At 39.0% G+C, this 72,089-nt stretch overlaps 2 protein-coding genes across 4 annotated transcripts; one reads left to right on the top strand and one right to left on the bottom strand.

Moving 5' to 3' along the window:
- Window positions 1-41,882: 41,882 nt before the first annotated feature.
- On the bottom strand, window positions 41,883-49,329 carry LOC127654903 (chemerin-like receptor 2). Of its 3 annotated transcripts, none has more exons than XM_052142449.1 (3): window positions 49,181-49,329; window positions 48,274-48,391; window positions 41,883-45,942 (listed from the first exon to the last, which is right to left on the bottom strand). In XM_052142449.1, the coding sequence occupies exon 3, from the start codon at window positions 45,939-45,941 to the stop codon at window positions 44,871-44,873; it is 1,071 nt and encodes a 356-aa protein (XP_051998409.1). In that variant the 5' UTR covers window position 45,942; window positions 48,274-48,391; window positions 49,181-49,329; the 3' UTR covers window positions 41,883-44,870. The 3 variants fall into 3 exon arrangements, with proteins under 3 accessions (XP_051998409.1, XP_051998410.1, XP_051998411.1); XM_052142450.1 differs by having other exon boundaries at window positions 48,279-48,391; XM_052142451.1 differs by lacking the exon at window positions 48,274-48,391.
- Window positions 49,330-56,867: 7,538 nt separating this feature from the next.
- LOC127655312 (E3 SUMO-protein ligase ZBED1-like) lies at window positions 56,868-58,414 on the top strand. Its single transcript, XM_052143053.1, has 2 exons — window positions 56,868-56,980; window positions 57,115-58,414. The coding sequence occupies exons 1-2, from the start codon at window positions 56,868-56,870 to the stop codon at window positions 58,412-58,414; spliced, it is 1,413 nt and encodes a 470-aa protein (XP_051999013.1).
- Window positions 58,415-72,089: the final 13,675 nt, after the last annotated feature.

Here is a 72,089-nt window from a genome sequence, read left to right as displayed (position 1 = left end):
CACACACACACACACACACACACACACACACACACACACACACACACACACACACACACACACACACACACACACACACCAATGACGGCAGAGCTGCCATGCAAGGTGCTAGTCTGCCATTGGGAGCAACTTGGAGTTCAGTGTCTTGCCCAAGGACACTTCAGCATGTGGAGTCGTGTGGGCTAGGAATCAAACCACCAACCCTGTGATTGCCAGCCGACTGCTCTACCTCCTGAGCCACAGTCACCCTGTGTGCCTTTCCAAATCATGTCCACTTACATGAAACATCTCAAGGATGATCAGTGGAAACAGGATGCACTTGAGCTCAATTTTGAGTGTCATGGCAAAGGCTGTGAATACTTATGTACATGTGATTTTTTTTTTAATAAATTTGCAAAGATTTCAAAAAACTTCTTTCACGTTGTCATTATGTGGTATTGTTTGTAGAATTTTGAGGAAAATAATGAATTTAATCTATTTTGGAATAAGGCTGTAGCATAACAAAATGTGGAAAAAGTGAAGCACTTGAATACTTTATGGATGCACTGTATTACAACACCAGGATGAGTAAGACGAGGATTCTGTGTGCTGTGCTGATGGATACAGTGCAAATCTGGATGATTTTGAGTTTTGTTTTTTGCTTTCTACGTTTCATGTGATATTTGAGTATTCAGTTGTTCTTTTTGGAATACTGCAGAACAAAACACTCGATGTACAATTCTGTCTGGCAAGAATGGATGAGTTTTGTGACAATATTGAGAGGGAGAGAGGGCGATTTGGTGAATTTTATAAATCTACTTTGCACGAAACAGGTGGGCCAAGCACAGGGGGACATTCGTGCAAGGTACCAGAAACTGAACAGCGACATTTTGGACAACATCATAGCCCAGATACAGAACCGGTTTAAAGACCACGATAAAGTCATGTTTCTCTCCCTCCTCAACCCTCAGCAGTTTCAGACATACCTGAATAAATTCCCAGATACAGCCTTCTCCAGCTTAACTCTTTCCCCGCCAGCGTTTTATAAATAAAGTTGCCAGCCACCGCCAGGGTTTTTGACGATTTTCACTAAATTTTAATGGCCCGCAGAATATTTTCTTCCATGAATATATGAAGATGCTATATATCAAAATAAAGCTCTGAGCCTCTGCTTTTAGGCAAAAAAAAAACGATTTTATTTTATCTTCATTTGTTCTTTTTTTATTGCCACTTGAACAGAGGTAGGTTTTGTCAAAAACAACATTTCGGACAAAAAGCTGAGAAAAAGGCATTTTTATCAAACAAGTGCTTTAGTATTAGTATGGTGTTCCACTTCACGTTTGAGACGATCGCAGTCTGTTTCTTTGATCAAAGAGTTGCGTACTCTTTCAAAACATGCGGGTCTTCCTTACCGTATACCACCTAAAACACGGATACCCGGAAAATTACGTGTTTGGCGGGGAAGCGTTTTTTCATAAAACCCGGAAAATTCCGTGTTTGGCGGGGAAAGAGTTAATGCAGAGCCACGGAACTCTCTTCGACCTACCCCGGCTTAAAACAGAACTGACTGTAATGTATGCCATAACTGATTTTGAAGGAAAAAGCCCTGCTGACCCCCTCGCTTTCCTTCAGCAGAAAGATCTATGTGCAGAGTATCCGTCAACTTTATGCATTGGCATGTTTGGCGGTGACCATCCCAGTATCTACTGCCTCTGTCGAGCAGACATTTTCAGCCCTAAAATGCATTAAAACATATTCAAGAAATAAGACTGGATAGGCTCAACTGTCAGCACTGACCTCCATGGCAATCGAGAAGGAACTTTTATTGGAACTGAAATGCACCAATGTACTGTACAACCGTGTCCTTGAACTCTTTATAAAGAAATAAATGAGGATGGACTTTGTCTTCAAATTATGAGCAGCTTTGATAAGTTTGATGGATTTTTATGTATCTTAACTAGCCAGGCTGTGAAGTGTAGTGTTGTAGGTGTTGTCCATATTACTGAAACACAGCAGAGGAGATTGATAGACAGACAGATTTAATCTTGGTGTCGGGCATGTTATTAGCTATTTATTGTCATTATTGCTTGATTTAGATCATTGCTGCTTGTGTGAATGATGTTCAGATTCAGTGGCCTGTCTGCCATTTATGCCTAGCAGCTTGGCTAGAATCTGGGAAGCCTGTTGAATCCTGATTGTGTTATTTGTGTTTTATTTCATTTTTGCTTGCTTGGTGGTTGTATGAGACAATGTGGCTGGTTGTTGTGAGTTTGTTCTTGTTTCTTTGGTAATTATTTATTTGGGCTATGTGATGTCTTTGTGATGCAACATCCTTTCATACTGTGTAATTGTCACGATTCACTGTTGTCTGGCCTGTGTTTCTCCCCTGTCATCTGTTCCCAGACTACACTTCCCATAATTCCCTGCTCTCATCTGCCAGCTGTCCTTCATTGTCCTCACCTGTGTTTCATTTAGTCATTATCCTTTGTGTATTTAAGCCCTGTTGTTTGATCATTCGTGGTCAGTTGGTGTATGTACCTGTATGTGTTTTGACCTCCTGTTCCCTAGCCGTTCTGTTTTTGCTGTTCCTGTGTTTGTTTTCCCATCGTGCATATTTCTTTTGTTCCTGTGTCTACCAGTTATTTGTGTTTGTTTATTTTCATTAAAAATCCTTAGCTGCACCTAGATCCAGCTCTCTTGACTTCTTCCCAGCGTTACAGAACAACTGACCAAAAATGGATCAAGCAGCTCCATTCATTCAGCTGACCAATACGAACTTGCCTGTCCCAGAATATTCCCGTCAGTTTTGTGTCCTTGCCAAGTGCACAGACTTTTCTGATGCTACGCTGAAGTCCATGTACTCGATCGGGCTCATTGCACACCAGTGGAGGGAATTATGGGAAGTGTACTCTGGGAACAGATGACAGGGGAGAAACACAGGCCAGACAACAGTGAATCGTGACAGTAATAGTGGTATGGAATAATGATGGTTTCCTCCCACATTTAAAATTAAAATAGCGGCTATGGAATTGTTACGTCGAATGACAATATTGATTAGCCTATAGACCTAGTGTCATGGTGAGGATAATTGCGGGAGGATAGCACTGAAGGCCTAGGTGTAAAATGCACGGCCCGCCACTGCTTTCAATATGTCCCATTATTGCATTCTTGGAATTAATCCCATTATGGAATTAATTACAGAAATGGAATGGTAGTTGCTTGTGGTTCAACTGCTGGAATGCCTGAATTTGCAGAGATTCTACAAATGTGCATAATGGGAGATAAGTTGAGTTTTATTGTTAGTTTATTTTGTGCTTTGTATAGAGATCATTTTAGGGCCTATCAATTGACTTTGTCTCCAGGTAAAGAAGTTGTCCTGGTTCAGCTTGAAGAGCTGACTGATTGCTATCCACTTTCTGCCTACACAGTTGGTAACCCTGAAGAGACCATCATCATCAAAGGTTAATATTGGATAGCAGGGACCTAAATCTCAAATCTTGGTGGATCTCCATGAAATTTGGTGGCAGAATTCATGTTGGCTAGATCAGGGGTTTTCAAAGTCTGAGACTGTGGGCCAACACTGTATTTAATAAGAAGCGTAATACCTGTCCTCTTGGTGTGTTTGTTTCTGCACTCTAGATTAACAAAGCAGGATGTTTGGACAAGATGCCTTCGGAGTCCTTTTTGGAGGTGAAGAAGATGCAAGAAAACTAACTATTGAATCCGGAATACCGACATCTGTGGATGAATTGGCTCTTGAAATTAAGACTTTCTTTGGAGTGACAGAGCAGTTCAGGCAATTCAGGAAAATCAATTTATGAACCTCTTGTCAACTTCAGACATTCAAGATAAAAGTATTCTGAAAGTGGTGTACTTACCATGTGAGGATACCAGCTCTGGAATCTCCTCAGCACCACCCACTAAAGATACATGCTCCACAATCCCAGGGACTCCCCCTTGTGAATCTGCCAGCTCTTCATCGCAAGACCCAAATGATTCAGCATCTATTCTGTCCTATTGTAGCAATAATACCATCATATTGTCATCTCCTGAGTCCCGGTTCTGCTCTTGGCCTGAATCCTTTGTCGTGCCACACTTTTCATATTGTGCTGAGATGATGCTCCAGACCGGAAATAATGATTTCAATGTGAATGGAACTTTACTAACTCTTACCCCGAAAGTCAGATCAGATATTCTTGAAGGCCTTCAGAAGAAATGATCAAGTACACAGCATATACAATGGATTATCATTATGCAAAAGTTGCTGATGCCTCTATCCAGAACACAAATTGCATTTGGTGTTCTATATCTTGTTTAAAGTCAAGTATATCCTGGCTTTGTTCCTCTTTTAGGTCAACATGGAGTTTATGCGTCTAACAACTGTTCCTCTGACTTCAAAATTCATTGGACAACTAAACCGATACACTGATGACCTGATCAAGATTTTCCATGCAAGAGGAGGATCTGAAGGAAAGAAAATCAGCACCATAATGGCACCGATAGCTAAGTTATGCAACAAGGTGCTTGAATTCTTAAGATTTTTACGTTTTTTTCCTCCACCTCAGTCCTTCTCCTCTCCTCCATTTTTCAAATCTGGGTTTGTGAATTCATGTTACCAAACATTCACCATATTTTCATATATTAAACTTAATATTCAGCATTAATTAAACTGTAAATCAATGCATTGACTAATATATCTTAATAATTTTCTTTGTGATCTTGTTGGTATGCTTGTTTCAGAATGCAGACATAAACATCAAGCACGACTGTGTCCTGAGGAGCCTAAGTGTCTATCTCAATGATAGACTCTCGTCAAAGAATACATGGTAAGTATACGTCAGCCTACTTTCCTTTGTGCCAGATGTAATAACATTCCCTCCAGGCATTCCTGATATCGCATTCATAAGAATGGGACATGTGAGGTCACAGAGACCTTGACGTTTTGACCACCAAAATCAGTTCATTCTTGAGTCCAAGTTGATGTTTGTGCCAAATAAGAAATTCCCTCAAGGCAAACAATGGAAGTGCTGTCACTTGTAGGAAGTAAACACCCTGAAGAGCCTGGGACAGAGAGGGCAGTCTGCCAGGTTATGGCACCTAAATGCTTCAACTACACCTATGAAACAATTCTTCCACGAACAGGAAGGTGAGGAGGCCAGAGACACTTAACATAGTTCACATTAAAGCAGTTGGTATTACCAAATTAACATACCTGTTTTGGAGGACTCTGATGATGAAAACAGTGATGTGGAGCATACATCTGTAAGCTGTACAACCCTGCATAATTTGTCAAGGTCATTGTAAGAATTAACAAGGTAGTAAAATTTATGTAGAAACTTCTCTAGGTCAAAGCACACTAGACCATTGAAAAATTTGTGTATGTGTCAAATAAGGCTGTCCAAAATAAGGCAAATTCTCAACTTGAAAAGTACTGAATCTTTGTTTTTTTACTAGAATGATATGGAGGACCGTCTGCATATGAACTGAAGCGCCTGGAGAACATCAGACAGAAACATGCCTTTCTGTCTTCCATCAAGTTATTGCAGGTAGCAATACTAGTAATCAAGTTACAAGGAGCATGGGATGACTTTCACAAATCCAGGGCACTTTTGGTTTGTACAAGTCAAGGTAAATGGTTTAATCCTCAAATGTTATCAACAATGTAGTTAACAAGGACAATGTCATCCACCTTTTCGTCGTCCTTCAAAGCACCCCTTTTGTGGGTTTTCCACTGTGGATAGTACCTTGTACTTTTTTAAGTACCATCTCGGTCAAGGTTCCATGTACGGCTGATACGATTAGTCGACATTAACGGCAACGTCGACAATAAAAAATTGTCAACAAATTTTCGTTGTCGAATAGTCATCTGATTTCATTTAACACAACATGAGATCTTTTGAAATGCTAATGATGATGTGGGAGAGCAGCACTTCAGCTCACACTTGTTTGAATAGAGGAAGAAAGAACAGCTCACAGTCCAGATGCACTCCAAACTTTCCAAACAGATTAAGGTGTATTATAATACAAAAATGCTAAATAAGTAAATAGAGAAGCAGTGTCGTCGTGAAATAAAGCAGAGCCGTACCTGGTGTTGCGCTTGAGCAAAACTTGTCTGTCAGAGCATCTAAAAAGGAAACACTGTGCCGTTATATACTGTATTTAATGCATCCTTTATTACATTTCAAATAATATGAAGCGGGCTGTATAAATAAGCACAAACGCCGAAACAGAAAAACAGCGTGAGAGAGTTTCAAACTTCTCCCGGATGATACACTGTCTCGTGCGGAGACGCTCATCACTGGTGCACGATTGCTACAGCTAGATTTATTTATTTTTTTATAGAGATTGTTCTCGACATAGTGAATTATAATATTAGTGTCATGGAGTGCATCTTATTGTGAAAAAAAGACGGTGATACGCAGGTCTATAAAAAATATAGAGTTTGTTTTTTGTGAGTTAAAGATGGATCTAAATTAAGTGAACAAAAAGTTGAGAGGGTGTAGTCTTTGATGCAAAGACTACACCCTTTGCATTGTAATCTACAATTATTAGTCTGTAATTCAATAACAGGCAGGCAGTCCAAAATACTTCACAATATGGGTGTGTGAATGCACTGCTTATATACATGACAAATAGGAAGTGACATGGCAGGAAACAGGAAGTGACATTGCAGGAAACAAGTGACGTTGTTCAGAATTCAGTGAATGTTATTTAGAAGTATTTTTAAAAGATGATTTTGTCCTCTTTATAGTTAGTAAGCCCGTTTAATACAACCTTTAAGTCAGGACACAACCTATTTCGTTGTGTAGTCTCATGTGGTCCTGTGTTGGTCCTTTGTTGTTTTTATGTAGCACCATGGTCCTGGAGGAACGTTGTCTCATTTTGCTGTGTACTGTACTAACTGTATATGGTTGAAACGACAATAAAAACCACTTGATTTGACTTGAATAATCGGTTAAGTGCTAATGATTAATCGTTGCAATAATTGCCCGAATAATCGCTCTGATAATCGTTAGATTAGTCTATTATAAAAATTATCTTTAGTTGCAGCCCTAGTTCCAAGTGACCAAGCCGATACTAAATGTGATGTCAAAACCCTGCAGATCACTGATTGATCAGAGAGAATCGTCACTACACAACTTGATTTGCCACGGGACATCAACCTGCTAGTTTAAAAGTTAGTAACAGCGATAGCAGTATAATTTGTTCATGTGACTTGGAATTGTAAAAAGAAATGGCTGTGCAAAATTCACGCCGTGGTTAATAAACGAGGTTCAGACGTTCCTCTCGTTAGCGAGAAACGAAATGATGTAAACGAAAATGTTTTTCAGGAAGTGTCCCAGCTGTTGGCTGCACACGGTTACCACCGGACCTACAAACATTGTAGGGAAAAGTAAAAAAAAAAAGAAAAGTGAGTAAAGAACCATCAAGGGAAAGTGGTTCGACCAAATGGACACTATCTAAACCAGCGAGCAATGGGAGGGAGAGTGCCCTGGACTCAGCCACGGCGTTGATCCACGATGGAGGATGGTACGTTAACTCTATACTCTGCTTGAAAGCTTCACTTTATTTAGTTGACCAGCTACTGGAAAGCTTGCTTCTAAAACAACCAGGCCAATTTAACTGTTACACTTTTGTAAAATCACCATGCAACAACTGCTTTATGCAGCACAATGAGCTAGTAGCTAACAGCTAGCAGTCGTGTTATTGTTTATGGTCAGTAATGTTTGTGTCATGTTAAAGTTGATGTCACGGCAGTAGAGGTGGCACAACTATGATGATCAGCTATAATCCCACCCACGTTGAGGCAGCACGTGGGTGGAGTCAAGTCAAACCGTAATGTGCAGTGGAAAAGTGCCATTAGTGACCTTAGTGTCTTAAACATTGCTGTCCATGAATAGATAAAATGGTGAGTAATTATTGCTTTCCTCTGTCAAAAGGCAGCTGAGGATCTGAAGCAGTCAGTACTGCTGAAGCCATCTCAGCAGAGTCTTATGAGGTAAAGTGGATCAACTACTGGCTACACTCACTCAGATGACAATTTACATGATTTTATTGATTTAGAAATAATTTACATGATTGATCGATTAACACCTATTGCAAAGTATTTACAAGTTCATGTATTTACAGTCATGGGAACCTACAATGTTCTCTTCCTCATTTTAGTAAAAAAAAACAAATTATGTTTACTGAAAAGACTATCTTTATTGATATAATTTTTGTTGTGGCAGGACAACAGGCTGCTGTGACAGTGGCTGCGCATCGCAATTCCTTGCATCTCTAGGCAGACACCCTCCCACTTCCCTCTGAATGCCAAGGAGTATTGACCTATGAACATGTTAGTAACTGACTGCAATGGCTGGCTTAAATTTGATACGCACTAAACTTAAAGGTATTGGCTGCCAAAGCTCTGCTCTGAGGTAGGAGTCAGCCTTCTAATTCCAGTTGTTAATCTTCTACTTTCAGTTGTAGAAGTGGTAACATTTCATCCATTTTATTTTTCAGGCTTTTTTGGAGGTGGTCCAAGGGTACAGTTCAAGGTCACTTTGACCCTTATGTCCATCCCATTCTCGTGAATGCAATATCTCCGAAACGTCTCAAGGATGACATGATTAGATTTTTGTGGTCAAAAGTCAAGGTCTCTGTGGCAGCCCATTGTTCTGTTTGTCCTCCAGGACATCGAATCTGGAGAGGCTGAGTTGGGGCAGACAACGATGGGCATCTACGCCGTTCTGGTGGAGGGTGCCGGTCCAGGAGACAGACAAACCTTGTGTCACCCTTGGATGCGTGATGCTTTTTGGACTGATCTACACGCTTAACTTAAGCTACCCCAAGGACCTCAAGTCCACATTTGAAGTTTTCCAGAAAATCCTGATGGAACTGGACTCATCCAAGCTTTCACCAAAAGTCCAAGCACTAAAAGTTAAGTTGCTCAAGTGATTAAACTAGATACATTTTAGTGTTTGGAACTCAATGTTTTTCTTAATTACAAATATAATTTCCATATATTCTTAATTATTTACAAAGCACTCTGCAATCTGCTCTCAATTGCATTTGCCTGGGTTAGATTGCTTTGATTTACTACTGTCAAGCACCTGGTGGTTAGCAGCATGTCTATCCAGTCCAGGATATTGTTCCATTTCTCTGTTCATGATGAGTTTATTAAGGCGTTTGACCACTGGCCTTGATAGGATTTGTTGTGTTTTCAAGATTCTGTGTTTAACAGTAAATTGTTAAATGCAACAAAATGGTCTGATTTATTTTCATGTACTTATTTTTCTATGTATTGTAGTTATTGTTGTAGGTGTGGGGTGAATGGAAAAATGATGTATTGCTTATAAATGTAATATGCATTGGGTATTAAGTACATGTGATATATTTCGAGTAAATTGGTTTTATTCCCTAAACCTGGCTATTATGCATTTCAAACTAATAGGTTTTATTCATATTGAATACATAAACATGCGTTTTATGCATTTCACATAAATAGGTTTTATTCATATTGAGTACATAAACCTGGTTATAAAGCATTTGAATCTAATAGGTTTTATTACATGGAAAAATAAACATTACATCAAGTTTATTGTTTATATTAAAACTATGTAATGCAAATGAATTGAAATTTTATATGCAATTAAATTACATAAATCTTACAAATTAGGTTAAATATTTTTGTGTGTGAAGTGTGTGGAGAGAGAGAGAGAGAGATGAATGGAACGGCAGGAGGGATTCAGCTCTGTGAATGCATCCGCTCGGCTCCGAAGTAGTCTGAGTATGTGTTTGCAAGCGGCACTCCTTTTATACCTGTATGTCTGGGGAGTGGCATGCAAATTCCACACTTCAATTCTTATTGGCCTTTTCTCAAAGATCAGAGATGTCTGGGCTCCCAAGAGTGAACCCCTAGTGTCAACTCATCGACACAACGTCGAGTGAGTGACATATAGGGAACCTAAATTATATAGCTCATATCAAATTAAAAAAACTGTCCAAAGTAACATTAAAGGGTCCTGAATCATTCCTCTTTCAGCTCAAGTCTGCCTCACAACCATTTTGAAAAATACTGGTGGGGCTGGGCAGGGGACAAAGAGAGGGGTGAGCAATCTGTCATCTGGCAGTTGCACATTTGGCTTTTATTAAATGGATAAAGTAAAGTAATAGATCAAGATAAATTATGACAAATTGTAAGATTTGTATAGCTGGCAAATTTAAAGTCCAACTAAATATGTTGAACGCCGCCATCTGAGGGAACAAATCAGCTGACTGAATTAGTCACTCAGCATTATTTCACTAATACAGTTAACAGGGTCAAATATTCTCACAATTGCTCATAACAGAATGCACAATTTATACACTGTTTTGTTAGCTCACAATACAGCACACAGAATCGCACTGGATTTTGTATATCTGTATTTTATTTTTATTTTTTTTACTTATTCTTTATTAAAAACTGTATATTTTAACAGATAAACATCCAGAATAGTTAACAGGAGGGCAAATACAGGAAATTGTTAGCAAAGCTCAAAGATTAAAAAGAAAAAAAAGGGAGGTGGGAATGAATGGAGAACTAAAGTAAAAATGTAAAGTCCATAAATCAGGCACCAAAGCAAACTACTAACTTGCCAGAATTATAGATATTTTGTATAAGTATCATGCACCATACTACCCTTTCCTGCTAGGTTTGGTATTCATTGTTATGTAGTAATTTTGAAATTGGGCTCCATCTGACATCATCTCAAAATGGTTTTAGCTTTGGGCAGGACCAGAAAATGGTTGCAAACTTGAGCTCCACACTCCCTCCAACATCTACCCATCTAAGCCATAATTTGTGGGGTGTGGAAATATCTTGTAATCGTTTTCCATTTAAATTCTCTCCACATATTTGAGTTAGTCACCCTATGAGCCTCGAAAGATATATCTGCCCAATCCTCCTGAGTAATCTCCTTCTGCATTTCTACCTCCCATCTTTCCTTATATGCAAAGGAGTTGCTTGAGTGTAATGTCAGCAGTCTCTGGTATAATTTGGAAATTAACTTCTTATCTGTATTACCCATTTGTATATTCATCAGTAAATTCTCAATTTCATTTGGATTAACAATCCCCTCCCAGTCTTTGTTTTGTAAGGAAGTCTCTTATTTGTAAGTACCCGAATGAGTTTTCTATAACTTACATTAACTTTGCAGTTGTTAGAATTGCTTAAAATGGGCTTTACTAATGAGCTGATGTACAAGGTTTTGTCCGTGATATGCCCATTTTTTAAAACCCATGCCTAATTACAAAGGTAAAAATGTGTTTATTGTAATTATACTGGATAAAGAGGAAATGGAATGAGTAAGTTTCAGTGATGATTGCATCATCTTCCATCTTTTTAAAGTAATTCTAGTCCATTTGCCTATTACAATGTTGTCCCCAAGGGTATCTGCAAAGAGAAGTGCAGTCAGGGGCTGTTGACAGAGACTTTTCTCTATATGTTTAGCCAGCGTGTATCAGTGTCTCGACAGGTTTTATCTGAGCTGCCCAGTAATAATACTTAAGAATTGGAAGACTCACTCCTCCGTCAGCCTTCATGAGCTGTAAGGTTTTGAACATAATTCTAGGCCTTTGCCCTGCCCATACACATTTAGAAATCGGTTTCTCTAACTTGATAAATATATTTTTGGGGATTTCTACAGGCAACATTTGAAAGGGGTAAAGAAGTCTAGGTAATATATTAATTTGAATACTTTCCACCTGCCCTAAAAGAGATAGAGTTGCCGCTGACCATTTCTGCAGATCATTATAGATACTTTTGAATAGTTTAGGATAATTGGCTTCATATAAGTTTTGTAATAAGGGGGGTATATAGATCCCCAGGTATTTGATGCCATCTTTAGGCCACTTGAAGCCACTCTGTTTTAGATTGTATTCCCCCTCTCAGAGATATGACCTCCAATATTCAGTGCCTCAGTGTTGTCTGTATTTAATCTTATTACCGGAGTAATATCCAAAATCAGAAATAAATTTTTTAAGTTTGGCTATTGTCAATTGAGGATTTGATAAGTAACGTAGAACATTGTCTGCTTATAACAAGATTTTATGCTCCTCTCCTCCTATAACAATGCCTTTTATGACAGCACTTTCTCTTATGAGCTGAGCAAGAGGCTCTAAGCTTATAGCAAATAATAACGGGGAAAGCAAACAGCCCTGTCTACATCCTCGCTCTAATTTGAAAGACCCTGATTTATATCCATTTAATCTGGTTGAAGCTTGTGTATTAGAATATAGTGTTTGTATCCATTTAAGGAAGTTAGGTCCAAAATTAAAACCCTTTATGGTATGAAAAAGAAACTGCCAGGATACTCAATCAAATGCTTTACAGGCATCTAATGATATAATTGCTATCTCTTCCCTTCTGAATGATGAGTAATTAACTAAATTTAATTGTCTACGTATATTATCACCATAATACCTCTCTTTTATAAATCCAGTTTGATCTGGATTTATACTACTGGTAATCATTTAATTTAATCGTCAGAGATAAGATGGTTGTCAATATACAAAGATCCCCATTTAATAAAGAAATGGATCTATACTACTGGCAAACTGTTGGGTCCTTTCCTTCCTTATGTATAACGACTCTTGTTGCATCGTTCCACGAAGGGGCCAAGATACCTGACTCCAGGGCTGCATGATATGCATTTAGTAATAATGGGGAGAGAGCTTCTCTAAATATTTTGAAAAGCCATCCGGACCTGGGCTTTTGTTATTTTTAAGTTTTGAAATTGCCACCCAAATCTCTTGTTCCTGTGATGGGTTTATCTAATTCAGCTCTCATAAATTCAGTTAATTGGAGTAATTGTATATTTTCTGTAAATTGTTTAAATTCTTCATCATTCATGCATGTATCAGTATTTTTATACAAGGACTTATAAAAGTCAGCAAACATTTCAGTAATCTCGTCGGGTTTTGTAAGGGTAGTAGATGAATACTTAGATTTGAGCTTTGGTACGATGTTCGTGGATTATTCATATGGATTATACAATGTTATTTTTTTAGATGGAGTGCTAATAATCTACTCGCTCTGTTACCATATTAATAGTATTTTTGCTTGGCGAACCTCAGCCTGCCTTTTATCTTACAAGAAAAGCAATGCATTTAGCCCTCTACGTACCACAGTCAGTTCCTTTAATAATGATATATTTGGGAACTTTTTATGTTGTTCTAATTTCATGGTATTTTCTAAATGTTGCTGTCTTTATTCTCGTTCCTTTTTTTTCTGGCACTTGCAAATGCGATTATGCGCCCTCTCAGAAAAGCTTTAGCACAATCCCATAATATTAATGGTGATATCTCAGGAGAAGCATTGGTTTCCAGGTAGATCTGTAATTCATCGTTTATAAATGTAATAAATGTGCCATCATTAACCAAAGATGTGTTAAATCTCCACTGCTTCTATATTGGTCTATGACCTAGATCCCACTACAGCATCACAGGAGCATGGTCTGAAAGTGTTATTGGCAATATTTTGATATCTGTTACTCTGTATAGTTCTGATATGGGGGTGAACAAATAATCTATTTGTGAATATGATGAATGCCTAGCAAAAAAAAGGTAAAATCTCTGTGTGAATCTCTGTCTCCACACATCCACTATCCTATTTCCTTAAGTTGTCCTGCTAACATCTTGCTCATTCTAGGAAGAGGAGATTTTTGGAGTTGGAGCATAAATATTCATAAATGAAACGTCCAATCCATCAATAACTGCATTTACCAGGATAAATCTACCTTCTGTATCTTTATGAACTGCAGTAGATGGAGATTGTATGGCCAAAGTTCAGGTACGTACGTTACTTCCTTGGGCAACAAGGCTAAACCTTGGAGCAGCAGGGCTGCAACTAGACGTGGTGCATGCTGTCACTGGAAGCAAAGATCAGAAGGATTTCCAAGGTTTTATATTCTCTATGAAGTCATGGTTGAGGGACGCGTTCTGTCGTGCATTCATCCAATAGGAGTTGAGAGTTTGATCCTTCAGAATTTCACACATAGATGTAAAGTGAGCAAATCTTGATGGAATCTGCAGTCTGTTTTGTACTCCCTTTGTTTGATCTTGGCGCTGTTTGTGTTATCAGGCTTTGAGTGTTCCTACAGGCCGCAGTCAGGCTTTATGACTGTATGTATGCCTGTCTTTGTATCCTATCTGAGTACATGAGGCCCAACAGAAAGATGAATGGATGGATCTATATCGTTTATGTCTGGCACCATCAACTTAAACCACGTCTCAAATGAGTCCCAGTCAGAGACAGTCCACCTCACCACATCTCGAAACACTCATGTTATTAAATGCTTGCTGCGTGAACATTTAAAATGTGTTGCCTTTGACTGAAAGCCTGTCCTGTCCCTCCGTCAGCAGCACGTGGGATTTCCTGTAAAGCTGCTTTGAAATGATGTGTGTTGGGAAAAGCTATACAAATAAAAATGACTTGACTTGCGAAACGGTACTATCAACTCTCTCAACTGAGGAACTTGAGGGTTTGAAGCACTGGTTACGTGGATGGCAAACACACTGACAAACTTGCTGTGTTCGCCTGGCAAAGGGTAAAGGCCATGCCTTCTCATGAGTAATATGGAGAACACCAATGACATAGAGGCTCTGGAATTCAATGAAAAGCCAATCCTAATACGTCACTTTCTGTGACGTTGACTCGATGCTCATTTCAAACCCGAAAGATGAAAAAAGCATGAAAAATCTTAACTCTTGAAATTTGAAATAATAAATGTTGAAATTCACTTCCCTTGTGTAGAAGACATACTGCATATACCTCTTTGGCACTTTAAAGAGCACTCTTTTAGGAAAATCAAGCACTTCTGCTGGAAAAACGATAAACGATAGACGTTGGGGAAAAATTATACTTTAATAAAATAAACATTTCTAAATAAGTATAGGCTTTGGTTTAAAAAGAAAACAAAGCTTTTTTTTTCTTTTTTCTTTTACCAATTTGTTATTTTTTAAGTTATTTTCACTTATTTAGTTTAATTTAACTTCCATTAAAACCTAGTGATGACAGTTTGCCAGAAAGAACACAACACTTTATGATGTCTTATGCACGATTTACATGTGGTCGGGGACAGGTGTATATTTCGTTAGTACCAAATCTTTCATGAATTTGAAAATTTACACTGGCGGCCAAAAGTTTGAAATAATGTACATGCTCTTATGGAATTAAATTGGTATTTTTATTTTTTGCCACAGGGCAAGTGCTAGTACAAATTTTTATTTTGGCTGCTAGAAACTGGTAGCAATCTCAAAACCACAACAGAGCATCTGGGAGGGATCCATCTCTTGACTAAAAGCACTGAGAAGCCCTGTGGTCCTCACAGGACCAATTTAAATCACGCCATGCACTGAGCCATGCTGACACAGGAGCGGGCAGGTATTTTACATGCCAAAGTGACCAGCAGTGCCAGGCTGCACGTACCCTTCCCCAACGCCCAATAAAATCGTCAAAGCCTTCTGGTTCTTTACCCCCGACAGGGTGGGAACAAGGCGACGTGCCAAGCATGAGAGCAGGCCATGCCTTTTCTCTCTCTATGTTTCTCGCATAGAGTGAAAGCGGCTATCATATGCATCGGGGAAGGCGATCTTTCCAAGTTTTCCTATTCTTTCAGTGGGGAAAGACCCTGCAGAGACCACACCTGCCCAGACTGGGGGAGGTAAAGAGTGGTGAAATACATCACATGGGCTTTTAGGTCACATGTGGAGAATGGCGCGGTGATACCTCATTGGGAGGGAGGAGTTGCTACAAACACGGCGACTGTTGGTCCGTGAGGACTGCCCAAGGGAGACGCGGGAACTTTCGCAAGGGGACAGTACCGTGGAAAATACACACAGGGGGAAAATTCCACAAGGGATCCCATCCTGTGGAGCACCTATTCCAGTACAGGGTAAATTGAGTACCCACATTGGTCTTGGTCGAATTCGGTCGAATTCCTCAGCTGAATTCGCATACCAGATTGCTAGGGAGGAGTCATCCAGGGAGCCGAGTTCATGAGATCTCCTGGGGTAAAGACGCACGGTATTACCTCAGCGGAGGGAAAGGGAGTGGGCCAGAATGAGCCAGTCATCGAGGTAGTTGAGAATGTGGATGCCTGCTTCCCAAAGCGGGGCAAGGGCTGCCTCTGCAATCTTCATAAGGGGACAGGGATATGCCGAAGGGGAGGAACTTGTACTGATATGCCTGGCCGTCGAACGCGAACCGTAGAAAGGGTCTACCGCTGCGAACCAATCTAGATGCCAGATGCAAGTTAGAATGTGTCTTTGTGTGAGCATTTTGAATGAGAGTTTGTGCAAAGCCAGGTTGAAAACTTGCAAGTCCAAGATCGGTCGTAAGCCGCCGCCTTTCTTGGGTACGATGAAGTAAGGGCCATAGAAACCCTTCTTCATCTCGGTTGGAGGGACAGGCTCTATTGCATTTTTGAGTAAGAGTGTTGCGATTTCCGCACACAGGGATTTGGCATCTTCGCCGTGTACTGCGGTAAAGCGGACGGACGCCGGCGGGTGCGGGGGGCGGGTTAGTGACTGAGGAGGAGGTCCTGCGGAGGCGTACTCTAGACTCGTCAGAACTGGCTGGCCAGGGGACAACAGTCGTGGGGCTGGAGGCGAGAGGTCTGCATCCAATGTGCCGGGACTGTAGAGGTGTGGTGGCAGAGTGCCATGAGAACGGCATTTGCGGGCCAGGTGACCCAGAGACAAAGAGAATTGCTCTTTTATTGAGAATGTGGGTACGGCAAAGTAAATAAAAATAAAAATTCTCCTCCCGGCCCTCCACTGGGTGACGGAGTGGTCTGCTTACCAGCTCTGGAGCAAACATTTTGGTCCCTGGGTCATCCGTCTCAGGAACACTTTGGGGTGCTTGACGCTGGAGCTGAGAGCTGGGCCCGGGTTGAGGCAGAGCTGTGTGTTTCTTAGGTGCCACAGGAGGATGCCCTCAGCTGGCAGACAGGGCACGGCCTGCGCTGTTGGTGCTGCTGGGCATGATGTGAGATATGGCCTCCGTCTGCTTTTTCACCGCTGAGAATTACTGGGCGAAGTCCTCGACGGTGTCGCCGAAAAGGCCGAACTGGGTGACAGATGCCATTCCTGAACCACGAGAGTGGCCATCGCCTGCCCGAGTGACCGCGCTGTGACCTTCGTGGCCCTGAGGGCGAGGTCTGCCACTGAGCGCAGTTCCTGCAGCTCGTTGGGATCAGGACTACCCAAGTGCAGATCTTTAAGAGCCTTGGCCTGGTATATTGTAGGAGGGCCATGGCATGCAGGGCGGAAGCGGCCTTTCCGGTGGCTGCTGTAGGCTTTGGAGGTCAGTGAAGACGTCATCCTACAGGCCTTGGAGGGGAGCACAGGGCCACCCCACCAGGTGGCGGCGTTCTCGGGGCACAGGTGGATCGCAACTGCTCTGTCCACCTGGGGGACCGCCGTGTACACGTGGCGGCCCGGGCAAGCATGTCGGACATCTGGGCGTCAGCCTCAGACTGGGCGTGCTGGCCCGAAGGCGAGTCATCCGTGTCAGATGGCGGACCACTCTCCGATGCAGCGGCGAGTGATCACGGTGTGATCGCTGCCCAGACACATGAGACAGCGCCTGTGGCCGTCAGGAGCGGAGAACACTCTACCGCATCCAGGAACTACACAGGGGCGGAAGGGCATCTTTATTAAGACGCGTTCTGAAAAGGACGTTCAACGCCAGCTGTGTATATGCTCTTTTAGAGAAATAAACTATTTGACTGCACTGTCGAAGCACAGAGGGGCAAAGCTGTCCTGCCGAGCAGAGAAGGAGAAATTTCTGAATGAAACAGACGTATTTTATCCCTCCCTTTATACCCGTATGTCCAGGGGCGGGACATGCAAATTCTGTCTGCCAATTTCTCATTGGCCTTTTCTCATAGATCAGAGATACAAAAGGTTCTCAAGAGAGACCCCTAGTGTCGCTTCTTCGACACAACGTCGAAGTGAGTGACAGAGGGGGAACTAGAGACTCTGATGTACTTATCCTCTTGTTTTGTTGTATATCTGGCCTTCCACATCCCTTTCTGTCCATGTTAGAGCTAATTGTCCTTTGTCTTTGAAGACTGTAGTGTACACATTTGTATGAAATCTTTATTTTTTTTGGCAATTTTAAGCATTGTATAGCCTTCATTCCTCAAAACAATGATTGACTGAAGAGTTTCTTGATTTGAAATTTCTTTTACCTAATATTGACCTTAAGACATGCCAGTCTATTGCATACTGTGGAATAAAACAAAAACAAACACAAAAACAATGTTAAGCAATGTTAATGTAAATGGCTTTCGGCAGTGTTTGATATAATGGTAAGTGATTTTCTAGTACCAAATTAGCAATTTAGCATGATTACTCAAGGATAAGGTGTTGGAGTGATGTATACTGGAAATGGGGCCTGTCTCGATTTCATAAAAATTTACTTTTTTCAAATAGTGATGGTGCTATTTTTTACATCAGTAATGTCCTGACTATACTTTGTGATCAGTTGAATGCCATTTTGGTGAATTAAAGTACCATTTTCCTTCCAAAACAACAAAATCTGTTCATTATTCATAAACTTTTGGCCACCAGTATACGTCAGAACGGCTTTACAATGATTTACCCCAAAACATTTCTTCTCATGTTTCATATATAAAGCCCACAGTGTTTGAACAATTTTGTTTTGAAAAGGAACCTGTTTATTGTCTTCATATCAGGTTTATTGTTTAATAGGGGCGTTACACAGGATGTTATTTTTTATATCTCAAAAAGGGGAAGTTGTAATGTTAAGGGTCCGTTTAGCATGCTTTGTTATAATAGGCAGTGATGCATGACCGGATGTGACATGCAAAAAAGGACGGAAGTGCTAGAGTGAGCTCAACAGCAGACATGTGCCACGCATTGTTTTGCTGTTCACCAGTAAGAAATAAAGCATAGAAAATAGCGCTATTCATGTATATATAGCGCTATTCATCCAGTCTCCCCTATAATATTATTTTACTACTTTTGTTTTATCTGGTGTCTGTCCCAAAACTGCTGTTGGAAGGTGGTAACATAGAGAACTTGCCAGTGTCTTTGTTTTCAAGTTTGCTTTGTGGCCACAGCAGCTGCTGTGAGTAACTTAGTTGAAATGTTGATGGGAAATCTGTGATGGTATGTATCAAAGTCTCACAGGTGAGTCATTCATGCTGTGTTTACATTCCTTTTAGATGAAAGGACTACTCTGCTCACAGTAAAGAATGTATTGTCATTTGTCAGTGTGGCTTGTGAAATTGCTGGGTCTTTCTGCAAGTCCCTTCACATCCTTGTGTTATTTCTTAAAATGTTGTAGATTGTTGTATCTTTGTGTGTATCTCTCTCTCTCTCTCTCTCTCTCTCTCTCTCTCTCTCTCCTCAGGTTGCTCTACCCTAATTCAACATGCTCCACAGCATGTGCATGGATTTGTTGTGTCAGGAAGAGCCTCCTATAAAATATTGTTGTTGAGGAGTAGTTGTTGATTACAGTGCTTTTACACACAGTATCAGATATACATTATATATATATATATATATATATATACACTCACCTAAAGGATTATTAGGAACACCATACTAATACAGTGTTTGACCCCCTTTCGCCTTCAGAACTGCCTTAATTCTACGTGGCATTGATTCAACAAGGTGCTGAAAGCATTCTTTAGAAATGTTGGCCCATATTGATAGGATAGCATCTTGCAGTTGATAGAGATTTGTGGGATGCACATCCAGGGCACGAAGCTCCCATTCCACCACATCCCAAAGATGCTCTATTGGGTTGAGATCTGGTGACTGTGGGGGCCATTTTAGTACAGTGAACTCATTGTCATGTTCAAGAAACCAATTTGAAATGATTCAAGCTTTGTGACATGGTGCATTATCCTGCTGGAGTAGCCATCAGAGGATGGGTACATGGTGGCCATAAAGGGATGGACATGGTCAGAAACAATGCTCAGGTAGGCCGTGGCATTTAAACGATGCCCAATTGGCACTAAGGGGCCTAAAGTGTGCCAAGAAAACATCCCCCACACCATTACACCACCACCACCAGCCTGCACAGTGGTAACAAGGCATGATGGATCCATGTTCTCATTCTGTTTACGCCAAATTCTGACTCTACCATCTGAATGTCTCAACAGAAATCGAGACTCATCAGACCAGGCAACATTTTTCCAGTCTTCAACTGTCCAATTTTGGTGAGCTCTTGCAAATTGTAGCCTCTTTTTCCTATTTGTAGTGGAGATGAGTGGTACCCGGTGGGGTCTTTTGCTGTTGTAGCCCATCCGCCTCAAGGTTGTGCGTGTTGTGGCTTCACAAATGCTTTGCTGCATACCTCGGTTGTAGCAGTGGTTATTTCAGGCAAAGTTGCTCTTCTATCAGCTTGAATCAGTCGGCCCATTTTCCTCTGACCTCTAGCATCAACAAGGCATTTTTAGCCCACAGGACTGCCGCATACTGGATGTTTTTCCTTTTCACACCATTCTTTGTAAACCCTAGAAATGGTTGTGCGTGAAAATCCCAGTAACTGAGCAGATTGTGAAATACTCAGACCGGCCCGTCTGGCACCAACAACCATGCCACGCTCAAAATTGCTTAAATCACCTTTCTTTCCCATTCTGACATTCAGTTTGGAGTTCAGGAGATTGTCTTGACCAGGACCACACCCCTAAATGCATTGAAGCAACTGCCATGTGATTGGTTGATTAGATAATTGCATTAATGAGAAATTGAACAGGTGTTCCTAATAATCCTTTAGGTGAGTGTATATATATATATATATATATATATATATATATATATATATATATATATATATATATATATATATATATACAGTATATATATATATATATATATATATATATATATATATATATATATATATACTGTATATATATATATATATATATATATATATATATATATATATATATATATATATATATATATATATACAGTATATATATATATATATATTAGGACTGTCAATCGATAAAAACGTTTTTGCTAATTAATTATATGGTGTCCCGATTAATCGCATACAAATATTTGCTGAGAAAGCCCCTCATATAACAATAATTCAATATATAATGATTACACATATTTATATCAATATATAATTATTATCGTCCAAGTGAATTTGTAAATCAGTTGGAGATTTATTATGAGGGCTTGTCCTCAAGTCAGACATTTAAAAAAAAATGTTTTATTAATGCTTACAAAACCTTTACATCTAGAGCCAAGAGGTATATTAAAACAAACAACAACAGAAAGGAAAGTAAATAAACAAACAGTTTTATAAAAATATAATAATGTTTACATATTTCAATACACTTTACAGCTTTCTTGTTACTCAAATTGGAAATTGTTCTTAGGTATTGCTGAACCTCTGAATTAAAAATATTAACTAATGGTTTATAACCACCATACTTAAATTTATGAATACTAAACTTTGCCAACAAAAGCAGAACATTAATCAATGTTAATCAATTAATAATGCCCTAATATATATATATATATATATATATATATATATATATAGTGACAAGGAAAAGTATGTGAACCCTTTGGAATTACCTGCATTTCTGCATTATTCATAAAATGTAGTCTGAAATCCAAATAACAGAAAAACACAATCTGCTTAAAGAAATGACAGACAAATAATGCACTTGTTCTTGTCAATACTGAATATACAATTTAAGCATTCATAGTCTAGGGTTGAAAAATATGTTCCTCTGGGCTTCTAACTTCTAAAAAAAAGTTAATCGGAAGCAGGTGCTCCAGTCAATGTGCTGAGATTGGTATGGACTTTAGAGGTGCCCTGCTGTATAGTCTGGGTACTGACAAAATTTGAAATTCTCTAGAAGCCTATGAACCATGCCTTGATCAAAACAAATACCAAAGGACCTTAGAAGAAGAATTGTAGTGATATGTGAAGTGATATGTCCATTTTTTTTTAAGAACCGTGAGTATTCAATGAATACCTTTACACACACACACACACACACACTCTCTCACCGAGCACTTTATTAGCAAAACAGTGGTAGTCTTCTATTGTTGTAGCAGAAGACTACCCATCCACCTCAAAATTCAATGTGTTGTTCATTGTGAGATGCTATTCTGCTCACTACAATATTACAGAGTGGTTATCTGAGTTACCGTAGTCTTTCTGTCAGCTCGAAGCAGTCTCGCCATTCTCCGTTGACCTCTCTCATCAACACGGAGTTTCTATCTGCATAACTGTGACAACAATTGCATAACGTCACTAGATGTTTTTTTGTTTTTGTAAACTCTAGAGAGTGTTGTTCATGAAAATCCCAGGAGATCACGAACAATCATGTCACGGTCTAAATAACTGAGATCACATTTATTCTCCATTCTGATGGTTGATGTGAACATTAACTGAAGCTCCTGATCTGTATTTGCATGATTATAACATTGCACTGTGTGATGGGGTACACTTACATTTTTTGTAGAAGGTTGATCTGCTGATACTTACCAATCACTTACCACACAATGGTTTGTCCCCAGTGGGCGGACCCTCTGCTTTATAAGTTCGGCTCTCTCTTTCACATTAGGGGGTTATTTTTTGAGAGGAGTAAAATGTGCAACAGTGGTGCCATTTTTCTGAGTAGTGTATTTGTTATCCTTTGTGTAGAAGGAAATCTAGCCAAGAGCTGTGTATATATTTTTGTAAATATTTTTGTGCACTTCAGGGGACTGATTGGGGGAAAAAAAAACGGACATTGTAAATGAACATCCTTGCTAACGTGCTAGCTGAGCCATCGGTCTTGTGCAGAGAGTTTTTACCAACACGCCTCATCACACACTGCTAACAGATGATTGGCTGATTAGATCATCGCATGAATAAGTAGGTGTACAAATGTTCCTAATAAAGTGCTAGGTGAGTCTATATATTTACAGTATATAAAGATCCGTTTTCTTCACCAAGGGAGCTGTAGAATTTGGGTACCATTTATTTTTATATGTACTCATTTTTCTCTTGTTTGTTGGTTTAGTAATGTAGAAAGGTAAGAATTCTGTATTTTTATTACATTTTCTCTTGAGAGGCTATTTATTTGTTTTGGGTATAGTTGTTGGGGTTTTGTTTATTGTTTTGGCCTTGCCCACCCTTGAAGTCAGTTTGCTTCCTTATGTTAGTGGTATTTAAACAAATACAAAAATAAAAATAAAGATTTCTGAATAACAGTTTTCCATTTTTATTTATGTTACACCTCTACCCTAGACTGGGGTTGTAACACCTGTAATAATAATAATAATAATAGTAATTATTATTATTATTATTATTATAATACGTTTAATTTATATAGCGCCTTTCCAGAGCTCAAGGACACTTTATATATACTCATTTTCAGACAAGACAAGGAGCATAAAAACAGACATCAACAATTTCATAAGAAGTAATCAATAAGAGATAAACCATTTTTTTCGAAGCAGAAGTACAATGAGACAGGTGTGTTTTAAGATGAGACTTGAAGAGTAGTGTTATGGAGATTCTGAGGGAGTGTATACCAGAGTTTAGGATCAATGACAGCGCACAAGCTACCACCCATAGTGGAGGGACAGAAACGTGGTAAAATAAGTTGACCTAAATGAGAGGACCTAAGAATGCATGCTGGGATATAGGAATGGAGAAGTTCAGCAAGGCCATTAAGGGCTTCATAGGTCAGAAGGAGGATTTTGTACTGTATATGGGATGAAACAGGAAAGCCAGTGTAGGTTATATAGAATGGGGGTGATGTGTGAAGTCCGTGAAGTGTGAGTGAGTACTCTAGCTACTGAGTTTTGAACATACTGTAGTTTATTGATAGTTTGAGAAGGTAAACTGATTAAAAGAGCATTACAGTTGTCAAGATGTGTGGTAATGAAAGTGTGTACTAGAGTCTCTGCATTATGATTAATGATGTGCGGAAGGTGTGCTATGTTACGTAGATGATAAAATGCAACTTTAAGAATGGAACTGAAGTGTGCTTAAAATGTAAGAGCTGGATCAAAAGTCACACCAACGTTGCTTACTGTTTTGGAGGATATAACAATTTCTCCATCAATATAGATATACAGGCTATTGACGAAGGAGGTGGAAAGAATGTGTCAGAGCATGTAGTGATGTAAATCTGAGTGTCATCAGCATAACAATTATAAAAGAGAACATGATGATGCATAATATGACCAAGAGTAAGCATGTAAATTATGAACAGAAGAGGACCAACGACAGATTCTTGAGGGACACCTTGTGTGAGGGAAGCAATAGATGACTTGTGATTTTATATGGAAATTAAATACCGTCTGTCTGATAAGAAGGAATCTGACCAAGAGAGAGCTGTGTCAGTGATACCAATAGAAGAAAGGCTAGATAAGAGTAAAGAGTGGCAAACTGTATCAAAGGCAGAAATGAGATCTAAATATTAGGGGTTCCAGTGTCACCAGCAAGAAGAAGGTCATTCAGGACTCTAACAAGAGCTGTTTCTGTACTGTGAAAAGTTCCACCAATTCAGAGACCGATATGTGATGAAAATCTCTTTAATAAGTGTTTCCACACTATTGCTAATGTGAATTTAAATGTATGTACATATATAAGTGTGAAGGTGTTTATGTGAATTCCTAGCTTTTTACAAATTATACTGAAAGGCTTCCCTGTCAAAAAGCTACACTTTGATAGCACTTTGGGAACAACTTTAGGTGTGACCAGCTGTGAATATGTGTGCAACACGTCAATGAAATTGACCAGAATTTATAGCCTCTGCTGGTGACATCATTGGATGCACCTGTAGCAGGGCTATTATAGATACATCACAGGTACATCGTCAGATCTTTTGTCTTAAGATCACTCTGTGTGTGTGTGTGTGCTTCATGAGCCTGTCAGAAACTTTCTACTTTCCTTTAAAAAAAAAAAAAAGAAAATGACTGAAAGACAGAGCAAGCGGTGTGTGTTCCCTTGTTTACGCTCTATGGCTGAGAGGGACACACATCAGTTTTGTTTTGTATGTTTGGGGGAAGAGCATGCAGCTCTTGCGTTGGGGTGGGTGCGAGCATTGCGATCTGTTCTCAGTCAAAATGCTTCGCACTCGTCTTGCTTACTTCCGAGAGGCAGCGCCCACACTTCGTCCCTATCGCTCGCTCTCTACCCAGATCCAGCTGGTCCTTCCCATGATCCTGAAGCACGCTCCGGCACCTCTTCGGTTCATGAGGGGGACCATGAATCACTTGAGTCTGCAGACTTTGAGTTACCCACCTCTGAGCATTCCGAGCACGATAATAAATCATTGGAGGAATTACTCGAGGTGATTACTCGTGCGTTGGCCAGGCTTCAATTAGACTGGCCACGTGAACAAGAGACCCCAAGCACTCCAAACTGGAGGACAGATTTCTGTCTGGTGGCCAAGGGAAGGGAACGCCTCATCAGTCCCTTCCTTTCTTTGATGACCTCCATGACGAGCTCTCTCATTCATGGAGGAAACCTTATACTTCCCATGTCTTCATGCCATCAACGACGATATATTCGACTATCGTGGGTGCTGAGGCACTGGGGTATTTGGTGATGCCGCCGGTTGAAGAGACACTTGTGGGTTATCTCTCGCCTGGCTCGGCATCATCGTTAAAAAGACCCACTCTCCCCACAAAGCCATGCAGGATCACCTCCACGCTTGTGGGGAAGGGTTACCAGGCAGCAGGTCAGGCTGGTGCTGCCCTGCACACTATGACAGGCATACCATCAGTTCTGGACATTCTGCAGGAAAAATTGTCAGCAGGTACATGCCCTGCCACTCTCAGGGCTTATTAGCTTGCCACACCTTGACTGACTGGGTACCGTTGAGGAGACATCCTCTGCTCACTCACTTCGTTCGTGGAGCCATGTGACTGAGACCTCCTGCTAGGACCAGGATCCCTTCATGGGACTTAGCAATAGTCTTTGAGGGTCTGGTTGAGACTTCCTTCGAACCTCTAGAGTCAGCGTCTTATAAACCTCTGATTCTCAAGATGTTTTTTCTTATGGTAATTACTTCTGTAATAAGAATTGGGGATCTACAGGCTCTGTCTGTCTTGCCAGCCTGCTTAGATTTTGCCCCAGGAATGGCTAAAGCAATTTTGCTCCCTCATCTTGACTACCTGGCTACACCGGAGCAGGAAAGACTTCACAGACTTTGTCCAGTCTGTGTCCTTCAGAATTATGTCCACCGCACTAGCCAGCGGCGTAAGTCAGAGCAACTGTTCGTTTGCCATGGGGGCCACATTGGGTGAGGGACGCTATTGCCTTGGCCTATGAGGCACGCGGTCAAGCTTCGCCAGTAGGTATCAGGGCTCACTCTACCAGAGGGGTCACCTCCTCTAAAGCTGTGGCTAGAGGTGTCCCTCTGCTTCATGTTTGTGATGCGGCAGGCTCGTCCTCTCTGCACACATTCATAAGATTTTAAAGCTTGGATATTCATGCCACTCCTGGCTCTTATGTCCTTGAGTCAACATCACAAGCTCATGTCTGATACCTCTCGCGCTCTTTTGAGCACACTACACAACCGTATCCATAGTGCGGCGGCGTGGGTATTCTCGTTCCCAAAGCGCTAAGTCAGCGCAGCATCAAAGTGTAGCTTTTTGACAGGGAACGTCTCGGGTTACTTATCTGTTACCCCTGTTCCCTGATAAAAGCGGAACGAGATGCTGCACTTCATTACCGCACTGGGATGCCCCAGGACTGCTCTTCAGACAAAATACCTGACGATGCACCTGTGACGCAGCTATTTATAGCCCTGCTACATGTGCATCCAATGATGTCACCAGCAGAGGCTATAAATTCTGGTCAATTTCATTGACGTATTGCACACATATTCACAGCTGGTCACACCTAAAGTTGTTCCCAAAGCGCTAAGTCATTGCAGCATCTCGTTCCGCTTTTATCAGGGAACAGGGGTTACAGTTAAGTAACCCGAGACGCAAACACCTCTCTCCTTGTATTAGACCTCTTTTGCGATAACCAGAAAAGATTTATAAGAGCATCCTTTTCTGCAGTACATAATTATATTTAGTTAAGATAAGTTCTTATTTACTATAAAGTTGCCCCACAAAGTGTTTGGTTCCTTAAGTGGCACTTAAAAAATATAAAACTGACAATGCATAGGTTTGTATCTGAAGTAGGGCTGTCAATCGATTACATTTTTTAACCTAATTAATTACATGGTGTCCCGATTAATTAATCGCGATTAATCGCATATACAAATATTTGCTGAGAAAGCCCCTCATATAACAATAATTCAATACATAATGATGAAATAATTATACATAGTTATCTTTATTTATATATATATATATATATATATATATATATATATATATATATATATATATATATATATATATATATATATATTATCAAGATATTTTATGTATTTTATATATATATATATATTATATATATATATATATATATATATATATATATATATATATATATATAAAATAAAAAAATATTCTGATAATTAAAATGCATTACATTCTTGTAGCAGAAGAGTTAATCATTGATAAAACAATATAAAAGTGGCTTTAGAATACAATCTATTGTTTACTATCATATTATTGATCATAAGTCAATCATTGGCATGCAGTTCACAGAAATCCATTTCACAAGTGAATTTGTCAATCAGTTGGAGATTTATTATGAAGGCTTTTTTAAGAACCCATCAATGTACACCTGCGTCAGACATTTTATTTTTTTTAAACAAGCCAGGGGTATACATAGTACACAATACTACAGATGCCAAGACATTATATTCATTACATAGTGCAATGGTTTTCAATGCTTTGGAGTTGCTGGAGGTACAAATAGTATTTAAATAATATATTTATAAAAACATTCTCCAAAATACTACAGCGTGGGCACATTCCCAAAAAAGGTGAGGGGCAGATTAATCTACAGCATTACAGAAGGAGCAAAGTGCATCTATTTCAGGGAGCATGTTTCTTAAATAAAGACTGACTGGGTAAAAACAGTGTAACAGTATAAAGGACACCTCCTTAACCGGTAATTAAATATCTGTGAAGTAAAGACCATATGAAAGGGTGACCACCTGGCTATTGCTCTGTTGCAGGTCAGCTGACCTGATTTTGTGGGACACGAGGGAGAGATAACTTACTATTATTGTACTAGATTAATAAATATTGATTTTATATTAGATGTATTTTATCAGTGATGTTAAATTTTAATGACTGCGCTGTGACCGTCACTCAGTTTGGCATAAGGTCTACGATACAAACTAATTTTAACAGCACAGATCTAATCAATTTAAATATAATGAAGTGAAAATAATAATCTAATCGTTAAAAAGCACATTTCCAAATAAGCACATAAATTAAATTTTTAAAGACTAGAAAGATTAAATGTGTTCTTAACGGATTTAGTGCATCTTGAATTAAATTTTTTTGTCTGATCTGGCTGCTTTGAGTAGGGCCTTCTCATTCATTATGACTGTAGAACTCCTGGCAGGTGTAAGTGTTCACTTTTACCAGGAGTTTACTTTTGATGAGGTCCACAGATGCTCAGTTCCTTGTCTCTATCCACGCAGCGGTCATCAGAGAAAACACCCTCTCCATGAACGCGTTGGTGACAGGAATGCTCAAAGCCAAAGATACTAGAGCTGTCATGTTTGGGGCACTGAAGTGCTTCAGCAGAGCTGTCCTTGAATCTTCGGTGGCATACCCTGCACTCTCCTTTTTTAGGGTCACCTGTAACTGGTTTAAACCATGTATATATTTTCTCCAATTCTTTATTATACGAACAAAGACACTTTTTTCCAGTGTTTTCCCGCTCTGGCAAGAAAAAAGGCTGCGCTGTGCATGTTCAGTGTTTTCTTATTAACTTTTTTTATAGTGATTTTGTAATTAAAGGACGATGAAATAAAATTATGCCGTAATAATAATAAAGATTATTATTATTATTATTACAAAAAGACAAAATTGAAATGCGGCACACTGGTTATGACTTGCGGGACGTGGGACAAAATGCGGCACAGGTGGTCACCCTACCATACGACCTGCGTCAGACATTCTTGTGTCGCGTCTCGGGTGTGTTGCGTCATAAAAATAAAATGTTTAGGTCACTGTGTCAAGTTAAATATAGTTTAATACTCAACCTTTAAACACATATTGAGATCCCTTGGTTCGTATTTGAACCCTTAGTAACGCATATCTGTGTTGTTTTCTTCACTGTATAAACTATGTGTTGCTCACACAGCTGAAATTTCACTTGCTGCCCTCTGGAGTATACAGGTGGTACTACAAGCATGCGATTAAATGCGTAAATTTTTTGATTAGATTATAGACACCATCACTGAGTCACAAAAATAACACAAAAATAACCCTTTTGAAATGTCATTTTGTTTTTGCAGTCTTTTGAACTTCACATGTCTAAGTTTGATGTTTTCAATGTTTCGCATTGGCTGGACTAAGTGTACATATAGTTGTTCTGCACCTATGTTTTCTAATGTCTATTTATCTGTCTGCCTTTCATGTTTGAAACTTTGCCTCAAGGATTCAGGACAGATACATTATCTAAACCTTAGTTCATTACTTTAGTCTGATCATAGTTATTTCAAGAAGAATTTGCTGGACAAGAGACAGAGAGAGTTATGGTTTACTGTAGACATGGAATGATGGAGTTCCTCTGGACTGTCCCATTTGTGACCAGGAAGGGTAATGTGACCTGCTGGTCAGCATCATAAACAGTAATATTAACAAATCACAACTCAGACAGAACCACAGCGCAGATAGAACTCTTTCCTTATGATTTCTGTTTAGAACATAACATAACGTAGCACATGCAACCACATAGCAACATGAGTTCTGTCAATTTCAAACAAATTATACAAAGACTGATATGAGAGACTGCAGAACTATTCATAAAGTGTAGTTATGTAGTTATGTGGCTGAAGAAAGTTCCATCCTGATCTAGTGCAGCTATGCTTAAATATAAAAAACAAAAGTTGTAACATACAGTTATGAAGTCACATCAGACTAAATAAACAGATATTAGTTTTTCTGTGTTGTGTTTACAGTAGTTTCACCAGTGTGTTTGCTGGTGTTGCAGATCTGGACATCACAGGGAGAGAAAATGCCATGGAGAGCAATACATATTTGGAGAATGTCTGGGTTGTTATTGACTTCTACGCAGTGGGAGCTCTGACCTAGAAACCTTACAATTGCACCTCATGACCCCAGGAAAACTTGGTGGAGAGGTACTTCCCAGACACACACAAACCTTCATACAAATATGGGCCATTCCACTGAATTAGTTCAAGCTGTAATCCCACAATAAAGAGTTTAATAATTATAAAAAAGCAGAATGGATGAACTACAATAAACAATGCCTGATAAAGGGCAAGGCAAACACTGGAATATATATACACAAACTCAATAGCAGGTTGTAACACTCGATCACTTGAGTCATTTGCCCTAGCGGCCACTAGAGGTCGCTAGGGGTATTAAGACTTTTAGTTTGAAGATTGGTTTTGGTTTATGTTGTGTCTCTCTCTGTGTTCCCCTTGATTGATCCCAGCTGTGTCATATTACCCTAGTCAGTTATTGTGTAATATTGCCCTTGTGTTCTCTCTGTCTTTGTCAGTTGTTAACCTTGATATATAAGTGAGTATAATAAGTGCTTATTATTAAATAAGCCTGCACTTAGATCCTTCTTATCTTGCCTCTTTGCCTCCTGCAAATGTTACAGAACAACTGAACAGACTATGGATCCAGTGGCTTGGCAGTTGTTGTCTCTCAGACAAGGAGGTGATACAATCAAGTAATATACAGAGGAGTTCTGCAGTCTCACCAAGGATTTCAATTGGGGAGATATTTGTCTCAAGAACTGCTATCGGTTTGGAATTAATGAGCCTGTGAAATCCTGTCTACCAGGAGGCAGATCCAAAATTTCCTTGGTCGAATTCATTGATTATGCTTTGAGGCTCACATTCTACCCTTGCACCGTGGGGTACAACAGTAATCCTGGAAGTAAGCCTGCCACGGTCAATGAGCCAGTGCCCATGCCTGCCACATTCAACAAGCCACTTCCTGAAGCCTCATCCATCCCTCAGCCAGCGCATGAAGTCTCATCCATCCCACAGCCAGCATCTGAAACCTTGTCTATCCCAGAGGCAGCATCCTCTGCCACAGAGGCCATTTCCACAGCCGTTCTCCCTGTCATCTGGAAGAGAAGAAGGGCCCCTACTCTCCAGTCGCAGCCATGGAGGCCATTCCACTACTGCTTCAGTCAGCACTCGCAGCCACAGAGGCTGTTCCCCTACTACTATCAGTGCTCAAGTTCACGGAGACTGTTCCCCTGCCACTGCCAGCACGCACAGCCACAGAGGCCCTTCCCCAGTCACTGCCAGTGCTCATGGCCATGGAGGTCATTCCCCAGTCGCTTCCAGCGCTCACGGCTGGCCAAGGAGGCCATTCCTCGGACACTTCCTGTGCTCCTGGCCATAGAGGCCATTCCCCAGTCGCTGCCAGCGCTCACAGCCACGGAGGCTGTTCCTCTGTCACTGCCTCTGCTCACGACCACGGATGTCGTTCTGCAGTTGTCACCAGTGCTCCTGGTCATAGAACCTGTTTCCCAGTCGCTGCCAACACTGCTGACCATGGTGGCTGTCGACAAGCTTATCCAGTTCCCCAAGGCTGTTGATGAGCCTATCCCGTTACCCCAGGCTGTCAACGAGCCTGTCCAGTTCCCCGAGGCTGTCAACAAGCCTGTCCAGTTTCTCGAGGCTCTCGACAAGTCTGTCCAGTTCCCCAAGGCTGTCGACTAGCCTTTACAGTTTCTCGAGGCTGTCGACAAGCCTGTCCAGTTCCCCGAGGCTGTCAATGAGCCTTTCTAGTTCCCAGAGTCTGTCAATGAGCCTGTCTAGTTCCCTGAGGCTGTCAATGAGCCTGTCCAGTTCCCCGAGGCTGTGGACAAGCCTGTCCAGTTCCCAGAGACTGTTGACGAGCCTGTCCAGTTCCCAGAGGTGATTGACAAGCCTTTCCAGTTCCCCAAGGCTGTCGACGAGCCTATCCAGTTACCCCAGGCTGTCTACTGGCCTGTCCAGTTCCCCGAGGCTGTCAATGAGCCTGTCCAGTACCAAGAGGCTGTCGACAAGCCTTTCCAGTTTTTCGAGGCTGTCAACGAGCCTGTTCATTTCCCCGATGCTGTGGACAAGCCTGTCCAGTTCCCAGAGGCGGTTGACGAGCTTGTCCTGTTCTCTGAGGCTGTCGACGAGCCTGTCCAGTTACCCAAGGCTGTCGGCAAGTCTGTCCAGTTCCCTGAGACTGTCTAGTTTCCCAGAGGCTGTTGAAGAGCCTGACCAGTTCCCTGAATCTGTCCAGTTCCCTGAGTCTGTCCAGTTCTTGAGACTGTACAGTTCACTTAGTCCATCCAGTTCCCAGAGTCTGTCCAGTTCGCTGAATCTGTCTAGTTTCCTGAATATGTTCAGTTTCTCTAGTCTGTCCATTTCCCTGAGGCTATCCACGAGCCTGTCCGGTTCCCAGAGGCTGTCAACAAGCCTTTCCAGTTCCCTGAGGCTGTCGACGAGCCTGTCCTGTTACCTGAGTCTGTCGATGAGCCTGTCCAGTTCCCAGAGTCTGTCCAGTTTCCCTGAGAATGTTGACAAGCCTTTCCAGTTCCCTGAGGCTGTCAACAAGCCTGTCCAGTTCCATAAATCTTTCCAGTTCCCTGAGTCTGTCCAGTTCCCTGAATCTGTCCAGCTCCCGGTGTATGTTCAGTTCCCTGAGTCTGTCCAGTTCCCTGAGGCTATCCATGAGCCTGTCCAGTTCCCTGTGGCAGTCAAAAAGTCCGTCCAGCCCCTGTGACTTTCAAGCCTGTTTGGTCCCCTGTGACCATCAAGGATCCTGTTCAGTGCCCAAAAGTCCCTGTTGCTCAGCCCAGTGGCCAGCACCTGTCAGACACAAGCTACCAGTGCGTACTCCAGGTAGGGAAGGAGGTATTGCCCCAAGTGAAGGAGTTCAAGTACCGCGGGGTCTTGTACACGAGTGAGGGGACAATGGAGCGGGAGGTTGGCCGGAGAATCGGGGCAGTGGGGGCGGTATTGCACTCGCTCTATCGCACCGTTGTTACGAAAAGAGAGCTAAGCCGGAAGGCAAAGCTCTCGATCTACCGGTCAATCTACCAGGCTTGTCGACAGCCTCTGGGAACCGGACAAGCTCGTGGATAGCCTCAGGGAAATGGACAGACTAAAATCTTAACTTTATTTTGGAGGTACCTCGAGGTGAGAACACATCTGCCAATTCTTTCTGCAATTTATCAACTTCTGTGAGTTGAGATTGTGAGAAGTGGTCTCCACAAGTGACCGGGTGAGATGATTTTAAGTTCACCTCCGGCCCGAGCGCTAACCTCTCCAGAACCACAACTGCCAAAGTCACAGGGACTGCCTCCCTCCGTACTTTCAGGAGGTTAAGATGTTTTTTTCACATGCGTCACCTCTATCTGTTCATTTTACCTCACAATCGAGATCTCCCACTCGAGCTTGAGGTTGGGAGTAATACAAGCACTATTCTCCCGGTGCAAATTCCCATTGCCAAGCACCCCTATCACAAAGCCGGCTTTGGCATTCTTGAGCTTGGAGCAAATACTCCTGTGTTAGTCAAGCCCAAGTGTGGAGTTTGCTCTAAGATCCAAAACATACTGAATTACATTTTTACTGTTTGAAGGTTTCTCCTCCCAAACTTCTAGCATGCTGTCTATTTGCTGATGTGATATAAATGTGGTCAACTTTAAATTACAAATAAACGAGCTCCGACGTGAAATCATCTCTTCAGGTCAGGAATTTAACATTTGTGTCAGGTTTAGGCTATAAATAAATACATGAGAATCATTATGTGAGAATTGTGTGATACATTACCATAGACATTTCAAGAAGTGGAATGTGTATATGATGTTGTCGTGTCTTAATTATTGTTACACTTGATAAGCTCCAGACACACACAATTAATGGAGACTGCAAACATCGATGATCCGATCTAATCATTATCATTGTAATATATCTTATTGATTACCCACATTTTTTATTATAATTATTTTTTTGTAAATAGGTCTCGTTGCGTGTGGATGCGCTGATGTCTGTGCGCACACCACAATATTATTCCCATGCAGCAAACAGAACAGCAAAAACAGATACGATTGAGGCAAGATATCATTCTGTTTATCTGACACATTCTCAGACTTCCTTAAAGTCTATGAATTTAAATAATTCAAAGACACTGGGTAATTTTTGATTTCACTGGAAGATTGCTCGGATGAGGGACAGAAAAGTGTGTGTCTTAAAGCGGTGCACAAGGAAATGCTATGTGATGAATATTGCCACTATGTCGCCTATGGCCGAGTCCGCCTATGACTAGAGAGAAGGAAATACTTAGTTTGACAAGTTTTAAAATTAACTACTGGTAAGGGCATGATCAGAGTAAAGTGAACTTCAGATAGCTTACTGTTTTCATAGATCACATGCACATAATCATATATTTTTATGCTTGATGCTAGCTGCATAATTTTAGGGGGGCTGACTACAGCAATATTGATATTAATCAAATATGGCATTGTGTAGGCTATGTTGCTCTCAATCCTTAAGAATACGCTAAAAATGTATATCTGCTGAAAATATATTTGAATGAATATTGGTGATGACTAGGTGGTACTTCAATGTTCTGATTCTATCTGATTTTATAAAACGTCTGAGAAGCACTGAATTAGTTAGTACACCCTAACATTCTGGGTTTACCCAAAAACTTTAAGCCATGTTGCCATACTGTTCTTTAGAATGACCAATGCAGTAAAATTTTGGGTAAAATTAGTAATTGGCTACATCAATATTTTAGGTTAGAATTTAATCAGTAAGCTATAATCAGGATGTACATGTCTTGTGAATGGCCACAATTTCCTTTAAGATTATTTTTAAGCACATTTTTTTATTCACTAGTTCTTTGTCCAGTGTAACAAGTGAATTTTTAAATGCATGTATATATCTCAATGACTATGAGTTTAAAAAATGTGCATGCATTGTAATTATAAGTGACCAATAAGATGGCTTTAATGTGTTTTTTTTTAATCAATATTATGTCTGTCAGTGTATATGCACATTGCTTTTTGAGCAAGCTTGGTGTGTGCCTCTTATTAGAGAATTCAGTTGCTGATTTTAAATTCAATTTTCTATTGTGTGCACATGTGTGCCTCTCCCTTGTGATTGGTGCACTGCGTGTTAAGTATTTGATTGATAAATGGTGTTCATAAAGAGGACATTGTGTTTGTTATATACACTGTAAACTATTTAGTGCTTCCCTTGCATTTAGTTTGCAAGAGAAGCAGCAGGATCAACTCTGTAGCTTTGTTCTCTCTCTCCCGATGAGAGGCGCATTTGCTTTTTATTCTTGCACCTGTACCCAGCAGTACCAATATTAATCTGTATACAGTATATTATTACTTTGAAGTGCAGTGATGTGGTGAGTTTAGTGTATAAGAGCGTTTATCATAAGGAAAGGCTTTTATTTGGGCTTTAGTGGGGTGGTTTATAAGGGTTCCAATTGTGTGTTTTAAGTGCATTCATAATAAATTTGCCATTGCAGGTGCGGTGTGGCCCTGTATAACACTAGCTGCTGTTTCTTCATACTATATTTGTCATTTTTCGGCATAGCACAGTGCAAAATATTAAATTAAAGACAGTGGAAAAAATGCCTCATGATAAATAACAGAGGTGTGTACAGAGGTGTTTCATTTCTGTATGTACCAGAAATGAAAACCTGACAGATACACATACAAATTTTGTTTTTTATTTATAATGAACGCTTGCCAAATAAGAGTGATCTCTCTAATGAGTTGGGCTCAGGTGCATTCAATAAAGCAGAAGATCAGATTTTGTGATAATAGCGTGGGAAATTGCACTATAAAATTAACTTACATTAACATCAGCATGTATAATCCACATTAAGTAGAACTGAAACTGGAGCTGGCAGGTCCAAAGATTGGAAACTAACGCTGAACTTGTACCTTATTTCTGGGTGTTGTTGGCTCATTATTCGTTTGACATTCGGTTTCTCCTACCCACACTCTCTGGAGCCGACAATTTTACAATGATATCATAGCACAATTAGGTTAAAGAATATATGACCATATCATACAGGCATAAAACATTGAACTCTAACGGTCAATGCTTGTTGTAGCTGGAGAATTATGCCTAAAAATGCTCTTTTGTTAAATGTTAATTTCATTAACTAGCGCTTGTCCACCGTCTGAAAATTCTACAATCAGCACTAAAACATTGGAGATGTACAAGTATACATTCATAAATTAATCAAATTAAAGTGTAAGTTATGCATACAATTTACAATCTTAAGAATGTGTAAAACATTTAGAGCATGTTTAAGACAGAACATGCATTGAACACTTGGACTCCAGTGACATTTTAGCACAGTGTGTGGACTTTTTAGGCAATCTCTTAAGAACCAAAGCAAATATTTAAAAAATATTTAACTTAAATTAAAATTGACCCTGCAAAATATTATGTAGTCATAATGCATTTATGTTTTGTTTAAATATAATTTGTTTGGTGTATTTATTATGATGTTGGGTCACTGAAAATGAGAATACCACTTACCATTCTACCACTCCAAAGGTCAGGTTGGAACCCACCCCCAGAACCGCCCCTGCCACATGGTCAACCACAGTGTTGTGGATCTTCTCTTCCTTTGATGTAGTTTTTTTTTTAACTTTTGCATCGTAATTCATCATCATACCACAGATGTGATAACAATTGGAGCTATCCTAGGACACTAAAATTTGCTTGTATGACTGCTGAGTTATGCAAAATGTGGGTACCAGAATTGCTAAGTGAGATAAAGCAATAATGTGTTTTTAGTTGTGATGAAACAGTGTCTGAGACAAGAGAAGTTTGTTACTAAGTTTATTAATTCAGTTATATAAAAATGACAAAATATGTAAAACAACATTTTCTAAACAACATTCTTTCAAACACAGCAAAAAATATTGTATGTTACTTTTACTACTTTATTACTTTATGTCAGCAATAGTTTATAGAGATTTTAAGGAATACTTGTTTATATATAGAAAAGTACATTTAATCCCTTTTAAATGGTTACAAGAGATACTATAAACCCTTTTTAATTAATTAAATTGTCCTATATATAAAATAGGTGACATATTAAATACATATTTACTAAAGTTTCTTGAGTAATATGGAACACCACACCTATACATGATTATTGAACATTACCATCTGCATTAATATGGAGTTGGTCCCCCTTTACTTCTTTAACAGCTTCCACTCTTCTGGGAAGGTTTTTTACTGTTGCCTATGGACATTTTCTCCCATGCAGACACAAGAGCATCAATAAGCATGGTTACATGCACATTCTTACACTGATTATGCATTAATAAGTCGACAATATTTGTGGTCACGCCTTAAAATGCTTTACTTTATTGGGATAATGTCATAAATAAACTGATCAAAACAGCTAGAATTTCATGTTGCATCTTAACAACTTTACTGACGTTCTAACCGGCTTATTCAATATACTAGGGATGGGCATGAGTCGAGTACTCAGAAGTGACAGCAATGATCGATCATGAAATTGATGATCAAAAATTACAATGCTTGATGTGACTTTTCACTGAATTTGAAATTCAGTTACAACTACCTGACAACTGTACACTCAGGCCCGGTTCCAAATCAAATTCACTGAGGGTGCTCCAGAAAACAGTGGGGGTGCTCTGTATAAAGTGGAGATGTATCATAATTTAAAAAAAAATAGATTAAATCATTTTTAAATGCTACTTAAACAATGTAAAGAAATGTTTTTTTTTTTTTAATGTACAAAACATTTATTGCTTCATGTTTTTTTCACCCCATGATGTGTCACTGATAATGACATCAAAATTCATAAACATAAACGTACACGTTTGTAAGTTTTGATGCAGCATTTTTACCATTCACAAAATGCAGAGATGTGTGTGTGTTTGCTGGTATTCAAGAAAATCTGCTTGCAAATTTACAGTATTAGTCTTATACAGTATATTCTTTTGAGCAGGGGTGTGCAATTATTTTGGTACTGGGGCCACATCAGCCATTAAGTAGAACATGGAACAAAGATAACATTTCTGCATAGTTTTACATTTTAAGCCCTGACATGCACTTAATGAATGATGCAACATTTTCTGAAGTGTATACTGATGGGACCATTCTGCGATTGCATCATGTGTTAGTAAAACTGAATAAATGTATTATTTATTATTAAATGTATATACAATTATTAATTTATTATTTTACCATACTTCAATGCAATGGTCATTTAGTATTATATATATAGTATTCAACACTCTATATCAGGAGTCTGGTTTAAAAGTAAAATAAAATATTCAGGAAAGAGATTCTAAAAGCTTATTTTAATGTTGGCCATTAAGTGGACCCGTTTACTTGTTTTATTCTCAGAACATTATAAACCTGTGTACACACTCATGGGTCATGATGTGGGTCTCGTCAATTAGGTTGTTTGGCACCCCATTCAGCACACCACTGAATAAAACAGGCATGACACTGATAAATGATTACGGCCAGGGTAACATTCGCATTCAGCATTTTAAAATTACACAAAACATATTTTTTTTACTAAAGTTTATCAATGAAAATGTTTGCTTGTAGACTTGGCACTAAACAGCACAGGCAGCCTCATGAATGGACACGGAGTGGCTGCATCACACTTTTCTTTGAGCATAATATTTATGGCAGGCTCTTTTATCATTTAATTTTCAGATTTGACAATCCGTAATTATGTTTTGACTAGTCAAAACTCAAATTTCAGATATCTGTTGTGCATTTTGACTAGTAGTAATTCACATTTAAGATATCTACAACGAGGGACTTCAGCATTTTACAAATAACACAAAGAATAAATATATTCCTCTCTCACTTGGGTTTGCTCGCGTGTCCCCTCCGTGCACTATTGAGCGAAAAGTTGATGATTGTTTGTTTTTTTGCGGAGAGAAAATGCATGCACTCGCATGTATGGATCACAGATTGCATTAAGTGAAATATTTCCAATTTGTGCACGAATAAATCAATGATTGGGGTGTTGCATATATTATCTGGCAACCCTGCACATAATAAAAGCTTGTGAATGCGCGAAAGGTCCAAAAGCCATATAAATGAGTGATCTAATTAAAAACGTTCACGATATTGCCCTGGTCTGCAATTGAGGGTGCTCTAAGGTTCGTTTGAGGGTGCTTAGCACCCCGTAGATCCGGGACTGTGTACACTACTTATCAAAGTCTTGATAAGTCTTATTTTTAATTTTGAGATTGATTACATAGTAATTTTTGATTGACCTTGACTGTCAACAGAGACGTGTCATAGCAACCAAACTGATAAATGATGCTGCGGTGCTAATGTTTGTTCTACAGGTTTACGATAATCAAAAGAAAGTTGAATCCACTTTAGAACATCTGTCTCTGCACACATTTGCTAAACAGGTTTTATTGTCATATGATGTAGAAACTTTGACCCATTAATGTATATTATTTAATAAAAGTGAATGTTAATCAATGATTGTAAATCTCCCTCTGTGCCGAAATACTTGCTTGACACACCTGCATTTCAGCGAAATCAGAGCTGAAGATTTCTGTACGAGTTGTAAGTCCAACATAAAGTGGTGTTCCATTACGGTTTTCCCAATATGAAGTTTAAAATTACGAGTTAAATTGGAGAGCGGAAGCATGAATCATCACAGCAACAACTCCAACAGAGTGCAGCGTAACATTCTGTCTGAGGCAGAGATGGCACTCTATACTCTGGAGAAGCGAACACATTCTTTCAAACATCTAGATGAGGCACAACTGAATGTAAAAGAATGCATGGTTTGCAAAACTATTTTCAACTTAACACTGCGTTTTAAAAACGTGATGATTATGGCATCATGGTTTGCAGAAACATGGTTCAGAAACAGTGGTGCGCACTTACTAAGCTTATTATTGTAACCTTTTTGTAGCAGCCAAAGACGTATGACATACAGTCTATGTACATACTGTATTTGTACAGGTCTGCATGCCCCCCCCCACCCCACGGGTAATTATTTGGAGTACTCGAGTAAACAAAATGACCAAAATGCCCATCCCTACAATGTATGCACGTGTTGAGCACATGACTATAGTGTTTTGATGTCAAAAACAGTGAATAACCTGATGATTTCAAGTGTCACGTAAAAGCGCTTATCTTTTGTTGTCTGATTGTTTTTGGAATAAACAGATTTCTGGTAGATATCAACATATTGCTTTGCATGCAAATGGGCTCATTGTGGTCAGGCACTAGAGTTGAGTGATTGGGGCCTGGACTCGGTAAATAATTTCTTTAAAGGCCTTGTTTTGTGTACAGATGCACTGTCACGTTGGAGCAGAAAAATGCCCTTACTAAACAGTTACTGCATTGTTTTAGAAGCACACAATTCTCAAACAATGTTTCCCAATCCTGGTTCTGAAGAACCCCAAAGGCTACATGTATTTCATATATTTTGCTTGTTGTGTGCTTAAATACCTCATGCTGCATTCCATTAAATTTGGAAAGTCAGTTTTTCCAAATTCCTTCTAGGAAAAGTGCAACGGAACGCCACTTGATGTCAGAATTCCAACTTTGAAACTTGTGTGGAATTTTTTTTTTATCTGATTTTAACGAGATGTGCCTGAAGTCAAACAAACCTATCTGCAACCAGGGAGATATCATCGATAAATGAGTCAAAGTTCATTCATAACAGGGGCGTGTCTAGGGGGAGGCTGGGGGAGGCAGTGCCTCCCTTAGGATAAGCACTGCCTCCCCTTAGAATTTGAGAAATAATCTGTCCATCTGTTGTTTTGAGTGTAGCCCCGAACGTATTTTGAATAGTTGACTGACAAATATGAAACCGGACAAAAGCCTATGTAAACCCCGAAATCATAAGTTGCCTTATTTCATTGTGCTTTGGCTTTGCACATACTGCATACAGCCTGTAAAAATAGACATAGGCATAATCTAGCCTATAGAATAAGTTCCTTTGCTGTTGGTAGCCTATGGGCGACTCCGTTTCTTCCTCTCTGTTGAATATGCAAAAGGTAGAGGAGGAGCTTGCACAGTCGTTGACATCAACTAACGTTACTTAGTGGCGAGTTAACGGCAATTAGCAGGAAAGACAGCAAAAATTAAGCAAATGAGGCTTTGGGGATTTTTCCGAAAGAAGTCAGTGGGTAAGAATTCACATTTGTTTTTGTCCTTAAAGTCTTAAGATCATCATCTAGCTGGCTTTCACCCACAGTAGGCTAAACCTCAAGAGTTGTAGACTCTAACCTCCTTGTTTAAATTGACGCAGCTTGGTAGCTCAGAGTTAACGCAGTCAGAGCGTACTTTTCTTGTTTATCAGGTGTTGTTTTCGCTAAGGATAACCAATAAGCATTAACATAAAATGTATGTGTGACTTGTTTTGTGATATTAGTATGTAGGAAATATACACTTTGATTTGATTAAATGGTTTTGTAGAGTGTAGCAAAGATGAGCTACAGACTGAGGAGTAGTGATGTGTCGTTCATGAACGATTCGTTCATTTTGAACGAATCTTTAATATGACTCGGGACTACCGAGTTGTCTCAGAGAGTGATTCATTCATTTTGTGTTGACCGCGCATGCGCGCAACATCGCATAAGGTACATGAAGTCATAAATGATTAGTTCATCTTTCGCGAGTCTTCGGGTTCGGCCGGGTCCGAGTCTTTCGTTCTTCCTGTCAGTCCCATAGAGACTATGCTGTCAGTACCGGAAAGAGAAATGATTAGTTCGTCTCTTCGGTTTCGAGTCGATTCGTTCTTCAAGTCAGACTCACAAACCCATAGCACTATGCAGAGACAGAAATGATTAGTTCATCTTTCGCGTCTGAGTCCTTCGTTCTTTTGTCACGTGACAGCTGGTATCTCGCATCAAATAAAACATTAGATTCGTATTATTGACTGCGTCTGAATGTACATTGTTTTATATGTTGGGAATTAACATACAATTATCAAAATATATGTACAATAAACATCATCTGAAAAATAAAAAAGGTCCATCTTATTATTGTCCCTGTCCATTAGTGCTGTGCTATGGGTTTGTGAGTCTGACTTGAAGAACGAACGACTCGAACCGAAGAGACGAACTAATCATTTCTCTTTCCGGTACTGACAGCATAGTCTCTATGGGACTGACAGGAAGAACGAAAGACTCGGACCCGGCCGAACCCAAACCCGAAGACTCGAGAGTCGAGACTTGAACTAATCATTTATCTTTCCGGATCCGGACGGTATGCTGCATGTGCATGCAGTCAGTGAGTGCATTGGCTGCTGTGTCACACCACACGGCCCACACACAGACACTGACGAGTCGACATCGACAACTAAGTATTTTTAACGTTTTGAAGTTCGAACCCGATGACACAAGAGGCGGAGAAAAAGGAGGTGAGGTGAACTAACTGCAATAGCTTAAACTTAAGACCCAATTAATAAATTAACATTTCGGTTTCTTATAAATTGGCTTTGGCTGCATTACCCTATAGTTTATTTTTATTTATTTATTTCAAATTGAATCAACATTTTCGTAAGTAGACTACTTGATGTTTTGGGCTATTTAACATGACATTTAATTATATTCTGCTGAAATGAACGAAATGACTCGAAAAAAGATTCGTTCATTTTGCTGAACGAGACTCAAAGATCCGAGTCAGTAAAATGATCCGAACTTCCCACCACTACTGAGGAGCAGCAGCAGCAGCTGTGCCAGAATCAGGCATGGAAACTGGTAACAATGAATAAGTCACTTTACTTTAGAGAAAGTTAAAAGTGAAACATTGTTTATCTCAATGATCCTAATGAAAGGATTTTGACAGATGAATTATTATCACAGAGATGATGAGAATTATATACAGTTTGATGCCATAGTGTGTCATTGAACTTAGACTAAAGTCATTCATGTATTGCTTTAACTTAGGATCTTATACATCATTTTGACTATTTATGTCAAAAAATATTAATTATTTATATTCAATATTTTTTTTTTTTACCTCACTTTACTCACTATAATATAACTCTTTTGTGATGACTTTCTGTTAATGTACATGAAAATTCAAGAATCATGATAGATATTAGGGCAATCCCACTGATCTGCTCTTCCCAATACATTTTCTTCAATGGTATTGGTCCACAATTTGACATATGTAGCACTTGATGAATTAGTTGTTTGAAGCTGATTTGCAATAAGTTATGTGCTGTATCTGTTCTTTTGCATCACAGATGATTCAGGGAGGAGAGAGGATGTTGAGGATAGTACTACAGTGGAAGATTTAGGAACTGTAGAAACAGGCCCAGCCAGAGCAAAACTCAAAGAATACCCTCTCACCAGCTTTGGACTACAGGGAAGTGGTTGCTAGTGTGAAAATAAAATTGTCTGGGCTAAGCCCCGGATGTCCTTCAATGCTGGAAACGCCTCTGCATCTGATGATAAATTACAATTTAAAAGTGGATTGTTTTGTGCATATTTTTCCATCGCTAGCAGATGAGTGAGGTCTGGCACAACAAAAATCCAGTTTAAGCCCTATAGTCTAATAGGGGCCATGTGCCTATCTCTGGGTTCCTGGCTTAGAAAAAGATATGCACTAAAACAGATTGTGTGTAGTATAGCTTAATTTTGCACCGATTTTTTCAATAGTTTATGTTGCCCCCCCAAACAAGCCAAATGCCCCCCCAAACATGATATCCTGGTAACCCCTCTGATTCATAACATGATATTAAAGCTTGTTTAACAAACGTTTGTAGAGACATGCGTTCAAAACATGTTAAATAATACTCTCTTTTGATGGTCGTACAGTAATGTTGCAGAATTGTTTGTCAATTGGGTTGCTAGGAGACATCCCTGCTAAGCTAACTGGACCATTGTAATTTTGTTTCCTTATAGGTCATCTTCCAAACATTGGGCAATGGAATGCTTTTATGGTCGATGATCGGAGATATCAAGTAGGAATATCCCACATCTGATTTGAATGGAATGCAGCATTAGACCTAAATGGATCCTTTCCATAGGGTGGTCAATCAGCTCCCAAGTTCAGTAGTAAGGGCACTGAGTATGGAGTTGGGCATTTTTAGGGCTGTCTCATCTGTCCTCCATAATATGCATGAAATGGAAACAGTCTTTTAAATATTTATGTTTTTAGAAGCAGATTAAAAATACTCTCCTTTGTATATTTATTTCTTTTTTTATGTAAATTAACATTCAAAATAAAACTATGATTTAATGTCTAAAATAAAAATGCACGATAATGTCTTTAATACAGCGACTGCTCAGCTGAAGCTCAAATAACACTAAAACTATGGTCAATTCTGTTCAATATAGTGCATTGTACTTAGATTACATTTCATCTTCATCTGGGAGAAACGGTGAGCTGGTTTTGTTTGTGCTTTCCTTGTCTTTTCTGACTTTTTCACGGTTTATTATAATGCAGCAACACAATGACATAGTTTCATGTCACCTTGATATCAGAGGCCCTCCTCTTAAAATTCGATCACAAGTGGTCCTGGTATAAACAGCGATGTCACACCTGACCATATGTAATCAGATTGCCCAAAATGCATTTTAATACCAGGTGTGAACAGGGTCATAAAGTTTATTGTTGGGGATACTCCAGGACCATGAATTGGAAACACTGCTCTAGAATATCATTGTATGGCTAGTATAAAGATTTGCCTTTATTGAAATGAAGGGGCCTGAAATTAGAAGGGGGTGTCAACATATTTCTAACCATGCAGTGTAGTTTTGCAAACTACTGATCTTATCAGACAGATGAGTTAGCAGTGGGATCTTCTGGAGAGCAGCTGGGCAGTGCTGAGTCTAATTCAGTTGCAGATATGGACCGACTCAGCTCTCTTAGTGAGCTCTTGGTAAAGTTCAAACACGACCTCTTCACAAGTTTCCGTACTTTCTTGGTTAGCAGTACATATAGGATTGGGTTCACACAGCTATTGAAGAAGGCGAGGCTAGTGGCAAGGGGAAACCCCACAATGAGCACTGAGTGCAGGTAGGTGGTATGATGCATAGTCAATTCCATTAGGCTAAATGTGTGAAATGGCACCCAGCACAAGAAGAAGGCAAGGATTACTGCAGAAACCATTCTGGAGAAGCTGGACAGACGTACAGAGTTTGACTGCCGCATCTTCAAAGATAATAATATGCCGCTAACAGTGATGGTGCAGAATGGAAGGAGGAAGCCCACGGCGGTGCGCAGTGATACCATGGCAATGTGTCTTATTGCCACAATGCGGCTGCTCTCGTCATGGAAGTTATTAAAACACACAATCTTCCCATTATGTTGAATTGTATCTCGGAATATCAGGGTCGGACAGCTTAAACAGCAGGAAGTGATCCAAATCACTGCACACAGCCACCAGGCCCGCCATATGGTGCGGTACTTTTCCGACCAGTTCAGGTGGACCAGTGAGACATAGCGATCCAGACTCAAGACAGTCAGAAAGAGCACGCTGGCATACATGTTCATGGTGCAGACAAAGGAGTTTAGCTTGCACAATGGCTTGCCGAAGAGCCAATGAAAATCTCGGAGCACATAGTCGATGGAGAATGGCAAGAAAAGCACAAACACAAAGTCGGCAATGGCCAGATTCTGTAGCCAAATGCTGTTCACAGTTCTTTTGCTTTTGAATGCTGTCAACCAGATAACCATTCCATTCCCAATTACACCCAGAGTAAATGCCAGACTGTAAATGATCACTGATACAATGTGAAGAGCTTCTCTCTGAGTATAACCTTCAGCTTTTGAATCCTCCAAATACCCATATTCCATGTATTCATAAGTGTCATTATCATAGTCCATGTTCTCTTGGGTCATCATCCTACAGGCAAATGGAAAAAAAAAAATCACAAATGAGATCTCTTTAATCTCTTTCATCTTGATCTTGTTTCCTAAATCTTGATGGTTTCTTCTAGACAGCAAAAAATAGAGAAGACTTTTGTTTAACCTTCCTGTTGTCTTGAAGGATTGGCTCACCTAAAAATTAAAATGTTGTCATTGTTTACTCACACCTGTGTTGTTATAAACTTATATGACATTCTTTTCTTTTTTTTTCATCTTTTCTCCTCAATTTGGAATGCCCAATTCTCAATGCGCTCTAAATCCTCGTGGTGGCGTAGTGACACGCCTCAGTCTAGGTGGCAGAAGATGAATCTCAGTCGCCTCTGCGTCTGAGACTGTCAATCCACGCATCTTATCATGTGACTTGTTGAGCACGTTACCACGGAGACATAGCATGTGTGGAGGCTTCATGCAATTCTTCACGGCATCCATGCGCCCCATGGAGAGCGAACCACATTATAGCAACCATGAGGAGGTTACCCCAGGTGACTCTACCCTCCCTAGCAACCGGGCCAGTTTGGTTGTCCGGTAGTGTTTTTATTTTTTTCTGTTTCATTTTTAAATAACATCCAATAGGCCTTAAGCCCCATTATACCCTATCTTCTAAAATAATGTTAGCAAACTTATTTACTAACATATTATCTGTTTAAAACTATAGTTTTAAGGTGCACTCAGTAAATTTTTTCTTTGTGTCATCTTGGACTTAGCAGATTGGATGTAGCATCATATAAAATCAATAGTTTTCCGTTTCAGATATCATTGTAGAAATGTAGTATGATTACTCATGATTACTTTAATCAATGAGTGAAAGTGTCAAATAACAGGACGGGTACTTAGATTAAGTGAGTAGTATTCGGCTTGTCATGTGATTCTAAAATGGCCGCCCCCATGTGTGGACCCTGTCCATGTAGAATAAAACCGCTTTTATAAGTTTACTGATATGACTGGAGTCTCAATTTTAATGTGAGTGATCATGTTTTCCTACCTATATTGCAAATTTACAATTCATGTATTTAAGAGGACAATTTTTTTCAATGAGGAAACAATTACTTAGTGCACCTTTAAGGTCATATTTGATTCATAAATGTACAAAAACTATTTAAAGCTATATCACATCCAGAAAGTCTGAAGGTGAAAGGCTGCAACTGGTTCTTCCCATATAGGTCAAAATTGACCCATTAAGACAACGGGAAATATTATTTATCTTAAATAATACTATAAAATGTTTATTTTTTTAGGGGTCAAGCACAGAAGGAAAGTGCATCACTTTTCCAAGTGCTTTTCAGTCATCCATGATTTTTTTCAGTGGATAATTTAAAATGTTTTCCATAATTTTGACAAATAAAAAAAGCAAGGTAAGAAAGAAAGAAAACCAATGAAGAATCTGAAATGGTCTAAGATCACTTGCCCAGAACAATATGCATAAACTAAAAGTTAAAGCATGAATAACAATAAAGATAAGCTACACCCTGGTATAATGTCCTGACTTGTTATTTTTAATTACTGAAAATAGAATGGCAACAAATACAAAACTGCTCATATCTGTACTTGGTATCTGCAGATACCTGAAAAATTAGGTACATCAAAAATCAGTTCTGAGGCAAATCTAGTTCTAAATATTCTATTCTAGGCCTAGTTATGCATTTTACCCCTTGTTAATGTTAATAAATGGAAGTATTTAACATAAAAGGATGATACACATTATATTGTTATATAGTTTGAAAAATTGCCCCCTTAAAGGTAAAAATGCCACTGAAAATCAAATGCAGGGGGTAAATATTCCCTCTAATACCACGGGACCTTTTGAATGCTTAATTCTGATTGGTTGAAAGGCGTTTTAAGATGTGCAATTATTTTTCAGTAAACACAAAGCTTTGAATAAGTTCCAGGTTTTGACCACATAACAGTGCTATATCAATTCTGCATATAATTTCTGTTTTTTTCAAAGAGATGTACAGTCTACCACAGCAAAATAACAACAACAACAACAAAACTTTGTCTAAGTTAATAATGTCAAACAATGTACACAATATCTGAAATTGAGTTTAATATCTGTTGAAAGCTCCTCACCCACTAAGAAATACATTAAACATTGCTGAGATTTAAAATATGCAGTTGCTACACAATTGTTGTGTAAGACTCATTACAAAGTATCTACTTTGTGTCTAGTAAAGGAAAATATTGAACCTGATATTATAATTATATTTTATCTTGTTTATTTAAGTTGGCCAAGATTGGATCTGGGCAACTACTGTCACGGACAAATACCAACTTGATGTGAAAGACATTTTAAAGTTACAGAATGGATTACCTTACAGGGTGGAGCAGATTGCAAATACTGTTCTGCAAAATATTCCTGGGTTGATTTTAAAACAAAGATTTATGATATTCCTCCTGGGTGTTTTCTTGTTTTTGTTCAAGGAGTAGAACTGGAATGAGAGAGAGAGAGAGAGAGAGAGAGAGAGAGTTAGGGGAGAGAGAGAGAGAGAGAGAGAGAGAGGGGGCAGGAATGATAAGAAAGGATACAAACTGGGCCTGGCCCTTCCACACACAAAAACACATACTTTTGTTTCTTAAAAAAATCATTCCTGTGTTCTGGTTTCTGTGGTCAGTTCGTTTTGCCAGCATGTGCAAAGAGGTATTTTATAATTGAGCTCTGTCACAAACTCTCAACCCTCTCACTCATCAAGAATGTATCACTGCAAGATCTTTCCATGTGTGCTTCCAAATTACTTTATGATCCTAATGAGTGAGTATAATGGGGAGTACGTTTATTCAATTTCTGTACATACAACAGTTGTTCAATACTGAGATGTCATCGCATGTTAAAGTTATAGTGTGTTGAGTAACATTTTAAATTATACTGTCTGTATATGTCACTTCTTCACAGTATCCAAAAACGAATAAGGGCATTTTTTGCCATTCTTAAAAATATGTTTAAGTTAAAACAAAGTACAGCCCAAATGTCAATGGAAAACCTTTTAAACTTCCACAAAGTAATGCTTATAGTTCACTAGAAAACGTACAAAAAAGTCCAATGAAGAATCTTATGAGCGTAATGAATAATGCACGATCATAGTGTGTCTTTATAGCGACCGTTGACTTACAAATAACGGTTCACAATGTTAGCGATTTACACATTGTTATATAATGGGCCTAAAGCAAAGAAGAAGAAAAAAGTTATTGTATCCATAACTGCAACAGAATATGAGGCATACCTCGTTTGTTAGGGAGGATGTTGTTCTAGTCCGTATGCGCAGTCGGAGTCGCAGCACTCAAATGTTACGCAAATGTTTCTGACCCAGCCGGGCAAAAGTTCTTATAACACGGTCTATCGGAAGACTTCACGCCTCCACAAGAGCTAGTAAAAGTGAATGAAGTCGATGTGACTTTGCGCACACCACCCCGTTCTCGTTATCTCTCTCTGCGCATGTGCGAGTGTGGTAGGGTGAGTGAGCGTGCTGGTTAGAGCGAGGTTGGATTTTGAGTATTTTGAAAGTGTTTTCCTATTTCTCTTCTCCCTTTTTTCTGGTGATTTTTCTTTTGGTTTAAGTTCACTAAGTATTAAAGCCGCTCGCGGCTTTTTGTCGCGTGTCGGTATGGCGTCTGAAGTTAGGCAGGGAGTCTCGCACCTGTCGATGCGTAATGGTTGCAGGTGTGTGCCTGATATTGGCGTGAGCGTGGAGGATGTTCTCGTGGTGGTGGGAGGAATTATAGGTTTCGACAATATTCTCTCAGCATCGCGTATGAACAAAGCTGTTGTCGTGTTTTTAAAAACAGAGCAGTTAGCCTAGTTAATCAGATGAGTGAGAATGGATTATGGATTAAGGAAACCTTTGTGCCCGTTACTCCTTTAATGGCTCCGGCAACTAAAGTCAGTGTTTCCAACGTAGGCCTACCGCCTTTTATCTCAAATGACGCGATTGTTAAAGAGTTAACCCGATACGGTAAAGTCGCAAGTCCTGTTAGGAATATCCCATTGGGATGTAAAAATGCTGATCTCAAACACGTTTTGTCGTTAAGGAGACAAGTGTTAATGTTTCTGACTTCAACAGAGCGCACATTAGAGATCTCGTTTCGTGTAAGTCATGGAGATATATCATGCTGTATGCAAGTACAGATAATCTAAAGTGCTTTGAATGTGGAAATATAGGCCATAAACGTTTCTCCTGTCCTAATAAAAAAGCGGATGTTGAGCAGCAGCTGCCTGTTAATGTTACTGAAACTGGATCAGTTCATCATAATGATACCGAGGATAATAGCTACGGCAAAAACACAGGACAAACAAGTACCTAAGCACCAAACAAAAGGCCGTTGGAGGAGGTCTTACGGGCACAATGAGGTGAGTAAAAGCGATGCTGGTATGGATGTGGAGAGAAGTGAGCATCAGGCTGAATGCAGTTCTGTGCTTGTCATAAATGATGATGTTGAGGAAGTAAAAGAAAATGAGTTTGTATCTCAGAGTGTTATAGAAATAGCTGAGAAATGCTCGGTAGATGATATAGATGGGCTATCTCAGTGTACAGATGATAGTATGAAAGATGATGGAAATTGGTCTGAAGGGTCAGAAATATCAAAAGTAGATACAGAAGATTTGTACACTGTGGGACAAATTAATGCTTTTCTGGATGAGACAAAAGGTAAAAGCATAGAAGTGAGTGATTTTTTTTTTCCCAGATTTGGAAAAGTTTATCTCATCTGTAATGTGGGCAAGGAAAAATTGCAGTAATGATGAGTTATCAGAACAGAAACGTTTTAGGTTAAGGTTTGAGAAAGGTAAAGGGAAAACAAAAAGAGGAAAATATAACTAATCGCTATGGCTAATACACATCTCTGTCTGATTGTTTTTTTTCTAATCTTCTTCTTTCTTATGGAAACCCTACGTGTGGGATCCTTAAATGTCAGTGGGATGAGGGATAAGAGTAATGCTGATACAGTGATTAATTTTATTAAGTTAAAGAAATTAGATGTTATTTTCTTACAAGAGACTCATAGTGATGCAAACAATGAGGTTGACTGGCGATTGTGGTGGAGGAATGAATGTGTGCTCATACATGGTACTAATCTGAGTGCAGGAACTGCTATTCATTTTTCTCCTTCTATAAAAGCAAAAGTTTTGGAAAAAAGTGAAATTGAACCAGGAAGATGTTTAGCAGTTAAGGTTGATTTAAATGGTCTTGTTTTTATGTTTGTGAGTGTATATGCACTTAACATAGGAGCTGAGAGAATAATTATTTTTGATAAATTAAAAGGTTTTTTAGAAAGCAGAAAGGTAATTTTTTTACTATCTTAGCTGGGGATTGGAATTGTACAATTAATGCTTTGCTTGATAGAAATGGAGAAGAACCCCATTTTCAGTCATCTGCAGTACATTAAAACTTCTAATCTTACTGATATATGGAGAGAAAATAATCCTTCTGTTAAGCAATATACATGGGTAAAGGTTAGTGATGGGAGGATTTCAGCAGCACGACTAGACAGACTGTACTTATCAAATAGTATGAAAAGTAGAATTTTTAATGCAGCTATTGTCCCCACATCTTTCACTGATCACAAATTAATCACTATTGATTGTAACTTGAACTCTAAGAAAAATAGAAGTGTTTACTGGCATTTTAACGTCAAATTGCTACAAGACAAGGTTTTTTGTGATTCTTTTAAACACTTTTGGGAGACATGGAGAAAAGAAAAAACAAGATTTGATAATGTTATTTTTTGGTGGGAAATTGGAAAAGCTCACATAAGGGATTTTTGACAGCAGTATACATCTCACTCTAATTTTTGTTTGAAACAGTCCCTGGAATGGCTTGAAAAGGAAATCCTTGCCATTGAGAAAAACATGATAGGAGATCTTTCTTCCAGTGTGCATGAGTGGTCTGAGAAGAAATTAAAATTAAGCTCTATTTTAAATGAAAAGGTTAAAGGAGCTCTTGTGAGAAATAGATTCTTATCTATAAAGGATATGGACAGTCCCACCTCTCTTTTTTTTTCAATCTAGAACGCAAGAGTGTACAAGTTAACCAAATGCATAACCTGAAGGATGACAATGTACATTTGAGCCTGTGGAAATGCGCAGAAAAGCAGTGAATTTTTATTCACATTTATACTCACCTGAGGACATAGACATTCTGATACAAAATTGATTTCTACAAGATCTTCCTTGTCTAAATGAAGAAGATAAACAAGCATTGGAGTCTGGATTAACCTTTGTGGAATTAAGTGATGCCATAACGGGTCTTTCGTCGGGTCGTACCCCAGGCATAGATGGACTTCCTGGTGAATTTTATAAACATTTCTGGACAATACTTGGATCTGATTTATTTGAGGTGCTTAAGGAATGTAATCGTATTTGTATTCTACCCAAGAGCTGCCAACGGGCTGTTTTAACATTGCTTCCAAAAAAAGGTGATCTTACCATGTTAAAGAACTGGAAACCTTTGGCAATTGTAATAATGTAATAATATTGATGTAGGAATACTATCACTTGATCAGGAGAAAGCTTTTGATCGTGTTGATCATCAATATCATTTTAAAGTATTAGAAGCTTTTGGGTTTGGAGAGAAATTTAGAAAAATGATAAAGTTGTTGTACAATAATGCAGTATGGTAAAAATAGCAGGAGGTTTGAGTGTCCCTGTAAAGGTACAGAGGGGTATAAGACAAGGATGCCCACTTTCTGGTCAGCTTTATAGTTTAGCTATAGAACCTCTTCTATGTAAATTAAGAGAGAGTTTAATTGGTTTGGAGGTAAAAGGTGCTATTTTTAATGAGTATGTAAAGGTTTCAGCCTATGCTGATGATATTACTGTTGTTTTAAGGGATGTTAAAGATGTTCAGGTTTTAAAAGAGATTTTATTAAGCTATGGTAAAGCTTCATCTGCAAAAGTTAACTGGGCAAAAAGTGATGCATTGTGGTGTGGGTTAGACCACAATACTCCAGCTCTCCCAAGTAATTTAAAATGGGGAAAATCTGGGATAAAATATTTGGGGGTGTTTTTAGGAAGGGAGGATTACAAGAGACAGAATTGGGAGGGCCTGGTGGAGAAGGTGTGTGCTCGGTTGTCTTGCTGGAATTGGTTGCTACCACAGTTATCCTATAGGGGAAGAGTCCTGGTCTGCAACAACCTTGTAGCCTCAACGCTATGGCACAAAATGAACATTCTGGAACCTCCTGAAGATTTGGTTGAAAAAAATCCAAAAACGCTTAACAGACTTTTTTTGGTCCAGTAACCACTGGATAAAAGCATCACTTTTGTTTCTACCCAGACAAGAAGGTGGACAAGGACTGGTGGATATAAAAAGCAGCATTAAGACTTTTAGACTACAGACAGTAAAAATATATCTCTACGGAGTGGATGTAAGCTGGATGTAAGCCTTAAAAGAGCAGGAGGGATGGGGCTGGATGGGGCTGGATAAACATTTGTTTCTCCTGGACTTTCAAAATGTTGATCTGACTGGACTAACTTCCTTTTACCATTCAGTGTTCAAAGCCTGGAGGACCTTTAATATCTTGAGAGGCATAAAGGATGGAGGGAGGTCTCTGGTCAAGGGAAGAACCTCTAATGCACAACTCTATAGTGGACTCAGTGATTTTAAAATCACCATCGATGAGGAATCTTCTAAAGGCTGCAGGAGTTGTAAAGATTGGACACTTAATAACTTCAGATGGATGGATGTCTCCTGAAATGGTAGCTTCCAAGATTGGAATAAGATCAACTCGTTGGACACAAAGACTGTTAAATGAAATCCTTGAGAGCCTATCAACGGAATTTAAACGCAGATTGGAAGCAACTAATGAAGATATGGATTTAATTTTTCCTGAACTAAGAATAATTCCATCTGTGGGTATTTTTGAAGAAAAGGAGGGATCTTTGTTGACCTTCAAGATACCTTTATTGGACTGTTTCAGTAAAACTGAGAAGAAAGCACTGTACGTTACATGTGTAAAAGTTTCACACTCATTCTTTAGGAGGAGTTAAAGAGTCAAAATGGCAAGAGCTATTTGGATCAGGCTCTTCCCCGAAGGGTTGCTGGAGGGCCTTGTACAAGCCTCCCATTGAAAAAAGGACTGGAGACCTTTAGTGGAGAGTTGTGCATGGGTTAATAGCTACAAACGGATACAGAGCACACCTCGATCCCCAGGTTCAGGAGGGATGTCCTTTTTGTGGGATGACTGAAACTGTCTTTCATTTATTCTTCCAATGTGGGAGGCTTGTGCCTTTACTTTCTCAATTGGAAGAATGGTGTACAGTTTTGGGAGAAGTGTTTTCACCTATGTTATTTATCTATGGACCAAAGTATAGCAGAAACAGAAAGCAGATCTACGTTTTGCTTAATTTTTTGTTTGGGCAAGCAAAGATGGGAATTTGGATTTCACGTAAAAGCAAAATAAATAATGCTGGGTCCGCTGATGCAATGTTAATTTTAAAAGGTTTAATTAAAACTAGATTAAAGGTGGAATAATGCATACTATAACTTGGTTAAAGACCTGGAGACTTTCAATTATATTTGGGGAGTAAACCAGTGCATATGTGAATCTGATTTTGATGGTGCTTTGCAAATTTATATTTAATTTGAGCTATTGTTTTTCTTTCTTCGTTTTGGTTTTTGTGCTATTTATTATTGTATGTTTGTATTTTTATTAACTATGTGAGGTTTAATTAAACCTTGATATTTTTTGTCATAAAGGAGGGTTAAAAATTCAAAAAGTCTCTCTCTCTCAATTTCAATTCAATTTAAAAGTACTTTTATTGGCATGATTGTGTTTACATAAAATATTGCCAAAGCATACACAAAACAGGTAATGACAAGACAAATAATAATAAGATATAATTAAAATAAGGTGCCAGGTAATGAATCAAATAAAAACTATAATAACAATATACACTATACAATATAAAATAAAATGTGCATTTAACAGGACATTATGAAGATAAGAAAATAAAAGTACTGTGAATGAAGTACATTAAGGCAGTAATTGGTTTCTGAGGGTGTGCAGCTCAAAAATGAATTTAGCTGCAACTGATGCATGATGGTCCTCCACCAGTAACACCAGCATCTGATCGGTTTGTGCCAAACTGGAAAACTGTGGCATGAGGTTTGAGAGTTTGTGGAGTGAGCACAGACTCGTTCTTCCTTGGGAAGCCATGTTTGTCTGTGTCGGGCTTTTTCTGTGGCCAGACTGTGATCACTGAGTCTGTATTTGGTGAGGATCCGTCTCTGTTTTGGATCTCTTACAGTGTGCAGATATTCTGCCAGATTATATGTTCTGTTTAGGGTCCGATAACATTCCAGTTTGCTTTGGTTTTTACTTTCATTTTCCCAATGGTCCAAATATGAATTTTTGCTTTTTTTTTTTTATGATTTGGTTTATTCTGATCTGGTTTTGTTCAGCAGTGCTGGTCTGAAACTGGTGTTTGTTAGTGGGTTTGTGAGTTTCAGAGCCAGCTGACAAAGGGGACTGGTTTTAGGCTTCAGCTCTTGTGTTTTAAGGGCTTCATGTTGCAGTGTGTTAGGGGAACTTGAATTTAGGTGTCCCCAAAATTTGAGGGATCATTTTTCAATATGTATAATAAGGGGGTATCTGCCTAGTTCGGCCCGGCATGCATTAGTAGTTGTTCTTCTCTGAACTCTTACGCCCGTTTCACACATACTCCGTGTGCAGTGCGTATGCGGTACAGGAGCAGCACGCGCTATAGTGCTTTCACTAGGGCTGGGACAACGCGTCGATGTAATCGATGACGTCGACGCAAAAAATACGTTGACGCAAAATATGCGCGTCGATTCGTCAGACCCAAAACAAAGATGGCGGCGCCGGAGAGTAGAAGCAAAACGAGTGGCTCCTCCTCAGACTACCAGAAGTGCAAGGCGGCACGCACTCGTTCATCTAAAGTGTGGGAATTCTTTAATTTTAAAGGAAAAAATTATGTGATATGTCGTCTTTGCAAAATAGAGATGGCGTTTCATTCTAGAACCACGGCAATGCACCAGCACCTGAAGAGGCGCCACCCGGGAGCAGCTGCAGATGACAGAGAACCGTAAGTTTTTTTTTCAACTCCCCACTTTGCGCTCGATGTTGGAGTAGGCTATAATACGTTGTCGACACCTAAAGTTTTCACTTATAGCTATTAATAATGCGCTTATAGCTATGAATGTCGTGAAAAATACATAGAGGACACTGACAACGCGCTGACAGACAGGACCAAGCAGGTAACATTTAATAAAGTCTCAACTTTCAAATTTGGTCAGTCAAAGAAAATTAAACCATAAATAGGCCTACTATTTTGTGGCTCTTTAATGTGTCGTAACAGATTGCCTCAGTTAAAGCTGCTCGTGAACCGATCAGCTTTTCCTTGGTTAATTTATAGCATCAAATAGGCTAAACATGAATGTAGCCTACATCAGAAGGACTGTTGTTTTAACCGCGGAAAGACGTCAGTACGGTAGCCTACAATCCATTTTTTTTTTTTTACATTTTATGCACCCCCACCCCCGATGAAACCGGTATTACCGGTGTTGTCACAAGTCGATTAACCGGTGGGAGAATTTTATCACCGTCACATCTCTAGCGCCCGTAATAGTCCCTACATGTAATTGTGTTCACTGTCATGCCGTGACTGCGCAAGTGACGTTTATGTTACACACATAGGATTTGATTAGCCTACTTGTTGATATTTTATCAATGGGCATAGCCTATAGGCTGAGGTGGATACATAGAAAAATCGTATATTGTGTTTCTTTGTTGTTGGTTTATTATTATATTTATTTTAGTGTGTGTGTGTACTTTGTTTTCAGGGATAAGAAGAATGGTGTGGAAAATTATTTTCGCAAGAAAAATACAACCCCCTGCACCCCCCAGGAGGCTGCCATACTTACTGAGAGCGTCTTATCAATGATTGTTAAAGACATGAGGCCTATTTCTGTGGCTGAGGGCGAAGGATTCAAAGAAATGCTGACCACCTTTGAATCAGGTTACACTGTGCCCTCTAGGCGCCATTTCACTACTTTGATGGAGAACAAGTACGAAACTTCAGTGGAGAAACTTAAAAACAAACTTAAAATGTCACATCCAAAATCTCCCTTAGCACTGATGCCTGGACAAGTCTGGTCACAGAAGCCTACTTAGGGGTAACTTGTCATTTTATTGATGACAGTTGGGATCTTGTCTCCTTCAATTTGACAACACTGCCAGTTGAAGAACGCCACACAGCAGAAAACATTGCCTCCTGGCTGGAGAATGTGGCAGAAAAATGTGATATTTCGTTTGAGAATGTCCTTGCTGTTGTCCATGACAATGCACGTAACATTGTGGCAGCTCTCAGAATCTTGGAAGAGAGATTTGGGGTGGTATCCCATCGTTGTGCTGGGCATACACTACAACTTGTAGTCAACCATGCAATGGACAACCCTGTGATTAACAAGGCACTCTCAGCTACACGGTGCCTCGTGAAACGCATAAAGAAAAGTGAGCCAGCTACCACTAAGCTGAAGCTAAAACAAAAACAGATGGGCACAGTTGAACATAAATTGATACAGGATGTAGCAGTCCGTTGGAACAGTTCATACTATATGATTGAACGTCTTTTAGAGCAGCGATGGCCAGTGGTTGCGATACTATCAGATCCAGAAATCACACAGCGCGGAAAGCACTATCTTGATCTGAAAAACGATCAATGGATTCTTCTGGAGGAACTGGAAAAGGTGCTCAAGCCCTATGAGCAAGCCACGGTTTTCCTTAGTGGTCAATCTTATGTCACAGCCTCTGTTCTCCCCCCCCTGCTGAAGGTTCTCCTGAAATCCACCCGAAATAAATCATTTGATTCTGCTGCCATGACCTTTTTCCAGAGCAAAGCAGAAGAGGAGATATTGTCAAGGTGGCAGGAGGTGTTTGTATTTCAAGAGGATGGGAAAAATGTGTCTCTCATTGCTGCTGCACTTGATCCCCGTTTTCGGAAATTGAAGTTCCTTCCAGCAGATGATGCACTCAAACTACAAGTACAAATACAGACTGTTGCTCTTGATATCAGAAGGAAGCAGAGATTGTTACAGACAGCTGTGGGGCAGGAAGCCTCAGCAAGCTCCCCACCAAAGAAGAGGTCCTGTTCTTTGTTGGACACTTTGTTGGGCACAGGTTCTGAGGGGGAAAACGGCAGTGAAGAAAACATGGACCAGGAGGATGGTGATGGGGACAGAGAGACAGTCAGGAAAGAGGTGTTTTTGTATTTTGGGGAAAACCCTATCCCAAGGGATAATAACCCCCTTACATGGTGGAAGGATAATGCCATAAGGTTCCCTGCCCTGTCTGCAGTAGCCAAATCCTATTTGTCTATACCTGCCACATCAACGCCATCTGAAAGGCTTTTCTCAGTTGCTGGGAACATTGTTACTAAAAAAAGGGCAAGCCTGACTCCTGAGCATGTTGAAATGCTCACATTCCTCCACTCCAATATATGACTATTTTGTCTTGAATGACACACACACACACACACACACACACACACACACACACAGTATTCTGTTGAGTTCTGAATGTTTATTTTCATTATTTATTTTTTGTTGGAAAAGCCCCCAGTTTAAAATAGTTACTTGTTCTTTCAGTAGCTCTAAGAAAGGGTGGCCTTTTTATTTTTTTATGAATGCTAGACATCAGAATGCATTATTTGCTCCTGTACACTGTCACTTGAATTTTATTTTAGAATTTTCAGTTTAAGAAAAAGGTGAGTGGCAGAGTGTATTGCTATATGTTGTTGAATTAAAAGATGCACTTTTTTCATTAAGCTAGGCCTCTGTGTTTTCAAGGTTTTATTGAATGCTACCTCTGACTAAGAATGCATTACTTGCAATGTTAAGGAATTCATGGTTTTTTCATTCAGATATGTAAATCAACATGTATAAATTGCTATTAGTCAATTAATGGGGAGATAATCGAATCGAAATCGAATCGGACTGAAAAAATTAATCGTTAGATTAATCGATGCATCAAAAATAATCGCTAGATTAATTGTTTAAAAAATAATCGTTTATCCCAGCCCTAGCTTTCACATATGCTGCGTTTGCAGTGCGCTACTAATCCGCAGTTTCTGTGTGCCACAAAATAAAAAATGTAAGGAATTTTGATTTTAAATCCAAACGTTAACTTTGAGATTGTTTAAGGCATTGAAACAGTATGACAATTAATTTTAATCATTGTGATTCTTTGTTTTACATGTAGTTTGAGTTGTTGACAGAAGAAGCTATCGCGCTATATCTGTTGCTAATAAGTAGAAGAATGAGATGTATTTGGGTTCACTCTCTTTTTTTAGGGTAAAAAAATCATACATGATGGCATTTTGCATCTTTTGGGACTATAATCATACTTTTTTGTTTTTCTTGACCCTGTAATTTAGTAACTGTAGAACACATTAACTGTAATTGTGTATATGATGAAATTATTACAGTTTCTTGACAATCTATGTCTATTTTAATGTGAACAGTGCCACTTTAATTCAGTGCGGTGCAGCACAGCAAAAATAGACTCGGTCCGTAAACCATCGCTGCACTGCTGTATACGCACCGCAACTGGAACGGATCGACGGACTGCATCCGCATGCAGTGTAAAAGCTCTAACCTGTTAACATAGGTACGGAAAAATATACGCACCGCATACGCACTGCAAACGGAGTATGTGTGAAACGGGCCTTAGAATGTTTCTACAGAATTCTGCATGCAGGGATTCTATGGGGTGTTTGTCCCATCTCGAGTAATCTGCCATACAGAGTGGACCCCAAACCTCACTTCCGTACAGAGCAACAGGCATTATAATATTATCAAAGATCTTACACCAGATTGTTACAGGAATGTCAACTTGGGTAAATTTGCCCTTAATAGCATATAATGCTCTTCTAGCTTTTTCTTTTAGTGCATTCACTGCCAGACCAAAACCCTGTGAAGCACTAATTTTTAGACCGAGGTAGTCGTAGTGTCGGGTGTGTTCTATTGCAGTGTTCCCCAGAGTGAATGTGTATCTGGTGTCCTGTAATCTAGCTTTTTTCTGGAAAATTTTAGTTTTTTTCAGATTGACTGTCAGGGCCCAGTTCTGACAGTAGTTCTCCAGCAGGTCCAGGTGCTGCTGTAGCCCTTGTGCAGTAGCTGACAGCAGCACCAGATCATCTGTTAGAGAAGAAATTTAACTTCAGAATGATTTAGAGTAAGACTGGGTGTTGCAGATTGTTCCAGTAGCCCTGCTAACTCATTAATGTAAATGTTGAACAGAGTTGGACTCAAACTTCAGCCCTGTCTCACTCCTCGCCCTTGAGTGAAAAATTCTGTTCTTTTATTGCCAGTTTTAACTGCGCACCTGTCTGAATACATAGATTTGATAGTGTCGTACGTTTTACCCCAATGCCGGATTGTAGAATTTTATAATATAGACCATCATGACGGATGGAATCGAATGCTTTTTTTAAATCAACAAAGCATGCATAAATCTTGCCTTTGCTTTTTTGATGCACGTGCTGGTTGACTATCGTGTGTAGCGTGTGAATGTGGTCGGTGGTGCGGTGGTTTGGTAGGAATCCAATCTGACTCTTACTCAAGACATTGTGCCTGGTAAGGAAGGCCTGTCTCCGGGCGTTCAGGATACAGCAGAAAGTCTTCCCCAGATTGCTGCTCACACAAATGCCTCAGTAGTTATTGGGGTCGAATTTGTCTCCGCTCTTATATAATGGGTGTATTAAGCCCATACTCCAGGTGTCAGGAAAGTAGCCAGACTGCAGAACCAGATTGAAGAGTTTTAACAAGGCCTCCTGCAGTACTGCTGGACTGTGCTTCAGCATTTCTGTTCTAATGTTGTCTAAACATGCCTTTCTGGGTTTTAGTTTCTTAACTGCATCTGCCAATTCTTCTCTGCTAATCTGATAGTCTAAAGGGTTTTGGTTATTTTTTATTGTAGATTCCAGTTGACTTTTCTGGTCAGGTGTGAGATTTTCTGGAGAAATTTCTTTGAATTTAAAATAGTCTTTCCATAATTCTCCGTTTTTTATGGCTATGTCCTGACTCTGTTGTTTATTCAGACTGTTCCATTCTTCCCAGAACTGATTATTATTAATTGAGTCTTCAATTTCATTAAGAGTGTGGTTTAGGAGTTGTTGCTTTTTGTTTCGTATTGTATTTTTATAACCCCTGAGTGCTTCTCAATAGTTTTGTCTGGTTTCAGATTTGTGTGGCTCTGTTTTCTATTTCATCCCCGGTTTTAAGTTTAGTTTTCTTGTTTGTGCGGAGTAAATTTGCTTTGAGCACCTTTGATAAATGTCATTTATTTGTTGTACTGCGGAATTTACGTCGATCTTGTTAGCCATAAACAGTGTTGTTTGAAATCTATTGATTAGGTTGGACATTTCTTTGGAGCTAATTGCACTAAGGAATTCGGACTCATATTTTTCGGACCATTTGTATGTTGGTTTTAGTTGGAACAGGTTGCTGGGCTCTTGGTCTGTTCTATGGTGTTGGATTGACTTTAGGAACACATTAATTTGACAGTGGTCTGATAAGGTAGACTGTGGTCTGACAGTGAATGCACGTTTGTAGGAGGGGTCCATGTCTGTAATGGCATAGTCGACTACACTAGCCCCATAGTCGACTACACTAGCCCCAGAGCTGAGCAGTATGTGAATCGACATAAAGAGTCCCCTCGGATCCTACCATTAAGCATAGACAGAGACACAATAACTCCTTACCATTTTTGTTGACTGTACTGTCCGGATTGTTCCATGTTGTAGTGGTGGGGGTTAGATGTGTTTGTCTTTCAGTATGTGGTTATTCCCGTGGGTATCTATAGTGTCCGGTTCTGAACCTGTCCTTGCATTTAGATCCTCACATAACATCACATTCCCCTGAGTCTGGAATTGGCTGGTTTCCATCTGAAGCTGATCAAAATGATTGTCCTTGTAGTATGGAGACTCTGATGGAGGTATGTAGGCTGCACAGATGTAAAGGTCCTTATCGCAGTCTATGATGCCTTTTTTAAGTTTAAGCCAAACATGTGATGAGTCTTTTTTCATGATTGATGGGCTGTTTTTTAAAGTCTCTTTGTACCAAATTATGACCCCACCAGCGTCTCGTCCACGTTTTACGTTACAGTTTTAAGTGATGGCAAAAATATTTCCCTGTATCCTAAAGGTCAGTGACTGTCCACGTCTGATCTGCACCATGTTTCTTGCAGAATAATGATGTCCTGGTTAAAAATGTTTTTCAGGAACTCAGTTTTAAAGTCTTGGCCCCTGAGATTGTGGAGTAGAGGCCTTGAATATTCCAAGAGCTTATAGTGAAAGAAGTCATAGTGGAATAAAGTGAGGTGTTTTGGTGGTCCAGATGGCTTACCCCAGTATTCTACAGATGAGATGTAGAAGATGTTTCACCTCTGTAATGTTTGAGGAGTCCGTGTGTATTTTTCCCTTCACTACATCAGCATAAGTAAGCTGCTGTGATTGTGATTTCCGTGTGGACGATTTTGAATATGTCGTGTTTGTTACTACTGACAAAATGAAGTGCTTTGGATGTGGTAAATCGGGCCACTTAATCCGTTCATGTCCTGACAAGAATGCAGCTGGAGGTAGTAAGGATAGTGGTTCAACTGAAGATACTACTGTTAAAACGTCTGAGGTTGGTCTGGCTGAAGCAGTGCCGACCGTGGATAAACCTGCTGGGGAAGGAACATCTGTTGAGGGGCCTGTGGAAGCCGGATTGACCTTGACTGAACCAATTAATGAAGGTAGGGACACTTCAGAAACTTCTGTAGCTGCAGAAACTGGATTGTTGAACAGTGATGTAGAAAACATCGGGGAAGATGATGTGACATAGAAGCAGAGAATAGGATGTTCAATGTACCAACAAAATGAAAAAAACGTAGTTTGTCAGTAATGCAAGATGTTTTAAAAGAAGTGTTTGAAGATCAGAAAGTGGAAGTGAAATGTCTGACTCAAGTACAGTGTTGTCACAGACTGAAGGTATAAGCAGAAGCTATGATGCTGATGACATAAATGTTTTCTTAATACCACAAAAAAAAAAAGAGGTGTGATTGTAAAGGAATATTTCCCTGATCTAATGCCATGACAAAGCCTAATAGCAGATGGGTGCTTTTCAAACAGGGAGGTTTATCGTTTGAAAAAGATTGTGAGGAAAGTTGGCACGGAGTTAAATGGAAATGAAGACTAAGAACATTAGTAATCTGGTTTTGCTTGTGTTTTTTTGTTTGTTTATTTATTTTAGTATGGCTGAAGTGCGGATTGCCTCCTTGAATGTTAATGGTGCTAGAGATTACAGAAAAAGAGCTGAGCTGTATGCAATTATTAAGCAGAAAAAAATGTCACTTTGATTCAGGAAACGCATAGTGACGTGAACAATGTTAATGATTGGATGAAGGAATGGGAAGGCTTATCTTTTTTCAGTCACAACACCACGTTAAGTGGAGGAGTAGCAATATTATTGGCAAAAACATTTAATCCAAGTTCATATCAAGTTAAAGAGTTTTTGAAGGGTAGACTTTTAAAAGTGACAGCACAAGTGGAGAATTATAATTTTGTTTTTATTTGTGTGTCCCCAACTCAACAATTGATAGGATGTTGTTTTTGGATACATTATGTTCTGTTTTACAAGATGTTTCTAATAATGATTATTTATTTCTGGGAGGAGATTTTAATTGTACAGTGAGTAATTGTGACAGAAATCATATTGAACCCCATATGCCTTCAAGAAAACGTCTCATTCAAATAATAAATAAGCATGAGCTAAGTGACGTGTGAAAGTTTTATCATGAGGATAAAAGACAATATTCTTGGGCACACGCACATGATAATGTTTTATCTCTGGCAAGATTGGATAGATTTTATGTGTTTAAGCATCATGCTGGTATTTTAAATTTTTTTGTATTTTTCCTGTTGGGTTAGCAGATCATTGCATGGTGCAATGTTCTATTATTTTGAATTCTGTCAAGCCTAAAAGTGCTTACTGGCATTTTAATTGAATTTGTTAGATAATAAGGATTTTATACACACTTTTAAATTGTTTTGGGCTGATTATAGATCAAAAAAATATTTTTTTTCAATCAGTACAAAATGGTGGGATTTTGGAAAAGTACAAATTAATTAGTATTGTCAGCAGTATGCTCACAACAGCACCAACGTTTTAAATCAGTCAATGAAAGACTTAGAGAATTACATAATTAAGATACAGGAATTGGCAGAATTAACAAAACAACAAAGCTATTTGAAAATTCTTTCTAAAAAAAAATAAATAAATAAAAAAATCAGTTGGCAGAATTATTAGGGGTTAAAACACAGGGGACTTTGGTCCGGTCAAGATTTATAAGTCTTGTTCAGATGGATGCACCTTCAAAGTATTTTTTTAACCTTGAAAGGAAAAATGGGCAAAAAAGAATCATACACACTTTGCGATCTGAGGAAGGAATTCTGTTGTCGAATCCTGTAGTGATTAGAAGGAGGGCAATTGGTTTTTATGAGTAACTGTACAGAAGTGAAGTAGGATCAGATGATATAAATGAGTGTCTTTTTTGAGGATTTACCAAAAGTGTCTGATGAAGCTAATGCAGAGATTTCATGTGCGCTTAGCCTGGGAGAACTGTGTAAGGCCGTTCAGAGCATGGAATCCCTGGAATTGATGGCATACCAATAGACTTTTATAAATGTTTTTGGGAAGTTTTAGGAGAGGATCTCTTAGAAGTACTCAATGGTAATCTGGAAGAAGGTCTTCTACCTTTGAGTTGCTGGAGAGCAGTCCTGACCCTCCTTCCCAAAAAAGGAGATCTCACAGAGATCAAAAACTGGAGACCTGTTTCACTTCTGTGTAGTGACTATAAACTTCTTTCAAAGATTTTAGCAAACAGATTATCAAAAATTATGAATAAGGTGATCCATCCAGACCAAACCTACTGTGTCCCCAAAAGGTCAATTTTTGATAATATTTCCCTTATTAGGGATATTTATGATGTCTCTAAGTTATTAAATATTGACACTGGATTGATTTCGCTCGACCAAGAAAAAGCTTTTGACAGAGTTGAACACATACTATGGGAAATGTTAAAAGCTTTTGGTTTTAGTAAAAGTTTTATAGATAAATTTAAAGTTTTGTACAGTGATGTTGAGAGCATACTCAAAATTAATGGTGGCTTATGCACTTCTTTTAAAGTTTTTAGAGGAGTGAGGCAGGGATGCCCGCTCTCTGGAATGCTATATTCGCTAGCAATAGAACCTCTGTTACAACAATTGAGAAAAACTGTACAAGGTTTTAAATTGCCTAATTTTGGAAAAAGTATAAGAGTCTCTGCATATGCTGATGATGTGTTAGTGTTTGTTAGTCAACAGAGTGATGTACAGGTTTTAATGAGTGTAGTTGATGATTTAAAAAAACTGTCCTCTGCTTAAATTAATTTGGAAAAAAGTGAAGCTCTCCTAATAGGGGATTGGAAAAGTGGTTCTTTTTCCCTTCCTCCTGGCTTAGAATGGAAGAAAGGAGGCTTTAAATAGTTGGGGGGGTTTCTAGGAGATGAAGCAACTGTACAAAAAATTGGGAAGGAACTCTTGAAAAAGTTTAAGCTAGACTCAAAAAATGGAAGTGGTTGATCCCAAATATGTCATATAGAGGTCGAACTTTATTTATAAATAATTTAGCAACTGCCTCTTTATGGCATAAGTTAACCTGCATTGATCCTCCTTTGCGTCTCTTTTCAGAGATTCAAGCGATTTTAGTCTTTTTTTTTTTTTTTTTTTTCTTGGACAAGTTACATTGGGTTCCACAGAGTGTATTGTTTTTACCTAAAGGAGGAGGACAAGGATTGGTACATCTTCAAGTAGAGAAGCAGATTTTCGTTTATAGTTTTTGCAAAGACTTCTTCATGGTTCAATAATTTCAAGCTGGAAAGTAGTTACATGTAAAATACTACAAAATCTTGGAAATTTGAAAATGGACAGAAATATTTTCTTTATGGGCTTGTCAAAACTGAACCTCAATGGATTGCCTATTTTTTTATCTGAATGTTTTTAAAGTGTGGAACATGTTCAAAGTACAAAGAGAAGGACATTTTGAATCTCTTCACTGGGTTCTTGAAGAGCCGCTAATATATGGAGCACGCTTTGATTTAACACATAATGACTGTACAATTCCTGGACTCACGGAAACACTTGTGGCTGCCAAAATATGCACAATGGGGAGTCTAGTTGATTTGACAGGACCAGATTTTGGGAATATGGAAGTTGCTTTGAGTTGGAAAATTAATTCAAGACGATTTGTTTTTCATTTATTAGAAAAATGGAAACAAAGACTCACTTCTGATGAACTGAAACTTTTATCAGACTACTGTGGAAACAAAAATGTTCCTAATGAAAAGGATTTATTATCTGAATTTTCTATTTTTCCTGTGCTTGATGATGTTTCAGGAATGTTTTTAAGCTCTGGAAAATCCCTATGTCTTAATTTTTTTTTAAAGTACTGGTCAATCTTTTTATAAAGCTTGTGTTCTTGTTTTTAATAAAAAAAAAAAAGTCCCTGATAAGAGGGTTGATACACAATGGAGTAATTTTCTAAAACTATGTGATGATGATAAACCAGAATGGAGATCATTGTATTAGCCACCTTTAAGTAAAAGAGTTGGGGACATACAATGGAGACTTTTACATGGTGCAATAACAGTTAATGCTTTTATTTCAGTTTTAAATCCTGATTTCACTACAGAATGCCCTTTTTGTTTAAAGAGAGAAACTGTTTTTCATGCTTATATGGATTGTTTTAGACTGAAAAGGTTGTTTAGTTTATTACATAATTTTATAGTTTTAATGAATCTTTTTCTATTGACGTATTTATTGTTGGTTTTAAATAAGTTAGAAGAAATAGGTTTATTTGTCAGTGTTTACATTTTCTTATAGGTCAAGCAAAGTTGGCAATCTATATGAGTAGAAAAACAAGATAGAAATGGGTGCAGATCAAGATATTAATATTCTGTTTTTAGCCACAGTTAAATACAGAATACTCATTGATTTTCGTTTTTATAGTTCCATGGATGATATCACATTTGAAATGAAATGGTGCAAGAATGAGGCTCTGTGCTCTGTTATTGATGGAAAAATATTTCTTTCTCTTCTACTAATGAAGAAAAGGTTTTTATTTTGTAGTTTTTTTGTTGTTGTGGTATATAAGGTAAATGTAAAATGGTAAATGTTGATTTTTTTGTGTATCATGTGAAAATTTGTAATAAAGTATTTTTTCAAAATTCAAATTCTCTCTTTTTTTTCTCTCTATCTCACTCTCACACACAGACAATCTGCACTGAACAGTTAAAAAAAATAAAAACACCCATTCCCGATATAACAATACAGGTGAAACTCGAAAAATTCGAATATCGTCCAAAAGTTCATTAATTTCAGTAATTCAACTTAAAAGGTGAAACTAATATATTATATAGACTCATTACAAGCAAAGTAAGATATTTCAAGCCTTTATTTGATATAATTTTGATGATTATGGCTTACAGCTTATGAAAACCCCAAATTCAGAATCTCAGAAAATTAGAATATTTCATGAAATCAATAAAAAAAAGGATTTTAAATACAGAAATGTCGGCCCTCTGAAAAGTATAATCATGCATATGTACTCAGTACTTGGTTTGGGCCCCTTTTGCATTAATTACTGCCTCAATGCGGCGTGGCATGGATGCTATCAACCTGTGGCACTGCTGAGGTGTTATGGAAGACCAAGATGCTTCAATAGCGGCCTTCAGCTCTTCTGCATTGTTTGGTCTCATGTCTCTCATCTTTCTCTTAGCAATGCCCCATAGATTCTCTATGGGGTTCAGGTCAGGCGAGTTTGCTGGCCAATCAAGCACAGTAATACCATGGTCATTGAACCAGGTTTTGGTACTTTTGGCAGTGTGGGCAGGTGCCAAGTCCTGCTGGAAAATGAAGTCAGCATCTCCATAAAGCTTTTCTGCTGAAGGAAGCATGAAGTGCTCTAAAATGTCCCGGTAGACGGCTGCGTTGACTCTGGACTTAATAAAGCACAGTGGACCAACACCAGCCGATGACATGGCTCCCCAAACCAACACAGACTGTGGAAACTTCACACTGGACTTCAAGCATCTTGGATTGTGTGCCTCTCCATTCTTCCTCCAGACTCTGGGACCTTGGTTTCCAAATGAGATGCAAAATTTGCTCTCATCAGAAAAGAGGACTTTGGACCACTGAGCAACAGACCAGTTCTTTTTTCTTTAGCCCAGGTAAGACGTTTGACATTTGAAGCCCATGTCCAGGACCCGTCTGTGTGTGGTGGCTCTTGATGCAGTAACTCCAGCCTCAGTCCACTCCTTGTGAAGCTCCCCACACATTTGAATGGCCTTTTCCTGACAATCTTCTCCAGGCTACGGTCATCCCTGCTGCTTGTGCACCTTTTTCTTCCACACTTTTCCCTTCCACTTAACTTTCTATTAATGTGCTTTGATACAGCACTTTGAGAACATCCAACTTCTTTTGCAATTACCTTTTGAGGCTTTCCCTCCTTGTGGAGGGTGTCAGTGATGGTTTTCTGCACAACTGTCAGGTCAGCAGTCTTCCCCATGATTGTGAATTCAACTGAACCAGACTGAGAGACCATTTAAAGGCTCAGGAACCCTTTGCAGGTGTTTAGCTGATTAGAGTGTGACACTTTGAGCCTACAATACTGAACCTTTTCACAATATTCTAATTTTCTGAGATTCTGAATTTGGGGTTTTCATAAGCTGTAAGCCATAATCATCAAATTTATATCAAATAAAGGCTTGAAATATCTTACTTTGCTTGTAATGAGTCTATATAATATATTAGTTTCACCTTTTAAGTTGAATTACTGAAATTAATGAACTTTTGCACGATATTCTAATTTTTCGAGTTTCACCTGTACTTGTTTAATCATTGTCACCACATGTGTTAAAATGTCACGAACTCCAGTTCCCAAGTCCACTCTGCCCCTTCCAGCTCTCACACTCGTTCCCAATCACCTGAGTATTAGTTTCACCTGCACTGTTTATTTTCTCTATTTATACCCTGCCCTTTCACTTTAGCTTTGTTGGTTATTGTTTGTTACTCACTCTGCTTGGCAACTGTAGTGTTTCGCTTGTCTTTTCCCAGTTAGTTCATTCTCGTGTTTTGTTTTGTTTACCTGATCTCCTGGCTTCGACTTTACGCTCTCGTCTCACTACGCTCCTCTGGATTTGCCCCTTTGTACTTGTGCCAGTTTTTCAATAAAGCTGTTTTCTGCAACTGAATCCATCTCGTCCAGTGTTCGTTACATAAAATGACCATCATCTTATACTTTTTTTAATGTAATTAGTTCTACTTACTTTTTTGGTAAAAAAAAAAAAGGTTTTAAAATTCCTGTAATTAGATTACAGTTACTAAGTTGATTTAATTAGGGCCAAAGTCCTAACGATTATATTTAAGGACCAAGCACTGAAAGTGCGGAGACTCTATTGTTCTTCTAAGGATTATTATTATTATTATCAGGCCCAAGCACTGAAAGTGCAGATGCTCTATTTTTCTAAGGATTATAATAATATTATTATTTTTTTTTTTTCAAGGTTTTTGGTCCTTTTGGGGTACTTAACATGCGTTTAAACTCTTGAAATCTTTCACACACACATCAGAGCTGTCGGCCATTAGGGCTGGGCAAAGTTGCAGTCTCTGTAGCCCCCTATTTTCACCTACAGTCACCAAAATTGGTTCATATATAGATCTCATCAAGCCAAACAACTTTTAATAGCAACGCATTACTTGTTATTATACCTTTCCTCGTATAGTTAGGTATTTTTGAGGCACTTGGCATGCTTAATTTCCTAAAATTTTGCACACACATCATAGTCATCGACCATTAAGGGATATTTGATATCTTAGAAATTTTTGCCATGGCAACACATTAATTGTTATTATTAATTTCTTCCTATATTTGGGTGTTTTTGAGGCACTTGGCCTACTTAAAATGTCATGACATTTTGCACACACATCAGAGTCGTGCAGTCACCAAAATTGGTACATATACAGTGTAGTTCTGATTAAGCTGGACAACTTTCACAATTATAGTTATTAGCTCCATCCAACAGGAAGTCAGACATTTTGAATTTTGTTTTAATATTGCAGTCTCTGAACCTTTAAATACTACTACTAGTGGATTCATGAGACATTTAGACAACATTATTCCAAATCATTGAAGATGCTAAATTGTGAACAGATTTTTGATTTGTCGAATGGTGTTGCCATGGTGACATAATAAATTAACATAAAAAATTTGAAAAGTGTCTCATATTTTCTGGGTGCATTATGTGATTTTATATGATTTCCGATATGACGGCCATGTCCGTCCTATGTGTGTGTTTGTCTTTTTATTTTTTTTGTCAATATAAATAATAGTTTAATGAGAAACTTAAAACAAAAGACAAACACACACATATGACGGACATGTCCGTAAATTATCTCTCTCTCCCACACGAGCAGTCGACCTTTATCCCTCTCGGGAGGCTTGATTAGCCTAATACGGGACAGGGTGTGTAGGATCACGACCTGGCCCCGCCCTGCCACATATATAGATGTTTATACAGGATACAGGTGTGTCCGCCTGTGTGTGTGTGTGACAGTGACAGACCTCTGCCATTCCTATGATGAGGAAGTGGGAGCTGGGTGAACAATCCACATAAGGCTTTAATGCCATACTTTTCAGTGTACATCACAACATAAACATGCTTTTCAACACAATAAACAAACACATTCAACAACACTCATCAACCTTGCTTTTCAGCAGTCACTGTGACATAGACACACACACAGCTCCATGCAACTTTACCACTTATTTCTCTGGCCTTGCTCAAAATCTCTAAAATATATTTTTATATTTTATCTTTTATATGTTGAATAGAAAATGCAACAAATCAGGACGAATCTAGAACACGATTCATAACATGCACACTGAAATTTTCCAGAGATTTTCCTGGTTGCCAAAAACATTGAACTACACATAACACAAGATACACTTAAGCTACACATAGATAACACATACATATTTTTTCAGGTAATAATTGAATCTAAATGGATGCACAATTTAAATAATTTCAGTAGTACACCCTAATGACTATAGTCATATCATAATGTGTTTTACTTGCTATAGTTTACTTCCATGTTGCTTCTTCATCAAATAGCAATTTCAGATGTATCTCAAGTCTGTCTCTGAGACATCTGCGCCACTTTGAGTAACAAATAACATGCATAAAATGTATGCACCCTTATATCACCATAGATGATAATTGGGGTGGCTGTGGCTCAGGTGGTAAAGTGGGTTGTCCATTAATCGCAGGGTTGGTGGATTCCCGTGTCCTTGGCTAAGACACTGAACCCCAAGTTGCTCCCAATGGCAGGGAGTAATGTTGTCTAAATGTCTCACGAATCCCCTAGGAGTAGTATTTAAAGCTTCAGAGACTGCAGAATTAAAACAATTCTAAATTACTGATTTCCTGTTGGGTGGATATCCCAATGGCAGGCTAATAATATCCCAATGGCAGTCTAGTGCCTTGCATGGCAGCTCTGCTGTCATTGCTGTGTGAATGTGTCTGTGTGAATGGGTGACTGAGATGTAGTGTAAAGTGCTTTGAATATTGCTAAGGTTAAAGAGGCGCTATAAGACCATTTATCATAATTCATTGTTACACAGAAAATCAACGTTATATCAACTTTATTTTTTCAACTTTATTTTGAGTGAATATAGTACTGAGCCATATGGTACTCAAAGAAAAAGACATCCTGTGATAGTAAACTTTTCTCATAAAAATATTGAATTGCAAAAAGAAAAAAGAAAGAAAAAAGACACTCTTATATACCTAGGGTCTCTAATGAACCTACACACTTTTGACACTTAAACCATTCTACATTTCTTTTTTTTTGTGTGCAATTTTTGAATATTTTTTTGTGTTGCACTTTATAAGAGAGAGATTGAATAATAATAAAGATATTTGGGAACAACTCCGAGGTACGTGGGGTGGAATGAGGTCCCAGGTCACTGAAGACCAGATTGACGTATATAGGGGTTAATATGTCTATTTAAGTTTCAGTTTTTTTTTATTTATGTGAAA

This window comes from Xyrauchen texanus, chromosome 14 (genome assembly GCF_025860055.1).
Source record: "Xyrauchen texanus isolate HMW12.3.18 chromosome 14, RBS_HiC_50CHRs, whole genome shotgun sequence".
Lineage (NCBI taxonomy): Eukaryota > Metazoa > Chordata > Actinopteri > Cypriniformes > Catostomidae > Xyrauchen > Xyrauchen texanus.
The sequence above is the reverse complement of the archived record's forward strand: the minus strand, read 5'-3'. Positions and strand labels throughout refer to the sequence as shown.

Excerpts from the sequence above, each read along its gene's own strand:
- LOC127654903 (XM_052142449.1), bottom strand. The coding sequence starts at position 45,941 with ATGATGACCCAAGAGAACATGGACTATGATAATGACACTTATGAATAC.
- LOC127655312 (XM_052143053.1), top strand. The coding sequence starts at position 56,868 with ATGAGGCCTATTTCTGTGGCTGAGGGCGAAGGATTCAAAGAAATGCTG. Across the intron at positions 56,981-57,114 it reads ACTACTTTGATGGAGAACAA|TTGGGATCTTGTCTCCTTCA; the intron begins GTACGAAACTTC and ends TATTGATGACAG.